The sequence below is a fragment of the Mus caroli genome, unplaced genomic scaffold (assembly GCF_978045245.1).
Source record: "Mus caroli unplaced genomic scaffold, Mus_caroli_1 scaffold_2, whole genome shotgun sequence".
Classification (NCBI taxonomy): domain Eukaryota; kingdom Metazoa; phylum Chordata; class Mammalia; order Rodentia; family Muridae; genus Mus; species Mus caroli.
Genome location: NW_028227257.1, coordinates 81,623,874 through 81,695,962, shown reverse-complemented (window position 1 = coordinate 81,695,962; position 72,089 = coordinate 81,623,874).

Here is a 72,089-nt window from a genome sequence, read left to right as displayed (position 1 = left end):
AATATATCAAAATTGCAGTTTCCTCTCACTCTGTTGTTTCCAGTATCTCCCTGCCTCCCACTTCCTCAGGATATTTTCTATTTCTGTCTCTCATCAGAAAAGAACAGGCTTCTAAGAATAATAATACAACATGGCAAAAATAAAATATAATAAGATGATATAAAAAACTATCACATTGAAGTTGAAGAATACCACTCAACAGATGGAAAAGAACCCAAGAGCAGGAACAAGAATCAGAAACCCACCCATTCTCACCTTCAGAAGATCCATAAAACACTGAGTTGGAAGCTATAATATAAATGCAGAAGGCATGGTTTAGCCCCAAGTCTGCTTTCTACTTGATGCTGCAGGCTCTGTTAATTCTCATGAGCCTTGATCACTTGAAGCAGAAGGCCTTGTTTTCCTGGTGCCTTTCATCTATGATGGCTCTTACATTCACTATGTAAAGAACAAACCTAATAATAATAGTAATACAAGAAGAAAGAGAATAACAGGTCAAAGACCTCAGAAATATTTTCAACAAAATTATAGAGAAAATTTTCCTAACATAAAGAAGAAGATGCCTACAAAAACAAGAAACATATAGAAAACCAAATTGACTGAATCCAAAAAGAAAGTTCACTCACTATATGATAATCAAACCATAAAACATATAGAAAAAAGGAAAACATTAAGCTAAAAGAGGAAAGAACAAGTAACATATAATGGCAGACATAGTAAAATTACACTTGAGAGCCAGGTGTGGTGGCACACACCTTTAATCCCAGCACTCGGGAGCCAGAGGCAGCAGATATCTGGTTCGAGGCCAGCCTGGTCTACAAGGTGAGTTTCAGGAGAGCCAGGGCTACACAGAGAAACCCTGTCTCAAAAAACCCAAAGGGAAAAAAAATTTACACTGAATTCTCAGTGCAATCTGTAAAAGCCAGAAGGGCCTGAACAGAAGTGCTTGACTCTAAGAGGTCATAGATATCAACACAGACTACTATATCCAGTGAAACTTTTTTAATCACCTTAGGTTCAGAAAATATGCTATTTCATGAAAAAATAAGCCATATCAATGTACAACTCCACCTGTAAGGTCATGGAAGGAAAACTTCAATCCAAGGATGTTAAGTACACCCATGAAAACACAGGGAATAAACACTAGCAAAACCAAATCAAGGGAAAACATACACATACCACCAGCAGCAGGACCACCACCAACAGCACCACCATCACCACCAAAAATAACAATAACAACAGCTGAAGTGAAAATTTCTGATTTCTTTGGAGACTCAGTTGTGCCATGTGATGATTTTCTGAAAATTATATTATGGGAGGATATATGTATTTAAACAGACATGTGGGAGGATGTTTTGCTGAGAATAGACATGTAGTGATTTTCTGGAAGCAGGCTAGAAAAGGGGTATGTTTTGTGAGACCAGGCATTTGAGAAAACAGGTGATGCTATAAATATAACCCCACAAACAGAGGATGACAATCTGTGGAATTGGTTTGTCTTGACAATCTTTGCAGGTCTTTCTTAGGCTTTGCAGATTCTGGTCATTTCTGCCAATGCTATGTGGGATTGGTTCTCCTTGCTAATATTTGCCAGTCATCTTTTGTCAACTTTGTGGATAGAAATGCACCAGAGAATTTCTGGTGATATTCCAGTGGCTTTCTGTCTCTTCTATAGACTCAGCCTAGTAGTTTCTTCTGGATCAAACTGCCATAGCTTATTCAGGAATGGTGTTTGCAAGTGAATCGAGGGACTGCTGCTGATAAATGTGAACTGAACTGCTAATATCTGGACAACTCAGACTGGATTTGCCTCAAAGAACTATGTCTGAACAGGTCCTCTTCCTTTTTTTTTTTTTTTTTTGCCCTATTATTGTTTCATTTTTACTTGGTCTGTGGAGGACTAGAAGGGGGCTAAGGAGGATAAATCATTTAAGCATAGTCATTAAAGTAGGTTTAGAAAAATATAAGCCTACAACCAGCAACAAAAAAATGACAGGAATCAACAGGCACTGGTCACTGGTATCTTTGAATATCATTAGAAAAAAAAACCACTAACAGAATGGATGCAAAATATCGAATCTGTCTTTCAGCTGCATGCCAAATAAAACTTCAACATCAAGTATAGACACTACCACAAGGTAAAAGATTAGAAAAAAATCCATTCTAAACTAAATAGACCTAAGAAGCAAGCTAGTGTGTCATTTTATATCTAAGAAATTAGACTTCAAACTAAAGCTAATCAAAAGAGATCGGGAATGAAACTATATACCTGTCAAAGGAAAAATCCAACAAGATCTTAACATCTATTCCAAAAGCAGAAAAGCATCCACATTAGTAAAAGAAAAACTAATAAAGATTAAACCACATGTTGATCCGCAGACATTGACAGTGGGAGTATTCAATACCCCACTTACCAATGATTAGCTCACCCAGTCAAGAACTAAACAGAGAAATATTTTATGTAACAAAATTTATGAACCAAATGAACCTAACAGTTAACTATAGAATATATCATCCAATCATACCAGAATATATTGTAGTCTCAGTGCCTCTCAGAACATTTTTCAAAATTGACCACATATGATTAAGATATTAATCATAATCATAAAGTAAATTTCTTGAAAATCAAGAATTTAACAGTAGTAATACCCATAATGTATTAAGTCCTTTCTGTGTCCTTCTAACTGTGTCAAATAATTTGCATCTAGTATTTCAGTTGTATTATACTGAAATGCTATAATTCCTGCTACTTGAAAAGATGACTGTGTAGTTAGAAACATGTTTCCATGCATTCTGTCACACCATTATGTTAAGGGACAACTTGTGTTTTAAACTGGCCTCTGAGTTTTTAGTTACCAAGGAGTATAGTTCTTATTAGAATGTAGTAATAAGTACTAGTATATAATAGTATGACAAACTGTTGATAAATACAGAAGAAACTGGACTTCTAAGATAGTAGACTCCTGAATTTGTTGTTTTTTTTTTTTTAAATATTTTAATTACATCTTTTCCTCAATTACATTTCCAATGCTATCCCAAAAGTCCCCAATACCCTCCCCCCCCAACTTCCCTACCCACCCATTCCCATTTTTTTGGCCCTGGCGTTCCCCTGTACTGGAGCATATAAAGTTTGCATGTCCAATGGGCCTCTCTTTCCAGTGATGGCCAACTAGGCCACCTTTTGATACATATGCAGCTAGAGTCAAGAGCTCCGGGGTACTGGTTAGTTCATAATGTTGTTCCACCCATAGGGTTGCAGATTCCTTCAGCTCCTTGGGTACTTTCTCCAGCTCCTCCATTGGGGGCCCTGTGATCCATCCACTAGCTGACTGTGAGCATCCACTTCTGTGTTTGCCAGGACCCTGCATATTCTCATAAGAGACAGCTATATCTGGGTTCCTTCAGCAAAATCTTGCTAGTGTATGCAATGGTGTCAACGTTTGGAAGCTGATTATGGGGTGGATCCCTAGATATGGCAGTCACTAGATGGTCCATCCTTTCATCACAGCTCCAAACTTTGTATCTGTAACTCCTTCCATGGGTGTTCTATTCCCAATTCTAAGGAGGGGCATAGTGTCCACACTTCAATCTTCATTCTTCTTGAATTTCATGTGTTTACCAAACTGTATCTTATATCTTGGGTATCCTAAGTTTTGGGCTAATATCCACTTATCAGTGAGTACATATTGTGTGAGTTCCTTTGTGATTGTGCTACCTCACTCAGGATGATGCCCTCCAGGTCCATCCATGTGCCTAGCAATTTCATAAATTCATTCTTTTTAATAGCTCTTAGTACTCCATTGTGTAAATATACCACATTTTCTGTATCCATTACTCTGTTGAGGGGCATCTGGGTTCTTTCCAGCTTCTGGCTATTATAAACAAGGCTGCTATGAACATAGTGGAACATGTGTCCTTCTAACCGGTTGGGACATCTTCTGGATATATGCCCAGGAGAGGTATTGCTGAATCCTCTGGTAGTACTATTTCCAAGTTTCTAAGGAACCGTCAGACTTATTTACAGAGTGGTTGTACAAGCTTGCAATCCCACCAACAATGGAGGAGTGTTCCTCTTTCTCCACATCCTTGCCAGCATCTTCTGTCACCTAAATTTTTGATCTTAGCCATTCTGACTGGTGTGAGGTGGAATCTCAGGGTTGTTTTGATTTGCATTTCCCTGATGATTAAGGATGTTGAGCATTTTTTCAGGTGCTTCTCTGCTATTCGATATTCCTCAGGTGAGAATTCTTTCTTCAGTTCAGAGCCCCATTTTTAATGGGGTTATTTGATTTTCTGGAGTCCACCTTCTTGAGTTCTTTATATATATTGGATATTAGTCCCCTATCTGATTTAGGATAGGTAAAGATCCTTTCCCATTCTGTTGGTGGTCTTTTTGTCTTATAGAGACAGACAAACAAACAAGAATAATGATGACTACAAGCCCTACTTTATGACTGTATAAATGAGAGATCCCATTCTCTCATGCATGCCTTTTGAATTAGTGATAATTTAATAATATATATTGCTTAAGAAAGTTGACTTAGACAAGCCTCTCCGGTCAGAAAAGCGCCAGGGTAGCTAGGGCGCAGGGTCGGCTGACACTCGCCAGCTACCCACAACACCCGCCACAGGATCTTAAGACTTCTGGTGAGTGGAACACAGCTTCTGCTCCAATCCAATTGTGCGCGGGACATGAGACTGCATTAGTTAGGGAAGCAGGAAACTGGCCTGAGTAGGACCACAGGCTTCTTCCGGCCAGACCAGCACCAGGGTAGCTAGAGCGCAGGGTCGGCTGACACCCACCAGCTACCCACGACCCCCACCACAGGATTTTGAGACTGCTGGTGAGTGGAACACAGCTTCTGCTCCAATCTTTAAACAGTGACAATGACAAGAACTAACCCCAGAGATTACCAGATGGCGAAAGGTAAACATAATAATCTTACTAACAGAAACCAAGACCACTCACCATCATCAGAACCCAACACTCCCACTTCGCCCAGTCCAGGGCACCCCAACACACTGGAAAAGCTAGACACGGATCTAAAAGCATATCTCATGATGATGGTAGAGGACTTCAAGAAGGACTTTAATAACACACTTAAAGAAATACAAAGGAACACTGGAAAACAGGTAGAAGACAGTAAAGAGGAAGCACAAAAATCCTTTAAAGAATTGCAGGAGAACACTGCTAAAGAGTTACAAATCCTTAAAGGAAAACAGGATAACATAATCAAACAGGTAGAAGTCCTTACAGAAAAACAGGAAAACACACCCAAACAGATGATGGAAATGAACAAAACCATACTAGACCTAAAAAGGGAAGTAGACACAATAAAGAAAACCCAAAATGAGGCAACACTGGAGATAGAAACCCTAGGAAAGAAATCTGGAACCATAGATACGAGCATCAGCAACAGAATACAAGAGATGGAAGAGAGAATCTCAGGTGCAGAAGATTCCATAGAGAACATCGGCACAACAATCAAGGAAAATGTAAAATGCAAAAAGATCCTAACTCAAAACATCCAAGAAATACAGGACACAATGAGAAGACCAAACCTACAGATAATAGGAGTGGATGAGAATGAAGATTTTCAACTCAAAGGACCAGCAAACATCTTCAACAAAATTATAGAAGAAAACTTCCCAAATCTAAAGAAAGAGATGCCCATGAACATACAAGAAGCCTACAGAACTCCAAATAGACTGGACCAGAAAAGAAATACCTCCCGACACATAATAATCAGAACAAAAAATGCTCTAAATAAAGATAGAATACTAAAAGCAGTAAGAGAAAAAGGCCAAGTAACATATAAAGGCAAGCCTATCAGAATTACACCAGATTTCTCACCAGAGACTATGAAAGCCAGAAGATCCTGGACGGATGTTATACAGACACTAAAAGAACACAAACTCCAGCCCAGGCTACTATACCCAGCCAAACTCTCAATTACCATTGATGGAGAAACCAAAGTATTCCACGACAAAACCAAATTCACAAATTATCTCTCCACGAATCCAGCCCTTCAAAGGATAATAACAGAAAAAAACCAATACAAGAACAGGAACCACGCCCTAGAAACAACAAGAAGGTAATCCCTCAACAAACCTAAAAGAAGACAGCCACAAGAACAGAATGCCAACTTTAACAACAAAAATAACAGGAAACAACAATTACTTTTCCTTAATATCTCTTAATATCAATGGACTCAACTCCCTGATAAAAAGACATAGACTAACAAACTGGCTACACAAACAAGACCCAACATTTTGCTGCTTACAGGAAACTCATCTCAGCGAAAAAGATAGACACTACCTCAGAATGAAAGGCTGGAAAACAATTTTCCAAGCAAATGGTATGAAGAAACAAGCTGGAGTAGCCATTCTAATATCTGATAAGATTGACTTCCAACCCAAAGTCATTAAAAAAGACAGAGAGGGACACTTCAAACTCATCAAAGGTCAAATCTTCCAAGAGGAACTATCAATCCTGAATATCTATGCTCCAAATACAAAGGCAGCCACATTCATTAAAGAAACTTTAGTAAAGCTCAAAGCACACATTGCACCTCATACAATAATAGTGGGAGACTTCAACACACCACTTTCACCAATGGACAGATCATGGAAACAGAAACTAAACAGGGACAGAGTGAAACTAACAGAAATTATGAACCAAATGGATCTGGCAGATATCTACAGAACATTCTATCCTAAAACAAAAGGATATACCTTCTTTTCAGCACCTCATGGTACCTTCTCCAAAATTGACCTCATAATTGGTCACAAAACAGGCCTCAACAGATACAAAAATTTTGAAATTGTCCCATGCATCCTATCAGATCACCATGGACTAAGGCTGATCTTCAATAACAAAATAAATAATAGAAAGCCAACCTTCACGTGGAAACTGAACAACACTCTTCTCAATGATACCTTGGTCAAGGAAGGAATAAAGAAAGAAATTAAGGACTTTTTAGAGTTCAATGAAAATGAAGCCACAACATACCCAAACTTATGGGACGCAATGAAAGCATTTCTAAGAGGAAAACTCATAGCTCTGAGTGCCTCCAAAAGGAAACTAGGGAGAGCACACATTAGCAGCTTGACAACATACCTAAAAGCACTAGAACAAAAGGAAGCAAATTCACCCAAGAGGAGTAGACAGCAGGAAATAATCAAACTCAGGGGCGAAATCAACCAAGTGGAAACAAGAAGAACTATTCAAAGAATCAACCAATCAAGGAGCTGGTTCTTTGAGAAAATCAACAAGATAGATAAACCCTTAGCCAGACTCACTAGAGGGCACAGGGAAAGCATCCTAATTAACAAAATCAGAAATGAAAAAGGAGACATAACAACAGATCCTGAAGACATCCAAAACACCATCAGATCCTTCTACCAAAGGCTATACTCAACAAAACTGGAGAACCTGGATGAAATGGAGAAGTTCCTAGACAGATACCAGGTACCAAAGTTGAATCAAGATCAGGTTAATGATCTAAACAGCCCTATGTCCCCCAAAGAAATAGAAGCAGTCATTAATAGTCTCCCAACTAAAAAAAGCCCAGGAGCAGATGGGTTTAGTGCAGAGTTCTATCAGACCTTCAAAGAAGATCTAATCCCAGTTCTTCACAAACTATTCCACAAAATAGAAACAGAAGGTACTCTACCCAACTCATTCTATGAAGCCACAATAACTCTGATACCTAAACCGCAAAAAGACCCAACAAAGATAGAAAACTTCAGACCAATATCCCTTATGAATATTGATGCAAAAATCCTCAATAAAGTTCTTGCTAACCGAATCCAAGAACACATCAAAACAATCATCCACCCTGACCAAGTAGGTTTCATCCCAGGGATGCAGGGATGGTTCAATATACGGAAATCCATCAACGTAATCCAGTATATAAACAAACTCAAAGACAAAAACCACATGGTAATCACGTTAGATGCAGAAAAAGCATTTGACAAGATCCAACACCCATTCATGATAAAAGCCTTGGAAAGATCAGGAATTCAAGGCCCATACCTAAACATGATAAAAGCAATCTACAGCAAACCAGTAGCCAACATCAAAGTAAATGGTGAGAAGCTTGAAGCAATCCCTCTAAAATCAGGGACTAGACAAGGCTGTCCACTTTCTCCATAAGTCCTAGCCAGAGCAATTCAACAACAAAAGGAGATCAAAGGGATACAAATTGGAAAAGATGAAGTCAAAATATCACTATTTGCAGATGATATGATAGTATGTATAAGTGACCCTAAAAATTCCACCAGAGAACTCCTAAGCCTGATAAACAGCTTCGGTGAAGTAGCTGGATATAAAATTAACTCAAACAAATCAATGGCCTCTCTACACAAAGAATAAACAGGCTGAGAAAGAAATTAGGGAAACAACACCCTTCTCAATAGTCACAAATAATATAAAATATCTTGGCGTGACTCTAACTAAGGAAGTGAAAGATCTGTATAATAAAAACTTCAAGTCTCTGAAGAAAGAAATTATAGAAGATCTCAGAAGATGGAAAGATCTCCCATGCTCATGGATTGGCAGGATCAACATTGTAAAAATGGCTATCTTGCCAAAAGCAATCTACAGATTCAATGCAATCCCCATCAAAATTCCAAATCAATTCTTCAACGAATTAGAAAGTGCAATCTGCAAATTCATCTGGAATAACAAAAAACCTAGGATAGCAAAAACTCTTCTCAAGGATAAAAGAACCTCTGGTGGGATCACCATGCCGGACCTAAAGCTTTACTACAGAGCAATTGTGATAAAAACTGCATGGTACTGGTATAGTGACAGACAAATTGACCAATGGAATAGAATAGAAGAGCCAGAAATGAACCCACACACCTATGGTCACTTGATCTTCGACAAGGAGCTAAAAACATCCAGTGGAAGAAAGACAGCATTTTCAACAAATGGTGCTGGCACAACTGGTTGTTAACATGTAGAAGAATGCGAATCGATCCATTCCTATCTCCTTGTACTAAGGTCAAGTCTAAGTAGATCAAGGAACTTCACATAAAACCAGAGACACTGAAACTTATAGAGGAGAAAGTGGGGAAAAGCCTTGAAGATATGGGCACAGGGGAAAAATTCTTAAATAGAACAGTAATGGCTTGTGCTGTAAGATCGAGAATTGACAAGTGGGACCTCATGAAACTGCAAAGCTTCTGCAAGGCTAAAGACACCATCAATAAGACAAAAAAAACCACCAACAGATTGGGAAAGGATCTTCACCTATCCTAAATCAGATAAGGGACTAATATCCAATATATATAAAGAACTCAAGAAGGTGGACTCCAGAAAGTCAAATAACCCCATTAAAAAATGGGGCTCAGAACTGAACAAAGAATTCTCTCCCGAGGAATACTGAATGGCAGAGAAGCACCTGAAAAAATGTTCAACATCCTTAATCATCAGGGAAATGCAAATCAAAACAACCCTGAGATTCCACCTCACACCAGTCAGAATGGCTAAGATCAAAAATTCAGGTGACAGCAGATGCTGGCGAAGATGTGGAGAAAGAGGAACACTCCTCCATTGTTGGTGGGATTGCAAGCTTGTACAACCACTCTGGAAATCAGTCTGGCGGTTCCTTAGAAAATAGGACATAGTACTACCGGAGGATCCAGCAATACCTCTTCTAGGCATATATCCAGAAGATGTCCCAACCGGTAAGAAGGACACATGCTCCACTATGTTCATAGCAGCCCTATTTATAATAGCCAGAAGCTGGAAAGAACCCAGATGTCCCTCAACAGAGGAATGGATACAGAAATTATGGTACATTTACACAATGGAGTACTACTCAGCTATTAAAAAGAATGAATTTATGAAATTCCTAGCCAAATGGATGGGCCTGGAGGGCATCATCCTGAGTGAGGTAACACAATCACAAAGTAACTCACACAATATGTATTCACTGATAAGTGGATATTAGCCCAAAACTTAGGATACCCAAGATATAAGATACAATTTGCTAAACGCATGAAACTCAAGAAGAATGAAGACCGAAGTGTGGACACCTTGCCCCTTCTTAGAATTGGGAACAAAACACCCAGGGAAGGAGTTACAGAGACAAAGTTCATAGCTGGGATGAAAGGATGGACCATTTAGAGACTGCCATATCCAGGGATCCATCCCATAATCAGCTTCTATACGCTGACACCATTGCATACACTAGCAAGGTTTTGCTGAAAGGACCCAAATATAGCTGTCTCTTGTGAGATGATGCCGGGGCCTAGCAAACACAGGAGTGGATGTTCAAAGTCAGCTATTGGATGTATCACAGGGCTCCCAATGGAGAAGCTAGAGAAAGTACCCAAGGAGCTAAAGGGATCTGCAACCCTATTGTTGGAACAACATGATGTACTAACCAGAACCCTGGAGCTCTTGTCTCTAGCTGTATATGTATCGAAAGATGGCCTAGTTGGCCATCACTGGAAAGAGAGGCCCATTGGACTTGCAAACTTTATATGCCCCAGGGGCATATAGGGGAATGCCAGGGCCAAAAGAATGGGAATGGGTGGGTAGGGAAGTGGGGGGCGCTATGGGGGACTTTTGGGATAGTATTGGAAATGTAATTGTGGAAAATATGTAATAAAAATTAAAAAAAATTAAAAAAAAGAAAAAAAAAGAAAGTTGACTTAAATGTAATAAGGCTTTCTCTTTGAAAGTTATTAGGAAGAAAATGTTTTCGAAGGCATTGAGAAAAGATGGGTGATGATGAAATCAAATTTGTAGGTTATTAGGTACTTTTGCTTCACAGTAAAGCACTAACCATGCCAAAATTCATTATTGCTTTTCAATGTGTAGTCCTTTATGAAAATTTGGTATAAGTTTGGGTTCTGGGTCTTACTAAATTAAAACTGCCAATTTTCAGATACCTGCTTGTAGATAATAATCTGTATGAGAGGTTACTTGAATGGAATTCTGGGTGCATTAAATTTCTCAGGTAAAATTAACATATAATTAGATTAAATTATCATAAAAACCCACTGATTGGGAAAATTGTAAGGGCACCTTATTAAAAGAAGCTTTCATCTTTGTACAAGGAAGACTCGCGATCCATGAACCCCCATCTGTGTCTGCTCCATTCAAATCGAGATTTAAAAATAAAAGAGACACTTATAAAGAAAAGCCTTTGGCCACAAACAATGATAACGTGAGTTTAATAGTATCTTAGGTCCCAAAATACAAGGCATGGAGTTAGAAAGCAAAATCATAAAAAAGGGTTTGAAGATGATGGGGAAGGAAGCAGAAACACTTTTTCTTTTCTTTGATCACTCAGGAAGCAGTAAAATAAAAGGCACACTGTTTATTGTGAACTTTTGAATGTATTTCCATCTCCTGAATATGTATGCTTTGAAATGCAGTAAAAATAGGTCTTTTGATTGCTTTGACTTTTGCTTCCTAGAGAGAATGAATTCTTTAATAATAACTTTTAAAAAGCTATAATTTACTTGTTGATCTTTGAGTGTTTCCCACTAAGTCTATTTCAAACTGATGCAGGCCAGCAGCCCTCCCTCCTATTATCGTTAATGAGGCTGAGGCACTCAGGAATGGGGACACTGACCTTGTTTAAATAGCAGTTAGTTATTCATCCAATTGACTCCATTGGAACCCTTTAGGATCATTAAAGGAATAAATGATTGTGCCAAAGATTTCAATGTAACAATGCATGTAACAAGGCATGGTCAGATCTTTCATCTTTTTTTTAATGAGTCCAGTCTGGAGTGGGTAAATATCCATTCAATTTATGCTTAAATAAAGCAAATTGTTCACATTTTCTGTTTTTTTTTTTTTAATTTTTTAATTGGGTATTTTCTTTATTTACATTTCAAATGTTATCCTCCTTCCTGGTTTCCCCTCCAAAAACCTATTATCCCATCTCTCCTTGCCGCTGCTCACCAACCCACCCACTCCCTCTTCCTGGCCCTGGCATTCCCCCAAACTGTGGCATAGAGCCTTCACAGGACCAAAGAAGGGCCTCTCCTCCCATTGATGTCCAACTAGGCCATCCTCTGCTACTTATGCAGCTGGAGCCATGAGTCCCACCATGTGTACTCTTTGGTTGGTGGTTTAAAGAATTGTATTAGAAGAAGTGCCTGCCCATAATTTTAAAAAGCTGAGTAGATTTTCTACATAATTAAACACTATATACATGGTTGAGTTGACTATATTACCTTAATTTGCTGTGCTCTATAGAATCTAGAGTTCATATAGAAACTCAAGTTTATGATACATAAAGGTAATCAATATAAATTATTCTCTGTTTAAACTGTCTATGGTTTTATATTACCATTCTAAAAGACTATCTGAAAATCAAATATTTGGATAGTTGGTTAGATAGTTGAGATAGATATGACATTGAGAGTTGAGATACAATGACATTTTATTTAATTTATAATGAAAACAAATTTTGTCTTAATAGATATTTTTATTTAAATATTATTATTTATGAAAGCTTAGGCATCATAGAATAAGAGCTTGTTCCATCTAGCTACTATTACTTTTTAAAAAATATTTTATTGAATAGTTTCTTTATTTACATTTCAAATATTATCCCCTTTCTCAGTTCCCCATACAAGAAACTTCTTGTCCCATCCACTCTGATTCTATGAGAGTATTCCCCCAATTACCCACCCACTTCTGCCCCCCTCCCTAGCATTTCCCTACACTGGAGCATCCAGCATTCAGAGGATCAAAGGCTTCTCATCCCAACAAGGCCATCCTCTGCTACATATGTGGCTGGAGCCATGGATCTTGCCATGTATAATCTTTGGTTGGTGGTTGAGTACCTGGGAGTTTTGGGAGGTCTGGTTTGTTCATATTGTTCTTCCTTCCTGCAAACCCCTTCTGCTCTTTCACTTCTTTTTCTAATTCCTTGGGATACCCATGCTCAATCCAATAGTAGGCTGCAAGCATCTGCCTCTGTATTAGTCAGGTTCTGTCAGAGCCTCTTAGGAGACAGCTATATCAGGCTCCTGTCAGCAAGCTCATCTTGACATCCACAATAGTGTCTGGGATTGGTTATGAATGGGATGGATCCCCAGGTGGGGAAGTCTCTGGATTGCCTTTACTTGAGTCTCTGCTCTACACTTTGTCTCTTTATTTCCTCCCACGAATATTTTGTTCACCCTTCTTAGGACATAAGCATCCACACTTTGGTCTTCCTTTTATTTCAGCTTCATGTAGTCTGTGAATTGTATCTTGGGAATGCTGAGACTTTTACCTAATATCTACTTATCAGTGAGTGCATACCTTGTGTATTCTTTTGTGATTGGGTTGTCTCACTCAGTCTGATATTTTCTAGTTCCATCCATTTGCCTAAGAATTTCATGAAGTCCTTGTTTTTAACAGCTGAGTAGTACTCCATTGTGTAAATGTACTATATCTCTGTTGAAGGATATCTGGATTATTTCCAACTTCTGACTATTATAAATAAGGCTGCTATGTACATTGTGGAGCATATGTCCTTGTTATATGTTTAAGTGTCTTTTGGGTAGATGCCCAAGACTAGTATAGCTGGATCCTCATATAATACTATGTCCAATTTTCTGAGGAACCACCAACTGATTTCCAGAGTGGTTGTTCCAGTTTGCACTCCCACCAACAATGGAGGAGTGTTCCTCTTTCTCCACATCCTTGACAGCATCTGCTGTCACCTGAATTTTTGAGCTTAGCCATTCTGAGTGGTGTGAGGTTGACTCTCAGGGTTGTTTTGATTTGTATTTCCCTGATGACTAAGGATGAACATTTCTTTAGGTGATCTCCACCATTTGATATTCCACACTTGAAAATGTTTTGTCTAGTTCTTTACCCCATTTTTAATAGGATTATTTTATTCCCTGGAGTCTAACTTGAGTTCTTTGTATATATTGGATATTAGTTATCTATCTGATGTAGGATTCTTAAAGATATTTTCCCAATCTCTTGTTTGCTGTTTTGTCCTACTGAGAGTTAGTCCTTTGGCTAACGTAAGCTTAGCAATTTTATAAGGTCCCATTTGTATATTGTTGATCTTAGCGCATAAGCCATTGGTATTCTGTTAAGGAAATTTCCCCTGTGTCCATGTGCTCTGTTCAAGGCTCTTCACTTTCTCTTTTAGTAGTTTCAGTGTACCTGGTTTCATGTGGAGGTCCTTGATCCACTTGGACTTAAGATTTATGCAAGGAGATAAGATTGGATCAATTTCCATTCTTTTTTTTTTAATTAAGTATTTTCCTCATTTACATTTCCAATGCTATCCCAAAAGTCCCCCATACCCACCCCCCCATTCCCCTACCCATCCACTCCCCCTTTTTGGCCTGGTGTTCCCCTGTTTGCAAAGTCCAAAGGGCCTCTCTTTCCAGTGATAGCCAACTAGGACATCTTTTGATACATATGCAGCTAGAGACAAGAGCTCCGGGGTACTGATTAGTTCATATTGTTGTTCCACCTATAGGGTTGCAGTTCCCTTTAGTTCCTTGGGTGCTTTCTCTAGCTCCTCCTTTGGGGGCCCTGTGATCCATTCAATAGCTGACTGTGAGCATCCACTTCTTTGTTTGCTAGGCCCTGGCATAGTCTCACAAGAGACAGCTATATCTGGGTCCTATCAGGAAATCTTGCTAGTGTATGCAATGGTGTCAGCATTTGGAAGCAGATTATGGGATAGATCCCTGGGTATAGCAATCACTAGATGGTCCATCCTTTCGTCACAGGTCCAAATTTTGTCTCTGTATCTCTTTCCATGGGTGTTTTGTTCCCAATTCTAAGAAGGGGCAAAGTGTCCACACTTTGGTCTTCCTTCTTCTTGAGTTTCATGAGTTTAGCAAGTTGTATCTTATATCTTGGGTATCCTAAGTTTCTGGGCTAATATCCACTTATCAGTGAGTACATATTGTGAGAGTTCCTTTGTGATTGTGTTACCTCACTCAGGATGATGCCTTCCGGGTCCATCCATTTGCCTAGCAATTTCATAAATTCATTCTTTTAAATAGCTGAGTAGTACTCCATTGTGTAAATATACCACATTTTCTGAATCCATTCCTCTGTTGAGGGGCATCTGGGTTCTTTCTAGTTTCTGGCTATTATAAAGAAGGCTGCTATGAACATTCTGGAGCATGTGTCTTTTTTACAGGTTGGGATATCTTCTGGATATATGCCCAGGAGAGGTGTTGCTGGATCCTCCTGTAGTACTATGTCCAATTTTTGAGGAACCGCCAGACTTATTTCCAGAGTGGTTGTACAAGCTTGCAATCCCGCTAACAATGGAGGAGTGTTCCTCTTTCTCCACATCCTTGACAGCATCTTCTGTCACCTGAATTTTTCATCTTAGCCATTCTGAGTGGTGTGAGGTGGAATCTCAGGGTTGTTTTGTTTTGCATTTCCCTGATGATTAAGGATGTTGAACATTTTTTCACGTGCTACTCTGCCATTTGGTATTCCTCAGGTGAGAATTCTTTTTCAGTTCTGAGCCCCATTTTTTAATGGGGTTATTTGATTTTCTGGAGTGCACCTTCTTGAGTTCTTTATATATATTGGATATTAGTCCCCTATCTGATTTGGGACAGTTAAAGATCCTTTTCCAATCTGTTGGTGGTCTTTTTGTCTTATTGACAGTGTCTTTTGCCTTGCAGAAGCTTTGCAATATTATGAGGTTCCATTTATCAATTCTTGATCTTATAGCACAAGCCATTCCTCTTCTATTCAGGAATTTTTCGCCTGTACCCATATCTTCGAGGCTTTTCCCTACTTTGTCCTCTATAAGATTTGGTGTCTCTGGTTTTATGTGGAGTTCCTTAATCCACTTAGATTTGACCTTAGTACAAGGAGATAAAAATGGATCAATTCGCAATCTTCTACATGATAACAGCCAGTTGTGCCAGCAACATTTGTTGAAAATGCTGTCTTTTTTTCCACTGGATGTTCTTAGTTCCTTTGTCAAAGCTGAAGTAACCATAGGTGTGTGGGTCTTCAATTCTATTGCATTGATCCACTGCCTGTCTCTGTACAAATACCAAGTAGTTTTTTTTATCACAATTGCTCTCTAGTACAGCTTGAGGGCAGGGATGAAGATTCCCCCAGAAGTTCTTTTATTGTTGAAAATAGTTTTTGCAATCTTGGGTTTCTTTGTCATTAGAAATGAATTTGCAAACTGCTCGTTCTAACTCTATGGAGAATTGAGTTGGAATTTTGGTGGGGATTGCATTGAATTTCTAGATTGCTTTTGGCAAGATGGCCAATTTTTACTATATCAATCCTGTCAATCCATGAACATGGGAGATAGTTCCATCTTCTGAATTCTTCCAATTCTTTCTTCAGAAAGTTGGAGTTCTTATAATACAGATCTTACACTGGCTTAGTTAGTTAGCAAGGTGTTTTATATTATTTTGGACTATTGTGAAGGTTGCCATTTCCCTAATTTCTTTCTCAGCCTGTGTATCCTTTAGGTAGAGGAAGGCTACAGATTTGTTTGAGTTAGTTTTATATCCAGCAACTTTCCTGAAGTAGTTTATCAGGTTTAGAAGTTTTCTGGTGGAATATTTGGGGTCAATTATGTATACCATCATATCATCTGCAAATAGTAATATTTTGGCTTCTTCCTTTCTAATTTGTATATCTTTGATCTAATTTTGTTGTCTAATTGCACTGGCTAGGACTTCGAGTACTATATTGAATAGATAGGGAGAGAGTGGGCAACCTTGTCTAGTCCCTAATTTTAGTGGGATTGCATCAAGTTTCTTTCCATTTAGGTTGATGTTGGATACTGGTTTGCTGTATATTACTTTCACTATGTTTAGGTATGGGCCATGAATTCCTGATCTTCCAAGACTAATCATGGAGGGATGTTAAATTTTGTCAAATGCTTTCTCACCATCTAATGAGATATTCATGTGAGTTTTTTTCTTTTATTTCATTTATATAGTGGATTACATTGATGGATTTCTGTATATTGAACCATCCTTGCATCCCTGGGATGAACTCTAATTGATCATGAGGGATGATTGTTTTGATGTGTTCTTGGATTTGGTTTCTGAGGATTTTATTGAGTATTTTCTGCATCAATACTAATAAGGGAAATTTGTCTGAAGCTGTCTTCCTTTGTTGGGTCTTTGTGTGGTTTGAGTATAAGCATAAAAATGGCTTCATAGAATGAATTCACAGTGTTCTGTCGGTTTCTATTTTGTGGAAAAGTCTGAAGAATATTGGTATTAGGTCTTCTTTGAAGGTCTGTTAGGATTCTGCATCAAACTCATGGGGAATTGGGATGTTTTGGTTGGGAGACTTTTAAGGACTGTGTCTATTTTGTAAGGGGTTATGGGACTGATTAGGTGGTTTATGTGATCCTGATGTAACTTTGGTACCTGGCATCTGTCTAGAAAATTGTTGATTTCATCCAGATTTTTCAGTTTGGTTGAGTATATACTTTTGTAGTAGAATCTGATGACTTTTTTTTTGGATATCCACGGTTTCTGTTGTTATGTCTCCCTTTTCATTTGTTTTTATTAGATATTTTCTTCATTTACATTTCAAATGCTATCCCGAAATTCCCCTATATCCTCCCCCCTGCCCTGCTCTCCAACACAACCACTCCTGCTTTCTGGCCTTGGCATTCCCCTGTATTGGGGCATATAATCTTTGCAAGACCAAGGGCCTCTCCTCCCATTGATGTCTGACTAAGCTATCCTCTGCTACATACACAACTAGAGAAAAAAGCTCTGGAGTGTACTAGTTAGTTCATATTGTTGCTCCTCCTATAGGGTTGCAGACCCTTTCAGCTCCTTGGGTACTTTCTCTAGCTGCTTCATTCAGGGTCCTGTGTTCCATGCAATAGATGACTGTGAGAATCCACTTCTGTATTTTCCAGGCACTAGTGTAGCCTCACAAGAGACAGCTATATCAGGTTCCTGTAAGCAAAATATTGCTGGCATATACAATAATGTCTGGATTTGGTGGCTTTTTATGAGATGGATTCCCAGGTGGGGCAGTCTCTGGATGGTCCTTCCTTTTATCTCAACTTTGAACATTGTCTCTATAACTCCTTCCATGGGTATTTTGTTCCCCGTTTTAAGAAGGAACAAACTATCCACACATTAGTCTTCCTTCATCTCCAGTTTCATGTGTTTTGCAGACTGTATTTTGGGTATTCTACATTTTTGGGCTAATAGCCACAAATCAGTGAGTACATATCATTTGTGTTCTTTTGTGATTGGGTTTCCTCACTCAGGATGATATCCTCCAGATCCATCCATTTGCCTAAGGATTTCATAAATTTATTGTTTTTAATAATTGAGTAGTATTCCATTGTGTAAATGTACAACATTTTCTGTATCCATTCCTCTGTTGAGTGACATCTGGGTTCTTTCCAGCTTCTGCCTATTATAAATAAGGCTGCTATGAACATAGTAGAGAATGTGTCTTTATTACAAGTTGCAACATCTTCTGGATATATGTCCAGGAGAGGTATTGATGGATCTTCAGGTAGTACTATGTCCAATTTTCTCAGGAAGCACCAGACTGTTTTCCACAGTTGTTGTACCAGCTTGCAATCCCATCAGAAATGGAGGAGTGTTCCTCTTTTTCCACATCCTTGCCACCATCTGCTGTCACCTGAAAGTTTGGTCTTAGCCATTCTGACTGGAGTGAGGTGAAATCTCAGGGTTGTTTTGATTTGCATTTTCCTGATGATTAAGGATGTTGAATATTCTTTTCAGGTGCTTCTCAGCTATTGTGTATTCCTCAGTTGAGAATTCTTTGATTTGATTTGATTTTCTGGAGTCCAGCTTCTTGAGTTTTTGTATATATTTGATATTATTTCCCTTGGATTTAGGTTTGGTAAAGATCCTTTCCCAATCTGTTGGTGGCCTTTTTGTCTTATTGACAATGTCTTTTGCCTCACAGGAGCTTTACAATTTTATGAGGTCCCATTTGTAGATTGTAGATCTTATAGCACCAGTCATTGCAGTTCTGTTCAGAAATTTTTCCCCTGTGCCCATATCATTGAGGCTTTCCTGCACTTTCTCAAACTGAAAGACAAAAACCACATGGTCATCTCATTAGATGCTGAGAAAACATTTGACAAAATCCAACACCCATTCATGATATAAGTCTTGGAAAGATCAGAAAATCAAGGCCCATACCTAAAAATAATAAAAGCAACATACAGTAAACCAGTAGCCAACATCAAACTAAATAGAGAGAAACTTGAAGCAATCCCACTAAAATCAGAGACTAGACAAGGCTTTCCACTTTATCCCTAGGTATTCAACAGTACTTGAAATTTTATCCAGAGCAATTAGACAACAAAAGGAGATCAAGGGGATACAAATTGGAAAGGAAGAAGTCAAAATATCACCATTTGCAGATGATATGATAGTATATATAAGTGACCCTAAAAATTCCACCAGAGAACTTCTAAACCTGATAAACAGCTTCAGTGCAGTAGCTGGATATAAAATTAACTCAAAGAAATCAGTGGCCTTTCTCTACACAAAAGATAAACAGGCTGAGAAAGAAATTAGAGAAATGACAACCTTCACAATAGTCACAAATAATATAAAATACGTTGGTGTGACTCTAACTAAGGAAGTGAAAGACCTATATATTAGGAACTTCAAGTCTCTGAAGAAAGAAATGGAAGAAGATCTCAGAAGATGGAAAGATCTCCCATGCTCATGGATTGGCAGAATTAATACAGTAAAAATGGCTATCTTGCCAAAAGCAATCTACAGATTCAATGCAATTCCCATCAAAATTCTATCTCAATTCTTCACAAAGTTAGAAAGGGCAATTTGCAAATTCTGTAATAACAAAAAACCTAGGATAGCAAAAACTATTTTCAACAATAAAAGAACCTCTGCTGGAATCACCATACCTGACCTAAGCTGTACTGCAGAGCAATTGTGATTTAAAAAACAAACAAACAAACAAATAAACAAAACTGCATGGTACTGGTACAGCAACAGACAGGTAGATCAATGGAATTGAATTGAAGACCCAGAAATGAACCCACACACCAATGGTCACTTGATCTTTGACAAAGGAGCTAATACCATCCCATGGAAAATAAGATAGCATTTTCAACAAATGGTGCTGGTTCAAGTGGAGGTTATCATGTAGAAGAATGAGAATTGATCCATTCTCATCTCCTTTTACAAAGCTCAAGTCTAAGTGGATCAAGAAACTCCACATAAAACCAGAGACACTGAAACTTCGTTTTCCTTTATTTTTGTTAATTTGGATATTTTCTCTGTGCCCTCTGTTTAGTCTGACCAATCTTGCTGACATATCTTGCTGATTCTCTCAAATAACCAACTCCTAGTTTTGCTGAATTTTTGTATAGTTCTTTTTTTTTTTCTACTTGGTTTATTTTAGCCCGGAGTTTGATTATTTCCTGCCGTCTACACCTCTTGGTTTTATTTGCTTCTTTTTTGTTCTAGAGCTTTCAGGTGTGTGTGCTGACAAGCTACTAGGTTATGCTCTCTCCAGATTCTTTTTTGAGCCCCTTAGGACTATAAGTTTTCCACTTAGAACTGCTTTCATTGCGTCCCATCAGTTTGGGTATGTTGTACCATCATTTTAATTAATTTCTAAAATAGTATTTAATTTCTTTCTTTATTTCTTCCTTGATTATGTTATCATTTAGTAGTGCATTTTTCAGCTTCCATGTGTATCTGGCCTTTCCATTGTTTTTGTTGTTACTGAAGACCAGCCTTACTCTATGATGATCTGATAAGATGCATGGTATTATTTCCATCTTCTTCTATCTGTTGAGACCTGTTTGATGACTGATTATATGATCAACTTTGGAGAAGGTACCACAGGTGCTGATTAGAACATATATTCTTTTGTTTTAGGATGAAATGTTCTTTAGATATCTATTAAATCCATTTGGTTCATAACTTCTGTTAGTTTCATTGTGTCTCTGTTTAGTTAATGTTTCCATGGTATGTCCATTTTTGAGAGTGGGGTGTTGAATTCTCTCAATATTATTGTATGAGGTGCAATGTGTGCTTTGTGCTTTAAAATAGTTTCTTTTATTAATTTGAGTGTATAATATGCTTCCATTTGGAGCATAGATGTTATGAATTGAGAGTTTATTGTGGTAGATTTTTCCTTTGATGAGCATGAAGTGTCCTTCCTTATCTTTTTTGACAAGAGATATTAAGGAAAAGTGATTGTTGCTTCCTGTTATTTTTGTACTTTGATGTGGTACTATGTTTATGGGTCTATGGTCTTTTGGGGTTGTTGAAAGGAGATTACTTTCTTGATTTCTCTAGGGTGTAGTTTCCTTCCTTGTGTTGGAATTTTTCACCTATAATCCTTTTTAGGGCTGGATTTGCGGAAATATATTGTGTAAATTTGGTTTTGTCATGGAATACCTTGGTTTCTCCATCTATGGTAATTGAGAGTTTAGGTGGATATAGTAGCCTGGGCTGGCATTTGTTTACTTTTTGGGTCTCTATGACATCTGTCTGGGATCTTCTGTCTTTTAATGTCTTTGATGAGAAGTCTAGTGTAACTCTGATAGGTCTGTCTTTATATGTTTCTTGACTTTTTCCCTTACTGCCTTTATATTATTATTTTTGTTTGTTTGTTTTATGCACTTGCTTTGATTACTTTGTGATGGGAGGAATTCCCTGTCTGGTCCAGTCTATTTGGAGTTCTGTAGGCTTTTTGTATGTCTATGGGCTTCTCTTTTTTAGGTAAGGGAAATTTTCTATAATTTTTTTGAAAATATTTACTGGCCCTTTACTTTAGGAATCTTTGCTCTCTTTTCTATACCTGTTATCCTTAGGTTTGTTCTGCTCATTGTGTCCTGGATTTCCTGGATGTTTGAATTTAGCAGCTTTTTGTATTTTGCATTTTCTTTGATTGTTGTGTTAATGTTTTTTACAGTATCTGCTGTACCTGAGATTTCCTCTTCTATCTCTTGTATTCTGTTGGTTATTCTTGTGTCCATGACTCCTAATCTCTTTCCTAGGCTTTCTATCTTCAGGGTTGTCTTGTTTGTGATTTCTTTATTGTTTCTCTTTCCATTTTTAGATCTTGGATGGTTTTGTTCAGCTCCTTCATCTGTTTGGTTGTGTTTTCCTGTAATTCTTTAAGGGATCGTTGTCTTTCCTTTTTAAGGTCTTCTATGTGTTTACTTGTGTTCACCTGTATTTATTCAAGGGAGTTATTTATGCCATTCTTAAAGTTCTCTAAGATCATCATGAGAAGTGATTTTAAATCCTAAGTTTGCTCTTCTTGTGTGATGGGGTGTCCAGGACTTGCTGTGGTCAGAGAACTGGGTTCTGATTATGTCAAGTAGCCTTGGTTTTGAAAGAGGAAAATTACCGACCACCAGAACTCTCCAACTCAGAGCCCTCCTACCCCTCCCATCTGGAGATTGTTCCCAGAACCCTCCAGAACTCTCACCCCAGAGTACATTCTGAACTCTCACACCAGAGTCAGACCCCCTCTCAAATGAAAACTGTTCCGGGGACATTTCTGAGATAAGGGTTTCCTGGAACGAACCCAGTCCTACCCCTCCCAACTAAGGACTGTGCCAGGGACATTTTTGAGACAAGGGTGTGAGTAAAAACCTCAGTTCCAATGAATCAAGTACATGGCCAAAGTGTGGGACGCGGTTGCAAAAGCACTTTGGAAAAACCCTTGGCTGAATCACTTAGTGACGTAAAACCTGTATTTTCCCTGCCCTGCTCCCCCCCTTGCCTCCTACCTATAAAAGCTTGTGAAAAGTTTGGGCTAATCGCCGAATCCCCTCTGCACCTTGCAGGCTGCATGAGATTCGACCCCAGATATCTGGTATATGTGCTTTTATGTGCTTTCTTGTCGTTGCTGTATTAAATCTTACTCCCTATACATCTTAAGTACCGGTCTCAGTGTCTTCTTGGGTGCGCGGCTGACCCGAGGCTTGAGTAAGTGCCTCCCTTTGGGAGTTCTGGAGTCTTTCATTTGGTGCATTGGCCGGGAATCAGCGCGTTTACCCAGAAGTCCTGGACCCGCTCAGAAGTAAGATTTACTGTTCTGCTTTGGTCTAGTGTCTGTGTTCTGTTTACTGTGGGCCTGGGAGAGGCCATCTGAATCTGTATCTGGTGCGATCGCTGTTTTGGGTTTGCGTGACGCTCTGTGCTCAGTACGAGCACCAGAGACCGTGCTCCGGGACTGTGGGCCTGGGAGAGGCCATCTGACTGGAGACCAAGCAGGTCTCAATAGAGAGCACGGGGTGAGTAAAGACAGACGTGTCTGGTGCTCACCGTCCGATCGCCCTGGGGGACGCCCCAGGAAGACAAGGGGAGGGCCAAGGACGCTTGGCGGACCCCTCTGAAGGCCGAGAGACCATCACTTAGGTGGAAGGTCTAAGCTGGCCGGCCTTGGAAAGGCCATCTGAATCTGTGAGTTGCCTGTGGGCGACGGGAAGTCGCCGCTGTTTTTGGTTTCTTTTTGTCTGAGTCTTGTGTCTGCTCTTGTTGTTTGCTATTATTCTAGAAATGGGACAATCTGCTGGGTGTGTAGGTGTGGAACTGCTGCATTTGTGTATTCTGAGATTGTGGGTTTATTCTGGCAGTGGCTGTGAGAGGACTGTCTATGGCCTCACGGTCCGCACCCCAAAAAAGATGTTCCAAGGGAGACCCTGGAAGGAGTGCCCAGGGTACAGAACGGTCAAAAAGACCTGGCTGTTGCCTGGCAGAGTGAAGGAGAGAGAGAGTGTTCTCTCTGCCAGGGCGGGAGTGGATGTGGAATCCCACCCCTATCAGGAAAAAGAGTCAATGTGAAATCCGACCCCATCAGAAAAAAGTGTTTGGCTGGTTGTGTAAGTCCAGGCGTGGACGAGTGTGCTTGTTTGTGGCCACATGACAGACTGTGTGTGTGTGTGTGTGTGTGTGTGTTAACCCTTTGTCGACTGTAGACTTGGACTGACGTCAGGACAGAATTTGAAAACTCAGTGCTGGTGAGTCCCAGACTGCTCAAAAGAGCTCTGAGATTGCAGAGCTGGGCTAAGAATTTCCGGCTTTGGCAGCGCGGGTAGGGCTTTGATAGCAGCAGTGGCGCTGAGGTTCTGGCTTCTGCAGGCACGGCAGAAGCAGAGGCTGTCTGTGCCCCGAGTTGTGAGATGCTGGTGATGAGTGCAGCGGCCTGCCGGCCCCCGCCTGCCAGTCCCGGAGTGGCTGTAAAGCCTGCCACAGCTGGGGAGGGGCCGACTACAGCCGTCAGTCCCTCATTTGGCTCCCCCCCAGAGTCTGCGCACGGGTGCGTGCCCACACTCCTTTGTGCTCACTCCCCCGCCGCCGCCGCCTCCAAGGGCTCAAGCCATGCGGGAAAACAGTGCAGAGAACACTAGGTGTCTATCAGGTAGTTAAATAGTTAAATTGCTGCCTCTGCCTGCCAGCGTTTGTTTGCCACTCCCAGGAGTTTACGCCGCATTCATTCCAGCACACAGCGGAGACTCGGCGCTGGGCTCTTCACATCAAAGGATCTGTTTTCAGCCTTTGCCTGCCTCCTGGGTGGGAGAGAGGCTCATTCTCCTGTCCCCTGTATCCTGTCTCTTGTAAACAGAAAAAATTGTGTTCATTTTGAAATATCAGTGGTCTGATGTGAGAACTGCACTCCCTTCTCTGCCCCATGTGTTTTCTCTTCTCAGGCACTGCCCTGAGTTGTTGGCAGTGAGTCTGTTCTGGGCTCCGGTGAGGGAGACATACAAGGTAAGGAGCACCTACGGGTCTAACTGCCAGGCTCTGATGAAGGATAGAGGTCTGCAAAAAAGAGCTGAGAGCAAAGCTTCAGCAGACTCAGAAGAGATAGGTTAACAGTGAAAAGAGGTAAAAATAGAGATAAAGAAAATTAGGTCTGAAATGAGAAAGATACTCTAAATGAGAAATATTTAAAAGAGGAACCAGTATAATGAGGCTGGCAAGTACAGAGACCAGGGTCAGAATCAGAAATGTGCTGTAAGACAGAAAAATAAACCAGGGTAGTCGAACTATGAAAAAAGTTAAGTGACAGAATATAGATGTAATAATTAGATAACATTCAAAGTAAGCAAGGACAGGGAAGAGACACAAAGAGATATATATAGATAGAAAGAGAGACATTATATGAGATCTCCATTACAGTTAAGAAACAGGAGTAAAGAGAGATAACTGACAAAGACTAGAACCTAGCAAAGTGACACTTGCTAATAATACTAGCACTTAGAGATGATCTGTAAGAAATAAGGAGCCAGAAAATTTTCTAAAAAAAGATAAGAGAAATGAAATGCTGGTCACAAAAGTCAGGGAAGCTAGAAAACTTAGTACCCGGCAACAAAAGCAAGCTTTTGGCTGAAGATCAAAGTGTTTACTGTTATCTGTTAAAGAAAAAGAGCACTGAGTGAGAGACTGCCCTAACAAAAAGAAGAAGAACCCCCCTCATGACCAAACCCTTCACCTGTCTGTGGCTTAAAGTAAAGAAAAAGCAGAAGGGGTGCTAACACAGAAGCTGAGTCCTTAAAAGAGACTGGTGGCCTACCTGTTAAAAGCAGCTAAAAAGAGACTGTGTTTCATATTCCTCCACTGACCAGTGCAAAGCAAGTTTAAAAGGTTCCTGGACACTGCAGGCCTTTGCAGACTGTGGATTCCAGGTTTTGCTGAATTAAAAAGATAAACAGCCCTTCGTATAAAAAATAAAGAACAACCTTGGATGGCCTTAGATGCTATTGAGACTGCCCTAATGTTGTCCCAACTTTGGGACTCCTAGATGTGACTGAGAACAAAAGTATTGCCAAAGAGGTTCTTACTCAGAGATTGGGACCCTGAAAAAGACCGGTGGCATACTTGTGAAAATTAGACCTGGTGACTGTAAGATGACCTGCTTGTCTGCACATAGTGGCTTCTGGTCAAGGACGCAGATAAACTGACTCTGAGACAAAACTTGGCACATGCCCTAAAAGTGTGGTTCAGCCCCCTGACTGATGGCTGACTAATGCTCTGACATTCTGGCGGAAGGAACTTCGGCTCAGAAGGCTGAACTCCTGGCACTAACCCAAGCCCTGCGGTTGGCTAAAGGCAGAGACATCAAAGACAAAGAAGAAATTCTGGCCCTCCTAGAAGCTCCTGAATGGACTGGGTGAGTTGGGGTAAAGCTCAGTTATGTTGTACCGAGGTGCCGAGACGACGAAAAGCGGTGGCTCACCGAAGCCAAGAAAAAAAGACTGTGATGCTGATCCCAACCCCCACCACCCCGCGCTAAGTACGTGAGTTTCTGGGGACGGCGGGCTTTTGCAGAGAGAAAAAGTCCCATTCACCTGGACTGAGGAACACCAAAAAGCCTTTGACAGCATAAAGGCAGCCCTGCTTGTTAAAGACGCTGACAAGCTTACTCTGGGTCAGCATGTGACTATACCCACTACCAGAGTTTACTGCTCCTTGGCGGATGACTCCACTCCTGTACATCAATGTGCTGATGTCCTGGCTGAAGAAACTGGAACAAGGAGAGATCTGACTGATCAGCCTTGGCCAGGTGTGCCTGCCTGGTACACAGATGGCAGCAGCTTTGTCACAGGAGCAGCAGTAGTAGATGGAAGGCAGCTCATATCCATGGGGCCATCTACCAACAGAGGGGGCTACTTACCTCGGCAAGTAAAGATCAGATCAGCCTTGGCCTGAGAGTTTGAGCTGGTACACGGACGGCAGTAGCCTCACGATTAAAGGTAAGCGGAAGGCGGGGACAGCAGTGCAGTGGTGGACAAAAAGCAAGTGATCTAGGCCAGCAGCCTCCCTAAAGGGACTTCAGCCCAAAAAGCTAAACTTGTGGCTTTGATACAAGCTTTATAAAAGTCTACACTGACAGCAGGTATGCTTTTGCCACTGTATGGAACAATATACAGACAAAGAGAGCTGTTGACATCTACAGAAAAAGACCTAAGATGCTGTGAACAAAAGAAATCAGATGGCAGATCTAACCGCCAAAAACAGGCATCCCAAAGAGCAATGATCCTGGCAGTCTGAAGACTATCAAGTTATAGACAAATTAAGACTGGTAAAAGAAACCCTGTATAAAATGGTAAAAACTGAAAGAAAGAAAACTAGTCCTCCCTTGAAAAGACAAACCTGACATCAACTGAGAAATAAACTTTACTGAGAAAAAACGTTCTCAAAATGGATAAATGAGACTGCTCACATAGTCATCAAGAAGATTATTGAAGAAAAATTTTCCAAGGTTCAGAGTGCCAAAAGCAATAGTGTCAGATAATAGCCCTGCTTTGTTGCCCAGGTAAGTCAGGGTGTGGCCAAGTATTTAGAGGTCAAATAAAAATTACATTGTGTGTATAGACCTCAGAGCTCAGGATAGATAAAAATTAGTTTAAAACTCTAAGACAGACCTTAATTAATTAATCGTGGAGACTGGCATGGACTTGGTGTTCCTTCCCTATGCCCTATCTCTTGATTCAGTTTTACTCTGTTTAAAATCCTTTATGAGACTCCTATGCCTATTATAGTCTTAAATGATGTGTTTAAACCTATGTTGTTATAATAATGCTCTGTATGCTAAGTTAAAAGGCTTGCAGGTGGTCTGGTCACAACTGGGAAAAATCGGACTGAGTACATGGACGACATTGCTCCAGGGATCCCAACAGCTGAGACAGTGAACGAGCTGGGTATCCCAAGGACATCTCACCAGTTCCAGCCAGAGATCTGATCTACGTGCACCTACATCATGCCCAGATCCTCAAGCCTCGCTAAAAGGGCCCCTGCCTAGTTCTGTTTACTAATGCTTCTTGTTCTGTTTTTGTTCCCATGTTAAAATAGAGTCTTTCATTTGGTGCATTATGCAGTATCTGAAATTCTAAGATTAGAATTATTTACTAAAAGAAGGGGGGAATGAAAGAGGAAAATTACCGACCACCAGAACTCTCCAACTCAGAGCCCTCCTACCCCTCCCATCTGGAGATTGTTCCCAGAACCCTCCAGAACTCTCACCCCAGAGTACATTCTGAACTCTCACACCAGAGTCAGACCCCCTCTCAAATGAAAACTGTTCCGGGGACATTTCTGAGATAAGGGTTTCCTGGAACGAACCCAGTCCTACCCCTCCCAACTAAGGACTGTGCCAGGGACATTTTTGAGACAAGGGTGTGAGTAAAAACCTCAGTTCCAATGAATCAAGTACATGGCCAAAGTGTGGGACGCGGTTGCAAAAGCACTTTGGAAAAACCCTTGGCTGAATCACTTAGTGACGTAAAACCTGTATTTTCCCTGCCCTGCTCCCCCCCTTGCCTCCTACCTATAAAAGCTTGTGAAAAGTTTGGGCTAATCGCCGAATCCCCTCTGCACCTTGCAGGCTGCATGAGATTCGACCCCAGATATCTGGTATATGTGCTTTTATGTGCTTTCTTGTCGTTGCTGTATTAAATCTTACTCCCTATACATCTTAAGTACCGGTCTCAGTGTCTTCTTGGGTGCGCGGCTGACCCGAGGCTTGAGTAAGTGCCTCCCTTTGGGAGTTCTGGAGTCTTTCAGTTTCTGTTGCTTATGTTCTTGTGCTTGCCTCTCACAATTTAGTTATCTCTAGTGCTACCTGCCTTGCTGCCTCTAACATGAGCCTGTTCCTCCTATGATACTTGTTTTGCCAGATCTCTACAGAGTTCAGCTGTCTCTGTGGTCCTGAAATGCTGGTGTGACCAAGCTCCTGGGATTCTGTTTTACCAGAGCTCCTGGGAGTCACGCTTTATCTGTATGTGCAGGGGTGGGTGAGGAGACACAGCCCTGGGTTTGCTCCCAGCACAGGTACATGGAACCCTGGTCTCTGGCTTGGCAGGAATTTGTGTTTCCCTGGTTCCTGGAGTGGGGGCAGAGGGTGTCCCAGTTATGCTGGGTGTTGGGGAATATGTTGTGGCCTCAGCTATAATCTTGATTGTGTCAGAGCTCCTGTGGTCCTGGGTGTGTCCGATCTCCTGGTAGTAACAATTCCTCTGTGATCTTGTGATCTTGTGATCCTTTGATCCTGGGCATGTTAGAACACCTGGGAGTCAAACTTCATCTGAGTGTTGTGGGACTAGGTTCAGACCCAGGTCTGCTGCAGCACTCCTATCATTTAATAACCCATGCATACTAACTCACCATTGCATGTGGCCCATTACAGTACATTCAATCCCCTTAAAATCTAACTTTCTTTGTGTCAGGCTGGGGAATCAACTACATCTCTGAATTTTTCTCACAATCTCTGTCTCTGCCAGGATATCCCATCTTTTCTCTCCTGTTCTGCTATAGGTCATTGAATCTTTATTGAACCAATCAGAGGGTGAAGCAGACAAATGTTTATAAATTATGTTGCAGGTACAATTACAATAATAGTTTTATAGTCTGGGCAGTACCCAGTACTATACTGGTACAGAAATCATCATTTAAATAATAAAAAGCCAACTATTACACAGTGTTCAAGAAGATTTGTTGGTATCAACCCTTTTCTATGCAAAATGTTTAAATTATCCTTACTTTATAATGAACATGAAAATGACATTTTTGTGACTTAATTGCTTAATTTTTTTCATTTCTTCAAGACGTTCTTGTGTCTGTCCAGGACATAGTCACATGTGATTAGCCTCTTAACAACAATGGTTTATGCTACTTAAGTTCCTGTTTAAACTTTATGCTTAAAGTACAATAAGGTCCAGTAAACACTTTATATGTACGTATTTTGACACACTGTGATTTTCAGTTTGAAATAATTTCATAAATTATTGGTTCAGTTCGTTGTCCACTACATGAGTATTTAACATTAGCTGCTGAGCATTTTTTGTAGGTTTCCATTCATTTCTCCATAGAAAAGTTAACCATCTTCTACCTCCTCCATATCTAGTAGTTTATATATTGCTATATTTTATTCTTTGACTTAATTCTCATTGCAAGTGTATAATATTTCTCTGTTAGTCATGTGCTCTTTTTAGGTGCCTTTTCTTCTGATATTTCCCAAACAATTTTACAATACTGAACTGTTGGTCTGTATGTAGTTTGTTAGTATGTACAGTCTTTCTCCTTATCTCATTCCACTAATTAATGCTTGTATTATCCTGTTTGTAAGAACATCTGAATTCTTTGTGCAAAGTTTTTAAATATGTTTTCAGAGGTTTCAAAGCTTCTGCTTTACACTACTCTGGAAGTAAGCTAAGATTTAGGAAACTACCTATTGACACTGCGAAATGAAAGGATTAAAGATCAATCTCATGAAGATCATGTAATTAAATTCCAATTTCTTCAGCTTCTGTTTATGATATCTGCACTGAACATGACTGTATTATGTCACAATACCTCTGGGTCCAATAACCACGAACGTGAGTCAGGCTAGTGATTGACTTAAACACCATGGGGAAATGCACCTATGAAAGTACTCAGTATTCATCTGTCCTTTATATCTTTATCCTCTGAGTTGCAGAGACCAAGATAGAATCAGAGACAGAAATTGATTCATTTCATAATTTAAAATGCTCAGAAATTTAACAACTTGGATCTGCATTGGAGAAATATCTATGACCCTAAATATGTTTCCATGCTGTAAGATTTAATGCTGTATAAGTAGCTTTCACATTTTGATTTTATATATATTTTAAAGCAATCTATTTTTTGTTTGTTTGTTTTGGTTTGTTTTTGGTTTGTTTTTGAGACAGGGTTTCTCTGTATAGCTCTGGCTTTCCTGGAACTCACTCTGTAGACCAGGCTGGCCTCAAACTCACAAATCTGCCTCCCTCTGCTTCAAAATGCTGTGATTAAAAGCGTGTGCCACCAGTGTCCAGCAGCAATTTACTTTTAAGAGGATACAGTAAGTATCCTTAAATACATCTCTTCCATTAGTTTGAGTCTCAGATTTCTCTAACTGGAAATAAAGAATTTAAACAACAAAGTATAGAATTATAATAAACAATGTGATATATTGATTTCGATAATTGTGTTATTAATGAAAACCTTACAATGTGTTATGATGAGTGCTGATGTTCATACTTTAACAGGTTATATGTAGGAAGTTTATTTCTCAGTCAGTGACATTGCTTCCTTTTGTCTCAAGATTTTTTCAGTAGCAGTTAACTACATAATGGGAAGCCTGGGTTGATAGTGAAAGCTAGTAGCTTTCCATTTTATCTATGTTGCCATTGTTGAGTGACAAAGATAGCCAATATCTTCTTTTATTGAGAATGTTTTTTTCTTTTTGTTTTATTTTTGTTTGTTTGTTTGTTTGTTTTTCCAAGACAGGGTTTCTCTGTGAAGCCCTGGCTATCCTGTAACTTACTCTGTAGACCAGGCTGACCTTGAACTCAGAAATCAGCCTGCCTTTGCCTCCCAAATGCTGGGATTAAAGGTATGTGCCACCATGTATGTGATCGGATCACAATTTCATTCTGCATTTCCTTCTGGATCTTCTATACTTCCCTATGCATCCAATGTTGCACATTATCTCTGTCTCTGTCTCTCTCTCTGTCTCTGTCTATCTCTCTTTCTTGCTTTCTCTTCCTCTATATTTAGAAAAGAAGCAAACAAGCTAAAAACTATTATAAATAAAAATAAAACAAAGAAAAGTACTTGAAACACACTGACACCAAAAACAAAACAACAACAAAATGAAAAATAAAACCAGAATATCAGAAACCATACTATACAAGTTAAAGACCAATATCATTAAAAATATCCAGCCAAAGCAATATGATACATAAAGCCACAAAAATACCAAACTGAATTTGTTTTGTAATGGTCATCTATTACTGGCCATGAGGTTTACCCTTCAGTATAGAGGACACTAAGAGACCATGTCCAATCCACTAAGTAAATCCCACTTTCCTCACAATGAGTGAAGCAGTAAGAATGAGACTTGTGCCGGGCGTGGTGGCACACGCCTTTAATCCCAGCACTCGGGAGGCAGAGGCAGGCGGATTTCTGAGTTCGAGGCCAGCCTGGTCTACAAAGTGAGTTTCAGGACAGCCAAGGCTACACAGAGAAACCCTGTCTCGAAAAACAAAAAAAAAACAAAAAAACAAAACAAAACAAAACAAAACAAAACAAAAAAAAGAATGAGGCGTGCAGATTCTGCACCAGGTGTTCTACATATATGCAATAGCTGTTAGTTTGATGTTTTCTTTGTACTCATAAATGTTGGAGCAGGTGTGTCTCTGACTCTTTTGACTGCTCTTGGGACTCTTTGATTCCTATTGGTTGGCCAAGTCCATACTTGAGATGATAGCTTTTGCCACATCTTATTGTATCTTGCTTTGTTATGTTTGCTTGTTGTCTCTTTGATGACTGCTATTTTATGATGAAAAATAGATGGGGAGTATATACATGGGAAGGAGGAGGTAGAGAAAGCTATGAGGAATGGTTCCCAAATTTAGCTGTTGTTAGGATGTTTTGGATGATTATTTCAAATAATAAGCAAATATAACCTTAAAATCCCATTAAAAGGAACCCAAGTATATATCAACTAATGAATGAGTCAGCAAAATACTTTATATATACCTGAAATGTCAATTCAGAGAAATGTTATTTTGACAATTTAAAAAGATATAAATGAATAGCAACAAAAGTTGCTTACAAGAAAAGGAACAAAGCAGGATAAGTTTACAAATAGAAAGTGTGTGCATTGATGGGTTTAAGAGATGGGTATAATGTATTATATGATAGAGTTTAATGGTTTCAAGGTTTTTTCTGAGACAATGGAAATGTACTCAAATTACCTGTGCCACAGGCTGCAAATATCTGTGAATTAAGCAAAGACAATGAATTCTACACTTTACATGGGTGAATTGTGTGGTATATAAACATAGTCTCAATTAACCTGTAGAAGTGTTTACTATCTGAGCAAGGAGGAAAAAATTACAGATTTGCTTAATAAGGTTTAAACAAAAACCTTGAGAATGGGAACAGGTCTCTGGTGTGGGGAAAGGAATGGAGTAAGAAAGCATGTGGAGATATGACTGGAAATGAAGGGCATTGGCAGGGATGATGTGGAAAACTAGTGTAGTAGGAACTCCTAGGATTTTATTAGGAAAACCCTCCTGACAAATACTAGTAAGAGGACAATGCACCAGCCAGGTGCTGTAAACAAGCAAAGCTTCCAGTATTGAGACTTAGGACAACAACACAGCCACATTTTTTTTTTAAACTACAATCACTCCTGCCAGAAAGGAGTGCTGATCAATGGAGAGGCAGAATTTATGGGAGTATCTAACAGAGGACCTAGGTAATTTGAAATACAATCTATAGAGGGAGCCCATTCCCAAAATTACCTGGATAACCAGAAACCAGAGGGTAGACAGACCAAAAGCCTAGGATAATAAAGTGAAAAAAATATTCCTAATAAAATTTTGTGAGACTCGTAGATAGGTGTCTACACAAATCATCATGAGATGTTTCTGCTATCAGATGTTGGGAGCTGATAAAGAGATCTACAGCCAAACATTAGGCACAGAGAGAATACAAATTGGAGGTCTTCATTAGATCCCTTCCCTTGGAGATCAGAGAACCTCACAGAACAAAAATGGAAGAAGTTTTGGAGCCAAAGAAGATGAGCACACCAGTAGAACATGATCCACATAATCAACTAGGCAGGGTTAATAGGAACTTAAAAAGACTGAAGCTCTAACCATGATGCCTCCCTGTGTCTTTGCTAGGTCCTCTGTGTATATGATATGGTTGTTAGCTTGGTTTTCTGGTGTGATCCCTAACAGTGGGACTGGGGATTATTCTGAGTCTTTCACAGGATTACTGATTTGCATGACCCAGCCTTGATATAAGGGTTCCTAGTCTTATTGTATCTTGTTATACTGAATTAGGTCGATATCTGGAAAGCCTGGTCTTTTCTGAAGGTAAACAGAGGAGAAGTTGATCTGAGAGAGAACATAACAGAGGTGTGGGGATAGGGATTGGGAGGAATGGAGAGAAGAGAAATTGTGGTTGGGATATAATGAAAACAAAACTAACAAAATAACTAACTACAAATGAAGGAGCTAGAGAAACTACCCAAGGAGCTGAAGGGGTTTGCAGCCCCATAGGAGGAACAACAATATGAACTAACCAGTACCCCCAGAGCTCCCTGGGACGAAACCAGCAACCAAAGAAAACACATGGTGGAAGTCATGGCTCTAGCTGCATACGTAGCAAAGGATGGCCTAGTTGATTTTCAATGGGAGGAGAGGCCCTTGGTCCTGTGAGGGTTCTATGACCCAGTATAAGGGAATGCCAGGGCCAGAAGCAGGAGTGGGTAGGTTGGTGAGCAGAGGGGGGCAGGGGGAGTGGATAGGGGGCTTTTGGAGGTAAAACTAGGAAAAGGGATATCATTTGAAATGTTAATAAAGAAAATACCTAATAGAAAAAAAAAGAGGAATAGATAAATAATATAAGAATGAAATAAAAACAAAAACTAAATAAAATAAAAGTAAATGAACTTATCACAGGGTATGAAGTAATACTTTAATTTTTATTGCAATATGTCTAGATATTTAAGACAAAATGCGGCCATTTTATATAAATACGTGAGGATTTATGTAAATAAATGTAACTGTTGAAGCTGATGAGATGTACGTAATTTATTTATTTATTTATTTATTTATTTATTTATTTATTTATTTTTGGTTTTTTGGTTTTTTGGTTTTTCGCGACAGGCTTTCTCTGCATAGCCCTGGCTGCTCTGGAACTCACTTTGTAGACCGGTCTGGCCTTGAACTCAGAAATCCACCTGCCTCTGCCTCCCTAGTGCTGGGATTAAAGGCATGTGCCACCACACCCGGCTGTAATTTAAGATATAGGAATAAACTTTTTCTTGATTATTGTAAAGATAGATCAATGATTGTAAGAGAAAGGACAAGGCACACGTGAAGCTGATCAATTGAAGTAATCAAGAGAAACAGCTAAAATTGTAAACCAGGGAATTAGGAACACTGGATATCCAGCATCATTAACCAATTTGAAATATAATAAGTATAGAATAAATATAATTTAAAAATAACATTCGATATACTGCATACTATTATATCAAAAGTTAATCAGAGGGCATAAAAGACTTTTATAACATTTTCATTAATTGAGTTGTGCACACTATTTCATTAAAGCCCTGAGGTGAAGGCAAATGGCTGCTTTAATAAGAATGTAATTATGGTAGGGTAATTTTGTATGTTTTTGAAATGAGTTTCTATTTGGTTTATCTAAAACTCTGTTTTAATATAAAGAGTGAAAGTCATATGAGCTTCATGCTGAAATAGGCAAATAAGGAAATTATATATAGTCATAAATGACTTATGAAAGATGAGCTAAGCTGTTCAGATCTCAGTATCAAGTTCACCATTTATAAGAGTTTATAAAGTATATTAATTTAGAATATCTTTTGTGAAAACATAAATTAGACATGGATGTCTGAGATACTTACCTTCTTCAAATTAAGAAATATGCATCTACCAGTAAAGATTATTATTAATATGATCCATGAGCCAATTGAATCAATATGGAGACAATGTAATGCATTATATACATAGATCTATGTGCATTCAAACTATAGACATACAATGACTATCCACTACACAATGCAAAGAACAATCAGTTTCTTCCCATCTATATCATCATCATCATTTTTATTTAATATATCAACTTATCAACACATAATTGGTTAAATATGAAAGGACACATGCTCTTTTCTGAGTAAAAAATAATTGATATATATATATATGTATATTTGAGTATAATAAACATATTTTCTAACAACCTAATAACAGTGTAATGATTGTATTTTATGATTGTTTTTTTTGGCAACTTGCTTTATATGGGATGATAAATTTTAATTGTTTATGAAGATACAAATATTGTATAAATATATATCTTCCATCTTATAAAATTTTCACTTTGTATCTTACTAAAAATTGGAATGAAATGCAAGTTTAAAATTTGATCTTTCAGCATCCCCTCCTCTGCTAAGCTCTTCCAATCATACTAATGACTGATTTTCTTCCCTGTACCAAGATATCCTTCTCTCTCCACATGGCTTAATGATTTCCTTATTTAAATTTTTTGGAGCTTTGCTCAAATTTTGTCTTTGTTGTGAGGTTTATTTTTAAAGATATATAGGGCTACATGTTATATAGACATTTGCTTGATGAATTTCTCAACATGATTGGAGTACAATCAAGAAATATGCTTCAAAATTACATTTTGCAACAAAAAATAAGTATAAGAATTCCTCAACAGGAAGCATTCTCATGAGACATATAAAAAAATATAAAGGAGATGCCAGACATCTAGACAGATGGCCAGTGGGTAAAACATCTGCTGTGCAAATACTAGAGGCCAAATCTTCAGAAGCATCTAAAGGCCAGAAATGCCATATCTATACTTTCAGAGCTCCCATGGCTAAATGGGAGACAGGAAAAGAAGAATTCCTAGAAGTTAGTGGGTCCACTAACCCCACTTACAAAATGTTAAAGGACAAAATGAATCATTTGTTTCTAAGAGGATGCAAGGTGGACAAGGTAGAAACCAAACACCACTGTCCTCAGATGCTCCTTGACCCTCTAATATGTACTTTAGCACATGCATTAACACACTTTAAAACAGCCTGCATGAGATTAAACGCATGCATTTGCTCATCATACAAACAAAATACAAATGAGTGAATTGGATGTCAATAATATTCTGTCACATATTTCTTCAGAAATATGGACAGATAATTATTCATGTTTATAATAGTTTTATATTAATGTGTTCCAGGTGGAAGACAATAGTAAAATAATGACTACTCAAATACATATTTTTAAAGTAGCTTATGGCAAATAGAACACACAACAAAAGATTTACAGAATTCATTTGAGAGGAAACGAAAACAAAGTTTAGGGAGGATGACAGAAATGGAGAAAAACAATAAAAAGAACAAAATTATGATTGTTTGTATAGTGAAACAGCTATAAAATTCACTTGCAAATGAAAATGTGGCACTTGAATGGTGAGCATAAAATAAAACTGAATTATCTAATGAGGACTAGTTTAAATATATCAATGGCAACCTAATAAAACAACAATGAAACAACTAAATGTTAAAATTGTTGAAAGTTATTCACAGATCTCGCACTGAAACAAATATGGAGGTATACACACACACACACACACACACACACTCAACTCACACTCACACACACAAATACATGTAAAGATACTCATCTCCAGAAATCATACAGTAACTTGGTGTTAATCAAATGAAACAATGCTGTCGTTAGTCAGTAACTGTAAAATCCAAAACCTTGACATCTTTTGTTAGAGGGTAAAAGTATGAAAAGCAGTGACTGATTTATTTCTGGGGAGAAAGCAAAGTAAGATAGCCACTTCTAAGGAGCACCATATATTAACCAAACTTCCTGCCCCATTTCACATAAATCTTCAAGTGTACACTTTGATATTTACCCCCCAAATGTTACCATGCAAAGGCAAAGGAACACTGCTCAGTAATGAAAAATAGCCTGATAGGATGAGAATCACCAAAAATCTTAAGCACATATTGACATGGGAAAAATGTTAGTGTGAAAATGTTGGATGATTCCAAATACATAATATTGTGGAGAATGTTATGCTATGACCATGATAAAAAGATTGGTGTTTATCAAGCATTCAGAATGGAAAGGGAAGAATAAATAGGTTGAACCCAGGCAAATGACATATCAGAGATAGTGTTCTATCAGATATAAGTGGAATGGGAACACAGTCCTTTAACAGATGCCATAGCTCCCAAATATCTAACACATAAGTCATTTCAAATTTAAACTGTTGACTTCAATAAAAATAAAGTATCAACTTTGCTCCATTCATTTAACCAACAGAAGTTCTTCACCATAGAGAAACTAAATGGAAGCTGGAGAAATGAACAGAAGCCCTGTGAACATGGTGCTCAAACATTCTCTAAGCCTAAAACTGTCAAAATTGTTACAAAATATACACTATTTTTGAAATTGTTGATAACACATACATGTTAGTGTAATAAACACAGAACTTTGAGAATAATACCATTTTAAGATTTCTAAATATATTTCATGTATTTAGATAAATTTAAATGAGAAAATCTTTCAAACAATTTTTAAAATGTTGTATTAGATATCTCAAACACAGAAAAGAAAAAGTACTTTGAACTATTAAATTCTTTTCAGAATGATACTTATAAATATTGCTGAAGGTGGGACAATAACACTAAAAGATAGGAAAATGTTTATTGATCAATTTTAGCTGGGGTCCAGATGAACCATTGATCTCTGTAGTGTGTCCAATTGCGGTATTCTGTAATAGGTTACATTTTCTATAAAGAGGGCTTTTTTAAAACGAGAGATGACAATCACATTTAATTGTGGAAATGATGATGAGCTTCAGAATTTAGTAAGGGATTAGGTTGGTCTAGCAGAGTAGTGGTAATAGATTATTTTCTAGTCTCCAAGCACATTCACCTCAAGAAGCTGACTAACTAGGTTTCTAGTACCAGGTATGATGTCCCTCCTGCTGAGTGCACTTTCAGTCTAATTAGACAGCTGTTGGTTATCGTGGCATGTGAGTGGCACTTATTGCACCTTGACAGAGAAGTTGCCATGCTAGGTACTGAGATTAAGATGACAATGAACGGCTTTTAATGGCATCAAGTACTGTGATGTAGAAGATGCCTATTATGAATGATAAGTAAAATTATATAATTAATAACAAAATAGTAGTTAATAATGGATGAGAAGGAAGAAGAGGACGGGAACCTGAACTAATATGTCCATGAATAAAAATGAAATTCAGAAGGATCAAAAGAAGAATAAAGAATACTATTAATTAAATCACATATTGTCCAAAAATGATGGCCTATCACATCAAGGATGGAAAACTTACATGAATATCAAGAAAATATTTACAGAGAACCACCCTCATTATAAATTTGAACAAAGGAAAGGAAAAATACTTTTTATTGTTTTTGAATTTGGTTTTTTAATATACACTAGTGATTAGTCACAGAACCCAGTGCATTCTATGTAATTTTTTTCTAATGATATATAGGCTAAACCTAAGAATATACCTTTAAGATTTTTTGAGTAAATGAACATGAATAAGGTGCCTCATAAGATAAAGGCCTTACCTCTTAACCTGGTGATTCCATTTCAAACTCTGAAACTCAAATAGAGAATAGCTTGCTGGAGGTTATTTTCTTTGTTGTATAGAACACACACACACACACAAATACAAACACACATAAGCACACACTCAGATGCACATGCACAAATTAATGTTTAAAAAAGAGAAAAAAGAACACATTCAAGAACAACAGTAAATCTGAAATCACCAAGGATTATTCAAACTGAAACATACATGCAAATAAAAAATCTGTTACTGAGAAGAATAGGGAATAAAAATAAAACCAGACAATATATAATTCTATATACAATAAAATATTATCTTAAAAGAGGGCATATTGTTATGTTCCCAGGTAATTAAAAAGAAACTTTTGTCAAAGTCTTATAAAAGCAGAACCCAACAGACAAACAAACAAACAAAAACTTGTAAAAGTGAAATTAGTACACGTAATAAACTGTAAGAATGCATCCAATAGCATCAACAAATATTGAATTATTTCATAAAATTTTATTTAAAAACAAGTTCAGACTAATATATTTTAACTGAGAACATTTAAAATAGAGAAATCTAGCATACTAAGAAAATTATTTTTTGCTAAATAAGATATATAAAGGTATAAGATAAGAAATGGCTATAATCAAAACCAAACAGAAACAAACAAATAATCACACACCCACATACACATTAAAACAAACAAACAAACAAAAAACATGAACCTTAGGTATTGGTAAAATAACAACAAATTAAACACATAATGATCAGAAGGGAAGAAGATTAGAGGCCCTAGCAACACTACATGAAATGGAAGGAAAACCTCAGACATGTTTTCAAAGTAAGGGTAGTTTTATAAATTTAAAACCAGCTCTCCTGCCTGGGATTAGGTAGATTAAGAAGGTCTGCACTTCTCTCTTTTCATTTAAGTCCAATTCCCCAGTCTCTCTCCACTTCTGCACCAGAATACTTAAGGCAGACTCCCCATCACCTCATCAGATCCCATAGATCTTCCACTGCTTCTCCCTTTCCACATACACACTAATTGCTTTATCTCATCTGCCAACTCCAACAGGCACTCCCTGAGATCATATGGGACATTCTTGCTAAAGAATCAGGCAGACCAACTGCAGATCTTCAATACTTCCTCTATTTCTCTAAGTCTTATCCCCCAGTTTCATCCCCAACTCTCTGGTAGCACTTTTGTATGCATTCTTCTCATATACTGCTCCCATTTCCAGGGTCTGAACATGAAAGATCATGGTAGAACACCCAGTTTTCTTTCATCTTACAAAGTTCCACCAGTGTCTCCAGCCCATTCTCACTCCTAAGTCTCAGGTCTCAATAACTAGAGACACATTTTACCTGAAACTTCCAGCGCTCACCACTATCAGGACCATGGAAAACATTTTACAGGCAATATACAGTCCTCACACCCTCCTAATAACCAGAAAGAAAAGAGGAACCAAGGAGGGGGGTATAGCTACCCAACAAAGATAAGACCAGATATTAGCACCTTGAATTACAGTCTTCCCAATCCCACATGCCTGAATGCCACTTAGAAACACAATTAATAACATCCAGGAGACCAAGTCTCCACTAGAGACCAACAATCATATCATATCATATCATATCATATCATATCATATCATGTCATGAATATTCCAACATATTTGAAGAATAAAGGACCTTAAGTCAAACTTTTCAAATATGATAGAGATACTTAGGTAAGAATTAAATTCCTTAGAGAAATCTATTAAAATACAAACAAAAAGTGGCAGAAAAGAAATAAAAATATTAAACACCTGAATGTGGAACTAGAATCCATAACAAAACCAAAAGTGAGGAATATATACAAATGAAAATGTATTTACTCTAACAGGAACCACTAAAGCAAGCTTCACCAACAGAATACTAGAAATGAAAGTGAGAATCTCAGGCACTGAAGACATGATAGAAAAAAAAATATTTGATACATTGGTCATATGAAATGTTAGCACAAAACATCCAGAAAATCGGGGGAATTATGAAAAAAATCTAAAACTAATAAGAATAGAGGAAGGAGAAAAAAACACAAAATATAGGTCAAAGAGAAATATTAGACCTAGCAAGGTACAAGGTACAAGAATTAGACAGTAGAAGGAGATCAAAGAGATAAAAATTCTACTTCAGATGGAATCAAATGTCTTTATTGCAAAAGATATGATAATATACATATGTGATCCAGGAAACTCCTACACTTGTTAAATGCATTTAACATATAGAATATCAAATAGATTCAACAAGAACGAAAGTCACCTCACCATATAATAATCTAAACACTTAAACCTTCAGAACAAATAAACAATATTAAAACCTAAGAGGGAAAAAGGCCAAATAACCTTAAAGTCAGACCCATTAAAATTATACTTGTCTCCTAAATGCAGACTATAAAAGCAAGAAAAGCTTTTACGTATGTGCTGCAGACTCTAAGAGACCACAGTACACATTTAAAAAAAAACAAAAAACAAAAAACAAAAAACAAAAACCTTCACTGACCGTGACCAAAAGGCCTCTATCCAAGAGATCTAAGAATGGCTAAATAGCCATGAACTAATAAATGAAATATATCATATAAACAAACTGAGAAAGAAATCATCTCATTAGGTGCAGAAAAAAGCCTTTTACAAAAGGCAATGCTCAGTAGAAAAATAATAAATAATAAATAATAAATAAATAAATAAATAAATAAATAAATAAATAAATGAAAGGCAGTTTACAGGAAGCCCATAACCAACATAAACCTAAATGGAGAAAGACGTAAAGCAAGCCCACTGAAAATTAGGCACAGGACAATTTAATCCTTAGAATGTCTAGAAAGACTGTCTGCTCTCTTCATCCTTATTCAATATAGTAATTGCAGTCATAGGTAGAACAATTAGACAGTAGAAGGAGATCAAAGAGATAAAAATTCTACTTCAGATGGAATCAAATGTCTTTATTGCAAAAGATATGATAATATACATATGTGATCCAGGAAACTCCTACACTTGTTAAATGCATTTATCAAAGTAGCTAAATATAAAATTAACTCAATAATTCACATTTCTTCTAATGAAAAATGTTTGGACAAAGAAATTTTGGAAATCAATATCTTTCACAATACCTTCATATAATAAGAAATACTTTGCTGTAACCCTAATCAAGCCAGTGAAGATCATGAATGATAAAAACAATTCATTGCATAGAGAAACTAAAGAAGATATAAGAAGATGGAAGGAGCTACCAGGTTCCTGAGTGGGTAGGATTTGCATAGTGAAAAAAGCCATTCAATCAAAACCATTCTAAGGATTCAGTGCAATCCCTATCAAAATTCAAACACAATTCTTCACAAATCTGGAAAAAGACAGCTTTCAGCTTTATTTGGAATCAAGTACCCAGACACCCACACACACACACACACACACACACACACACACAGAGCACACCACACACAAACAAAATACAGGGTAGTTGGACAACCCTGGATAATTAATAATTAATAATAATAATAATAATAATAGCTGTAAGATGTATAACCATTTCAGATTTAAATTTGTACTATAAATATATAGTAACCAAAAGGAACAACACAGTGGAACCAAAGTGAAGACCCAGACATATATCTACATACCTATCAACACAATTTTTTTTATGAAAAAAGCCTGAAATATGAACTAGAAAAAGGAAATAGAATCTTCAACAAATGTTGCTGCACAAACTGGATGTCTACATGTAAAATAATACAAATAGATTCATATTTATCACTCTATATGAAACTTAAGTTCAAGTGGGTCAAAGACCTGAACCTAATACCAGATACAGTAAATCTGTTATAAAGGACAATAGGGGTTATTCTTGAACTCATTGGTATAAGACAATACTTCCTCTTGTGTAAAAGTTGGGGGAAAGATTAAGGAACCCCAAGGGGATAGGAACTCCACATAAAAGACCAACAGTGTTAGGTAACCTGGACTCTTGAAGGCTCCCAAAGACTGAAACACCAACCAAAGAGACTACAAGGTCTGGATCTAACACCCCCTAAGCTCTCACACACATCTAGCAGATGTACATCATGATCTTTATGTAGGTACCCCAACAACTGCAGTGGGTACTTACTCTGAATCTGTTGCCTGACTGTGGATCCTGCTCATCTAACTGGGCTATCTTGTTTGGTCTCAGTGGAAGATGATGGACCTAGTCCTGCAGTGATTTGAAGTTCCGGGATCCACTATTCAATACAAACAATACCATTTGCCTCTTACATACTTGCCAAAAAAATTCAACAAGACAACTGTTGCTTAGACATAGCCAAGAACTTGGACAAAGTCCCTTCCAAGGAATTGCCATTTGTGTGAATATTCAAGGAGAAAGGGGCTTCCTGTGCCAATGTCCTCCTAGGTACAGTGGGCTGATCTGTGAAGCTGCCACTAATTCATGTAAATGGAATACCTGCCAACATGGAGGCACTTATCATAAAGACTCTGAGCACCCTGTCAATATCTGTCATGCTGGATATGCTGGAAGGTTCTGTGAGACAGATCCCAATGAGTGTGCTTCCATGTATGCCAGAATGAAATCAATGGTTACTTTTGCTTCTTATGCCTGGACACCAAGGCTGGCATTATGATTTGGAAGTGGTGAATGTGTTTCTGATCCCAGCATCAATGAGGATCTCAGCACTCTAAACTGGGATGTCTTCTCTGACCTCAGTGGGAGAGGATGTACCTAGTCTTGAAATGACTTAAGATGGCAGGGTAAGTTGTTTTCCTGAGTGGGACCACACATTCTCAGGGGTGACTGGGAGAGGGGATGAGGGAAGACACCACATGAAAGGGAAAAGTAGGATGGAGAGCTGCCATACAGATATAAACTGAGTATGTAAATAAATTAATGGGGAAAAAAAAAGACTTCCTGAACAGAACACTTTTAACTGAGGTCTAAGATAAAAATAAATATGATGACATGATTCTGAGAAGCCTATGTAAGGCAGAAGATAACTTATTTGAACAAATCAACAGCCTATTTAATGGGGAAAGATACTAACAATACTCTCTCTCTCTCTCTCTCTCTCTCTCTCTATATATATATATATATATATATATATATATATATATATATATATATATATATATCTCAAATGAAAGAAACTAAATATCAAGAAAACAAATCTATCAGATGTAAACAAATATTTCTCAATAGAGGAAACTCAAATAGTGAGAAAGCACTTAAAGAAATGTCATTTTGCCATAAGGAAAATACAAATCAAAATTACTTCAGTTTTCCAATTTATACCTATCATAATTACAAAGGTAAATTATACAAATGGCAGCTCATGTTGGTGATGATGTGGGTTAAGAAAAGTACTCCTCCACTGCTGGCATCAGTACTTTTAGAGCCACTATGGCAATCAGTATGTTGGTTCCTTGGTAATATGCTAATCAATATTCCTCGAGGTATAGCTGTATGACTCTTGACATATACTCAAAGAATGCCTACCAAAAGGACACTTGCACAACCCAACCATGTTCATTGCTGCTCCATATATTATAAACAGAAATTCGAAACAACCAATATGTGTTTCAACACAAGAATTGATAAAGGAAATGTGGCTCATTTATACAAGGGAGTATTATTCAGCTGTTTCAAAACTAATATCATAATATTTCCAAAAAAAAACCAAAAAACAAAATAAAGAGAGAATGAAACTAGAAAAAAAATAAACCTGATTGAGTTATGTCAGATCAAGAGAAACACATATGGTATCTATTTACATATGTGGATATTAGCTATTAAGTCAATGATAACCTATATATAATCCATAGACCTATAGAGGGCAGGTACAGATTAAGGAACTAGGAAAAACAGGAAGATCTCGTTAGAAAAGGGAAATGGAATAGATATTAATGGATAGATGTGATGTTCTAGAATGTGAGCATCAAGTAAGGATATAAATATAAATGAAGGCAATCTAAATGAAATCACAAAGTAATGGGAGAGATAGAGACTTGACTGTTCATATTTTGACACCAAACCAAGATTCCAATTTCAGATTTGAGTTACATCTAATGGACTTATTGGCCAAAGGGGCTCCACAGGAATCTCTAAGCAAGTCAGGCTATTGCCAAGACTACAGGTTGTTCACAAAATATTGACAGTAATGTCCCATTTCTGAAGGCAATATCTATTCAAAACATGGATATGTAGAGCTGGTACCTGTATTGAAATTTCTCCTCTGTGTTCCAGTGTCTTTGTTACACAAGATATTCTGCATAGTATTGAAAAGGAAATGTAAATTCCATGACATTCAAATCCTTTATCCACATTGGAATATTACCTTCAAGATATACGAAGGTAATGGTAGCACATTGTGGGAGTAATCAATCAACAACTGGTCTGACTTAAGACCCACTACAGATAAAACCCATATACAACATGTCTTTGGGGACCGAGAATCAGAAACCAGAAAGTCCAGGTATAAGAAGGAACTGAAATCATTTTAAATAAAATTCCCATTTGAATATGTGTAAAATAAAGTTTAAGTTCCAAAGACCTCCCTGGTTACTGACATCCTGATTTTCAGAGAGAGACATGTACATGGATAACTGACAGTCTAGTTAGCAAGGTGAAACATGAATGCTAGGCAAGTTACTCATCACAGTTGAATAATCCAACTTATCTTGTGAACAAGATAAGTGGTATGACAAAAACATATTCCTAATGAAGTCTCCTACCTCTAAATCGTGATTGGTGGAGAAACATAAACTGTAACATGGGACAGATGTTTGTGGTTTTCAAGTCTGAAAGCTCTGTATCATTCTGGCTGGTGGTTGCAGTTCTGTGACACTGATCAACCAGCAGTGGCTTGATTACGAGAAATTTTGTCATGTGCATTGACCGAGTATACAGGTTGTGTTGGATCTAAGTGGATCCATAACACAAGGACCAGGGGTAAAAATAGTAACGGAAATAAGTAAAAAAGAAAGGAGGGAGGGCAATAAAGAAGACAAATGGAAGGAAGGAAGGAAGGAAGGAAGGAAGGAAGGAAGGAAGGAAGGAAGGAAGGAAGGAAGGAAGGAAGGAAGGGAGGTTTGTCTTGCTGTTTGCTTTGTTTGGGGGATCTGGTGTATTTGTTTTCTAGTTTTGGAGCATGATGCTGTTGTATTGGGTTTTGAGTTGTTTTTTTTAGAAAGAACTTTATACTTGACTGAGTCCACAACAGGAGACAATCTGGATAAATTTGAGGAGGGAAGAAATTATATGATCAAAGTATACCTAAATTTAATTAAAAGGAATAAAAATCTTAAGATTGAATACAATATTTGACCACAAAGTTTGAAATCTGGTGTTGGGTGAATGCTATCTATTTCATGAGCGTCTTTCTTTCAGTCTCTGGTCTCTTTCTACCTAAGCACCAGTACTGTAATCAATATTAAAATTTTTTTATTATTATTAAACTTTAACCTTGTTTTATACAGACTCATTTTTAAACTCTATCTTTCAATAAAATATGAATTTTTGTTTATCCTAAATAGAGGACTCTATAAAGAGCTTGAACTCCCACAGTGAGCTATAACAAGCTACATTTCCATTCCTGGATTTGTCTGTTACTGACTAACTCAAAATAATTATTCTACAATATTCCAAAATCAAGGAAGAGGGAGTAATTTGTAATCATATGCTATGTTGTCAACATTAGTTAGCTTTCTGATCAAGATAAAGAAAAATAAAACAAAAGATAAAAAATAATGTTTGAACCCAAGATATCTTTGCACAATATTTAAAAGTATTTAATAAAATACTACTTAGGAAATTTAATGTCATATTAAAACATGATTTGCTGAAAAAAAAAGTACTAATCTCAGCCTTGAAAAAAAAGTTCCATACACATTATCAAAAAAACTTGACACCACACAGCAACATTACAATGGGTAAAACATTTATGAACATTTTTTATGTTATATAAAAGGTTTTCTTTAATTCATGACAGACTGAACCAATTACATAGAGAAGAAACTTCAAATACTTCACAATAAGAAAAGGGCATGCGTAACAAACAAAAGCTGACATTTTAAATGAAATGGAAAAGCTGAATACTTCCACTCTGAACCCTGATGCAAGACAAGAATGAACATTCAACAATTTTCAACAGCATAAGCAAATAATAGCTAGACTAGTCAGGCTACAGACAAGGTCTTTTTAGTTGGTAAAGTTGTCACAATTTTTAGATGACATGATTATATATATATATATATATATATATATATATATATATATATATATATATATATACCAACCCAGATAATATATCTATCAGACTTAGAAATATAGCAAAGTTTTAAAATACAAAGTCCATATAATAATTGATATCACAAAAAAGAATTATCTGAAATAATAGTTAAGAGCCCCAATTACACAAACTGAATGTATTATCAATTCACTTAACCACTTAGGTAAAATATCTCTACGATGAACCTGTCAGACATTGAATAAACCAAATGAAGCAAACAGAAAATATAGATGTATACAAAGTTAAAAGCTTGAAACAAACATGATCATTAAATAGTCACACTGCTGAAATTTACCTACAGTCTTAGTGTATTACCTATAATATTCTTCACAAGTTTAGAAATAATGTTAAAATCCTTGGAAAGACAGGCAAACCTCTAATTAGGAAATATTTTGGTCTAAAGGAAGATGTATGGCTTTAAACCATTTGAATTCAAAATACACTAGAGTAGGATTGATCTAAAACACATTATGTAAGTGGAACAAAATAGAGAACCTAAAAGTGCACATCAAAAAATAGTGTACTAAGCCGGGCGTGGTGGCGCACGCCTTTAGTCCCAGCACTCGGGAGGCAGAGGCAGGCGGATTTCTGAGTTCGAGGCCAGCCTGGTCTACAAAGTGAGTGCCAGGACAGCCAGGGCTACACAGAGAAACCCTGTCTCGAAAAAAACGAAAAAAAAAAAAAAATAGTGTACTTAATTCACACAAAGTCTAACTATTGTTTCCTCCAATAATGCCAGATGTGCACCCATAAATTCTCACCAACATGATTTTCCAAACATGATCTAATGAGTATAGCAATAGACGTATCATAGTCAACAAGGAAAAAAATCTATGAGACATCGCCCTTACACAAAGAACTACAGGCAACTGAAGAAATCTGAAAGTGGGAGAGGTGGCCCTCCCCAAAGAAGAGCACTCCAACTGAATGTCCAGTACCAATTGAACAGCCCTTAAAATATGCGTACAAGTACTACAGATATATGATATGTATACATATATGCATGGAATAACAATTAACAAACAAAAAGACCATCAATTTCATGTCAACATAGGTCAGTAGATGGGAGAGTTTCAAGAGACGAAAAGGAAAGGAGAAAGTTTGTAATTGTGTTTTAATCTCAAAAAAAAAAAAAAAAAAAAATTCTCAGCAACTTGCATTGGATTAAAAAGCCAGTCTTCTAAATGGTGGAAGAATATTCAACCATACAAATGCAAAGGTATCAATCAATCTCTTACTTCTTACAATCACCAAGTCAAACAAATTAATAGCTCACATGTTAGAGTCAAACATTTTAAAGCCATAGAAGAAAACAAGGTAAACACTTCATGTGGTACAATCGTTAAATGGATATAAAGATATAACAGAGTGTAATTATTAAAATCTTCTTAATTAAAATTAATTTAACATGATAAGCAATATTGTAAACATGACAACATCTAGAATCACCTAAGAGATGGCTCACTCAGCCTGCCAGTGGGAGATTATCTTGATTAGATTAAGTGATGTGGGAAGAGTCACCTTATTTGTCAATGGAATTATTATCTCAGGAGACTGAATTGTGTGAAATGGATGGACCAGGCTGATACAAGCGGGAAGGCACTCACTGTTCTCATCTCCTGCTTATTTCAATCTTCTGCTGCACTGACTTCCCCACAAGACAAAATGTACTTTGAACTGAGAGCTAAAATAAACAGTTCATGCCTTGGATTTTTTCAGGCTATTGTTAATCACAGAAACAGAAATATATCTAAGACAGTAGTTTCATTTATTTGTCCATTTTTCCAATTATAGGAAGAGTCTTGAAATATTTCTAAACAATGAATCTAAACAATTTTATCTAAAAAGATAACCAATGGGAAAATTAAAAATATAAAAAAATCCACATTTTTTTTTGCCTTTATGTTCTGAAAATCCATCAAATGTGACACCTAAGATGAAGGTTGTAATGGTAAAATTATGTTCTTAATTTTATAGAAGAAAATAAAATAAAACTTTAATATCTTAACTATATTTATCAACTAAAACAGAACAGTACATTGACTTATAAGAAGAAAACTGGTGTTGTATGTTGTAGTCCCATCCTGCCCTTTAAGTCTAAAGAGTGCTCAACAAATAAGTTAGTGCAATCATGTTGATTTCTTTTGTTTAAAACCAAGTCTCTTTTCTTGGGTCATGAAAGTTCTCTAATTCAATTTCCTAATCTGAAGTTGATCTTTGAGTTCTGCTCTCAAGTTTGACATGGAATATCAATTTAAATCTACAGAAAAACTCACACAAAAATATTCTTTGGATTTTGTTCCCAGCCCATTTAGAACATTTTTTACATCTTTCAGATTTACTTGAGTCATTTTATGACATGTAATATTTTAAATTTACTTAGACGTCTCCTTTAATTTAATTCCATCTTTGTTCTCTTTATTGTTTTCCAAATTATTACAAATGAAAATTCATCAGAATAAAGAATATGTAAGTTCCTTAAATTGCTTATGGGCATTGTACTAAATTGTTTATAACAACAGATAAACTAAGTTCACCTTGCTGTCCTTAAAGGTGATTAAAAGTGACCTCATTTCCATTTTCTAAATTCAATTTGGTGACTACAAAGGAAGGAAGGAAGGAAGGAAGGAAGGAAGGAAGGAAGGAAGGAAGGAAGGAAGGAAGGAAGGAAGGAAAGAGAGGGGTTTTAGTCTTATAAACAAAATAAAAATGCACTTAAAATTAAATTCCAGTGTAATTTTGATAAAGGTTTAGAAAAAAAAAAAAACAATAGAGGTGGGAAGTTATATGTCTTAGTAATGACCAGGAAAAGGTGGGTGGACAAGAAAGAAATAGAATGCATTTTAGTTATCATGAAAGCAAGCAGGCTTGAAGCAGCACAGGGAGATAGGAAAACCACATGAATATGGATATAGAAATAGTTCCATATACTACCGTGCAGTTGATGCTTTTGCTTCAAAAATGCTAGGGCAAATAATACTAATGCAGACATTACAGACAAGAAGACTCCCTGTTTTGTTGTTGTTGTTGTTTTGTTTTGTTTTATCTTTTTCTTTTTTCTTTTTTTAATTAGATATTTTCTTTGCTTACATTTCAAATGTTATCCCCTTTCCTTGTTTCCATAGAAAACCTCCTAAACCATCTCCCCTTCCCTTGCTCATCAACCTACCCTCTCACAGTTTGCTCTCCTGACATTCCCCTATACTAGGATATTCAGCTTTAACAGGACCAAGGGCCTATCCTCCCATTGATGTCCAACAAGGCCATCCTCTGATACATATGCAGCTGGAGACATGGGTCCCTCAGTGTGTTATCTTTGGTTGGTGGCTTTGTCCCTGGGAGCTCTGGGGATACTGGTTAGTTCATATTGCTGTTCCTGCTATAGGGTGGCAATATCCTTCAGCTCCTTCATTCCCTCTCCTAACTTCTCAGTTGTAATCCTCATACTCAGTCCAATGGTTAGTCTCAAGCATCCCCACCTGTATTTGTCAGGCTCTAGCAGAGACTCTCAAGAGATAGCCATACCAGCCTCCTCTCAGCAAGCACTTGTTAGCATTCACAATAGTGTCTGGAGATGGACCCTCAGGTGGGACAGTCACTGGATGACCTTTGCTTCAGTTTGTGCTCCACACTTTGTCTCTTTATCTCCTCCCATGTGTATTTTGTTACCTCTTCTAAAAAGACTTAGTATCCACACTTTGGTCTTCCTTCTTGATCTTCATGTAGTCATTGAATTATGACTCCAGAGAACCAAATAACCCTATTAAAAATAAGGCACAGAACTAAAGAGAGAATGTACAACTATGGAATTCCTAATAGCTGAGAAGCACCTAAAGAAATGTTCAATATCCTTAGTCATCAGGGAAATGGAAATCAAAACAACCCTGAGATTCCACCTCACATCAGTCATAATGTCTAAGTTCAAAAACTCAGGTGACAGCAGATGCTGGCAAGGATGTGGAGAAAGGGAAACACTCCTCCATTGCTGGTGGGATTGCAAGCTGGTACAAACACTCTGGAAATCATTCTAGAGGTTCCTCAGAAAATTAGACATAGTACTATTGGAAGATCCAGCAATACCTCTCCTGGGCATATACCCAGAAGATGTTCCAACTTGTAATAAGGACACATGCTCCACTAAGTTCATAGAGCAGCCTTATTTATAATAGCCAGGAGCTGGAAAGAACCCAGATGTCCTCAACAGAGGAATGGATACAGAGAATGTAGTACATTTACACAATGAAGTACTACTCCCCTGTTAAAAACAAGGACTTCATGAAATGCTTAGGTAAATGGATGGAACTAGAAAATATCATCCTGAGTGAGGTAACCCAATCACAAAAGAACACACATGATATGTACTCACTGATAAGTGGATATTAGCCCAGAAGCTTGGAATACCCAAAATACAATTCAGAGACTCCCTGTTTTAGCAGCAGATGTTCTTTGTTGAAATAGCAATGAGTAAGGTAGACTTTCTGATTGGATCTGTCTTTAAGAAGTTTCCCATTCTTCTTCCAGACATTTTTTTCTTTCTTTTTTTTTTTTTTCTTTTCTTTGAGATAGGGTTTCTCTGTGCAGTCCTGGCTGTCCTGGAACTCACTCTGTAGACCAGGTTGACCTCGAACTCAGAAATCTGGCTGCCTCTGCCACCCAAGTGCTGGGATTAAAGGTGTGCGCCACTACACCCGGCACTTTTATTTCTTTTTTTTTTTTTTCTTTTTCCTTTTTTTATTTCTTGCAATAGGGACTCACAAATAAGATGAATAACTCTGTTTACAAAGTAACCTTAACTTCTTGCTTCCCTGTGATCTAGAGTTAAAAACTTATGATCCTGTCAGGTGTTTCTCAAAAACCACCCTGTGATCTTATTTAAATTCCCTGGCAATATTTTGAAGATAATAGCTTTGAAACTCTTTAAATTGGTTTATATGGCGACTGTCAATACCATGCAGTGAGGCTCTCTCTGAAAGCCCACATATACTAGCTCTGGTGTGTCTTACCTTCTTACTGGATTCCTCTGTATTTAGCTTTGTTTCAAAACTTATTAAAAATGTCTGTTAAAAAGTGTCTTTATTTATGTTTATAATTAGTTATTGTATGTGTGTGTGTGTGTGTGTGAACATACTGAATGTCATCCCAGCTGAAAATGTTATACCTGATGTATAATATTTATTGAGAGATATTTCATAAGAGAATTATAGTATTAATTAGAGGCATCACATTGAAGTGATGAGATATCCAAAAAGATAAGTGAAAGGAAGGTTATTCTTTCTCTCCAATTCAGCATTGCCTTTGCTATGGAGATGCTTGTGCAGCAGGCTATGGGAAATATTTCAGAGATAAATTCATGCAACACCTCATAATTTGTTAAACATAATGCAACCCAAGGTACTCATCTGATCTTTTTTTCTAAATTAATAAGCAACATTGGCCTACTAAAATAATATCTTACAGTAAAATCTATGTCTAGGATGATTGTTCTTTATCATTACGAATTCTCAAACTGTCTTCATGGTACAGTAACAGAACTGCTTTAAATAGTATCTGGTCATGTAAACTAAGAAAAATAAAACTATGTGCAAGCATATAACTGTCTGAATGTACAAGAAATCCACATTAGTGATTAGTGTTTTAAATATAGAAAAATGCCACATGCTTTTCTTCTACAAGCCTGTCCACTAAGGTTTCCTTTAGAGATAGTATGCTTCATAAATTCTTGAATTTATTTTCATATTATTTTTTACAGGAAAAATTTTATTTCTTGGGTGATTCTTTTTTTTTTTTTGCTTTATGTAGGATCTTTAAGAGTAGCATTGAAGTACTTTATCATAATTACTTTATAATCTTCAGAAAATGAGTCTAGCTATTAGCATATATGGATTGTCCTTTACCCTGATTTTCAAATGTCCCTGGCACTGGATAGGGCTTTTTCTTCAGAACCGTTATTTATTTATTTTTAATATTCAGTGATATAATATTCATTTTTCCTGGACTTAAGGCAAATTTTACAAACTAGTCTTTAACAGAACTAGCTACGAGGCTATTTAAAGCCACTGACATAGCTGAAAGATAAGAAAGTTGGCTGAATGCAACTTCAGTTTAAGTGGTGAAGTTGAAGTCCTTGTACTTCTGAAGAACTGGGGGCAGGAGGGGCGGCAGTTGGTGCTCCTCTACTATCTGTGTTTGTTAATTGCTTGTAGCCAAATCAAAGCAAACTTTCTCCAATATTTATGGTGGAAAGTAGTTTTCTGTCTTCCAGTCAGGTTAAGGCCTGACACCTAATTACGAGATAGTGCTGTGATCTTTCTTGATGATTGCCTTTCAAAGCATTCCAAAATCCTTGGAAAAGATAGTCTTCCGCTGGAAACAAGCAAATTGCTTTTAAATTTTCCATTTCAGAGGAGCAGAGGAAAAACAAACAAACAAACAAAAAAAACCAAAACAACAACAACAACAACAAACCCCCAAAAAACAAACAAAAAAAAAAACACCTGTGGCTATAAGGCTCTAAAGATAGTGAGGACAAGGGTCCAAACCCAGGAAGAGGCCAGTTTCAGATTTGGTCACATAGAGAAAAGTTAAAGTTATCTTGGTCACTGTCTAAATTTTGCTCCTTTTCTAGAATAAAAGCTCAAGAAAATCACATTTTTCTTGTGATTTCAAGTGGACCCATGACAGTCCAAATTTTTCACTCACACTTCTAGGACATGCAAGGAGGTGAAATTTCCAATTCAGGCTGAGGGATTTCATTTCTACACATGGGCTCCCTCTTTAAACTGCTGGGCAGGTGGAAAAGTACTGACTACAAAATCATCTCCAGTCCCCTGGGGGAAGTAGGTGTAATTGTTTACTGCTTTGTGGGCCAAAAGTTAATTTAACTCCATTGACACTGCCAGTGTGAAGGGTTTGGTACCTACATGGTCTCCTCAAAAAAATTTATTGTTCTTTATAATGAATATTTTTGTTTTGTTCCTTGAAGAAATCTTAAAGACTCATCTACTACTCAGTATAGAACAGGATCATGACAGGATCCTCTTTAGATCACCTATATCACTACCTAGTATTTTATGTAACAATTGGTATTTTTAAAAATTTTACTTTTTTGTATAGAGTACAGAGGTCTTTTTTTTTCCCTCCCCTCCTCTTTCTTTCCTTGAAGTTCCCTCCCTCACTTCCATTCTTCCCTGGATAATCTCCTCCTCTGTTTTGTTTTTGTTTTTGTTGTTGTTGTTGTTTTTTGTTTTGTTGTTCTCTCTCTCTCTCTTTTGTTTGTTTGTTCTTTTTTTTTTTTTTTTTTTAGAAAAGAGCCTCCCTCACAACCACACTTGGAATAATTTGTTACAATATGAGTAGGTACCAGCTTTCTTATCAAGGCTTAAAGAGGCAACCCAGTAGGAGGAAAAGAGTCCCAAAAGCAGGCAAAAGAGTCAGAGACAGTCTGTGCTGTCATAGCCATAACACAGAGGATTTTCCATAGACCCATACAGGCTCCTTGCTAGTTGTTTCAGTTTCTGTGAGCCACTATGATCCCTAGTTAGTTGATTCCCTGGGCCTTGTCTTGTAATATCCGAGACATTCTTATTCCTACAATCCTTCCTCCCATTCTTGACTCTCCCTGCAATTGGATGAAGATTGGAACAGGACAAGAAGTATCAGGTTAGTGGAGTGGAGGGAGAAAATACTATAAAAGACAACTGAAATTCTGGGGCATTTCCAGCAGGCAAGATGCAAACACAGCACAACAGAAATTCCCTAGAATCTATGCGGGCAACCTTAGCCAGGACCTCTAGTAATGAGGAATATAAATCCCTAGATGGCTCTCTTCTATAACCAGACCATTCTTCCAATTGGGGAATTCAGAGACAAACCCAATCAAGAAACTTTCAACCCAAAATTTGTTCTTCCTACAAGATGTACTGGGATAAAAGTGGAGCAGAATTTGTGGATTGGTAAACCAATAACTTGTCCAACTTGTGACCTAGGGCATGAGAGAGACCCCATGTCTGAAACTGCCTGGAGGGATAGGAATCAAAAGATGGATAACTAAAGACTTAGAGTAGAATCAAGACAACTGAAAAAAAAAAAGTCACATTATGATTCCTAATGACATTCTTCTAGACTCATAGACTGGATGTTTTAAATCAGGGGTTCCACCAACTTGCCTTCTGCAACTCAGAGCCAGCAGCTTTTATAAATCACTACCTGACTGATACTGCTAGATATGGTCTATTTCCATGTCACCAACAATGTTATTTTCATGTTCCCTACTCCAAGATGGCCTTTGTCCCCCTATCCCCATAAACCTCTTGTTGCCCTTTATGCTCTGCACAGCATACTTGGCACTGACTCACTCAGAAATATTTTACTGATTAGTGCTAACACTGAAACCTAGCATAATACTCATCAGAGAGATGTCATCCAACAACTGATAAGAGCAGATGCAGAGGCCCCCAGTCAAATATTAGGAATTCATTCTTACATTCCTAAACCTAAAAATGTAGGGCTTTCTTTTGCTTTGCTTCTCCATTCTCCTCTGTGGAGCTGACAAAGTGAAGTTTGTCTGACCAATGATGATTTTCTTTAAAAACTAAGGTTTTTATTGAGATTCCATTTGGATCCATTCTTAAAAACTTTCATAAATGAGGTAAAAATTCCTGAGAGAATACTCCTATTTGTCTGTTATTATATGACAACTGTTAATCTCAAAGATGTGAGGAGAAATATCATTGACCCAAATTATTATGCCCAAGTTACATAAAGCAAGCAATTAATTAAAGTTGGCTTTTTTACACATGCAAATAGGCAGTCTCCCTAAAGCAGGGAACAAGAGATCCACATAGGACATGCAGAAGATAAAGTTTTAGTTTATTTTGGTTTGTTTTGCTTTTTAATAGCTCTAGAGTAGTGGCTTCCAAATAGGGAATTGACAGGCACATAGGCAGAATTATAGAATCAGAACATAACATGGTAGTCATAGCATCAGGTCAAAGCATTATAATAACCTTTAAAACAGAGGTAGGGCTGCAAGATAATCATAACAACTTTTTGACACAAGGGTATGGTTATCCTTTTCTGAAACAGGCAGTACAGAATCACTAGTAGTTAAGGTTTGTTTTGTATTTTTTTTTTAGAATTATTTTTTATTAGGTATTTTCCTCATTTACATTTCCAATGCGATCCAAAAAGTCCCCAATACACCCCCCCACTCCCCTACCCAGCCACTCCCACTTTTTGATCCTGGCGTTCCCCTGTACTGGGGCATATAAAGTTTGCAAGTCCAATGGGCCTCTCTTTCCAGTGATGGCTGACTAGGCCATCTTTTGATACATAAGGTTTATAGGTGAGATATAATCCAATCTTTGAGAAACCAAGGTGTAATCATCAAGCGGAATACATGTAGTTTATTTCTCAATTCTTCAAAAGGAAGACAACTAGTACAACACAGCCTAGGAGGGAGCCCTACAATTACCAGTAACACTAAGATGGGGACTATTCTCAGTTAAATAACCTTACAAGTCTACTTAAAACACACCCTGATTTTTGGAATTCATTTTCAGCATTCTAATCTATAAAGTATATTGACCACACACAAACAGATACATAAGATAAATTTTCTTTGATAGAGTACATAGAAAATTAAAGAAGTTAATAGAAAAAAATCATCTTACTCTTTCCATAAAAGAGGATTTTAAATCTTTTTATACCTGATAACAGATGGAAATTAAAATGTACTTAATTTGATGTACAGCTTCTGTCAGTATCAAGCCTAATGTTTATATCACAAAGGTCTACAATTCATTAATTGAGGCTTCCTGGTAAAATTTTATTTGACATTTCTTAGAAAATTAGCAGATTAAAATTAACCTTGAGAGGAACAACAATATGAATTAACTAGTATCTCCAGAGCTCCCTGGGACTAAACCACCAATCAAAGAAAACACACAGTGGGACTCATGGCTCTAGCTGCACATGGAGCAAAGGATGGCCTAGTCGGTCATCAATAGGAGGAGAGGCCCTTGGTCCTGTGAAGTTTCTATGCCCCAGTATAGGGGAATGCCAGGTCCAGGAAGTAGGAGTGGGTGGGTTGGTGAGCAGGGGAAGGGGGAAAGGCATAGGAGATTTTCAGAGGGGAAACAAGGAAAGGGGATAACATTTGAAATGTAAATAAAGAAACTAATAAAAAAAATAAAATTAACCTTGAGTTGCCACCAAAATATATACCAATAAAACTGTGCAAATGACCAGTTCCTCCATGTACTTTTGAAAAGATTCATAAATATTTCTAAACATATTTATTAAAAAGTAATGTTAGAAGAGTATGCAAGTTAAAAATGTCAATTACAGATTGTTAACTCATTCTACAGTAATTTTATGCTCCAAGTTTTGTAATTTTTTTTCAGATGGCTGGATTGCTCCTCTTAGTTTTCTGAGAAAGAAAATGTTATTAGGTTCAAAATATTAGAAAATATTTATCCCAGGAATATCCTGGATAAAAGAAACTCAGTGCTAGAAACTTAATGTTGGAAAATATATTTCTGTTCCATTCATCTGACCCCTTCATTTTACATCTGAAAAAACTGCTATTCACATGGGTTTGTCATTTTAACCAAGCACACACAAGTAGGAGATTGGTAGTAATTCTTCTCATTACATATTTTCTCAAATAACAATGCCTAGGAATTTCAAAATATTTAAAACACAGAAAAAATAAATTATGAAATAAAACTATACTTTCAAGGTAATAATAATATTTATAAAGAAAATTGTTTTGAGTGAAAGAGTCAGAGAATGCATGTAAGGTATGTTCAATATTTTTTTCAGGTATTTACAACAATGTATTTTAACTTAAAGTTATCTAGGTATAGTAATGTGATCTATAGCTCAAGTTATACTACCAATAAATGTAGTAGTTCAAGACCAGGCTGGGCAACATAAAAAGGTCACCATATAAAGAAGAAGGAAGGAAATGAAAGAGGAAGGAAGGAATATGGATTAAGGAAGAGGGAGAAGATAGAACAAGGAGGAGAAGGAGTGTCTGAAGAGCAGAAAGAATAAATGGGAAAAGAAGAAAGTGTAAAGGAATAAAGAAAGTAGGGAACGAAGAAAGAATGGTTAAGCAAGAATCAACGAGTTATTCTATAATTAATGGCAATAATATGACTTCATCAGCCAATAAAGTAAAGACAAAGAGATGCACACACTTACAGATATGCTCAGGAATGTATGATGTTTATTCAAAGCTCCACAATACAGTGGAAATAATTATACATTATAAACATATCAATTTTAACTATTTTAATTTTACATCATAAATATTGTCTCCATAGTTAATCTTAGACCCCATGTGTTTAAAGTATGTGTTCCATCTTTTAGAAAGAATTGAAACCTATGCTTTCAAAATCTTTGCTTCTAAATTATACAAAACTATTGATGCAGTTCATAGGTTGAATATCGCCAAAGGTCCATAGGTTGAAAATGTGCCCACCAGGATGCCCCTATTGGGAAATTGTGGATAACTCCAAGGGTGTAGTCTAATGAGAGGTTCTTCAGGCTCCTAGGAGGTGCCCTTGAGGGAGAGTTTGGGAGCCTGACATATTCTTTCTTTGTTTCCTTCTCATGATGCCAGTACTTTTATATATCATATGATCCCATCTTTTGGTGACAGCTTGCTACATGCCTAAATCCAAGGAGACAAATTATTGTAATCTGGCACTTAGAATACTATGATTCAAACAAAATTTCTTTATACATTAATCATTTTGTATGTTCTGTCTTAATAGTGTAAAGCTGATGTTACTAGTTCTATACAAAAATGTGCATAAGCACAAACTTGAACTCCTTCATTGACATACCGTACTCTGCTTGTGAATTTCTGCTTCCACATTTAAGCTTTTGTTACTGTTTCATAGACCTATAATATTCAAGCCACCATCCCTGATATCTACTACAAAGTGATTTCTACTTATCTGCTTCTCAAAAAAAAAAAAAAAATGACCCTTTAGACTGATTCAAGATGACATGGTGGCAGCTGGCAACAGCAGGAACAAGGATACTATCAGAGGAGCCTGTGAGACCCAGGGTGAATTTATGGGGAGATGACAGCATGGAGGTTTCACCTCTGCAGGACATGCTGTTACCCATGCTAGGAGAAGGAGAATGCAGACCTACCTACCCTAAGACAGCAAGCATGATTTGCATGAGAGGTGTAGAGCAGTTTAAAATGCATATGAACCTGACCCTGGACATGCTAACCTGCCACAGATCACCCCCGACTCTGGGCAACAGTAGGATCTCTCTCTCTCTCTCTCTCTCTCTCTCTCTCTCTCTCTCTCTCTCTCTCTCTCTCTCTCTCTCTCTCTCTCTCTCTCTCTCTCTCTGTATATATATATATATATATATATATATATATATATATATATATACATCCAAAAATCTAGAAACAGAGGAATGACTCATTGCAATAACTAGTTGTATATGAAGCTATTTGGGCAAACAGTTATATCATGTGAAATACAGCAATTCACAATGCCACTTTAATAAACAAATACAGGTAGAGATGTGGGAAGGGTCACAAAATGGAACTTTGTATGCACAGGAGAGGGGTAGAACTAGAGACGTTGAAGAGAAGACAGGTTGGGGGCATTGCTGTGGTATACAAAGGAACATGTGGTTTCTGAGTAGAGAGGCCAGGATGATATTCAATGCCTTCGAGCTTGTACAGGCAGATACCCGATCACACTGGCTGTAAGCAATAACAGGACATTCAGGATAAAGACGTGATCATTTTTTGGTTAAATCTTTCCACAAATTAAAAGTCAGTCTCTGTGGTCCATGATGCTACTACAGGCTGTGTTGATGCCATTATCTGTGATGCCACTGGAGGATATGTTGATGACTGTGGTCCAAGTTACTGCCAATAGCCCTGTTGATGTCCCTGGTCTGAACTGCTTCCTGAGGCCATGCTGATGGTTGAGGTCTGCGCTCCTGCTGGAGGCTATGTTGATGTTCATGATCAGAGCTGCCCCAGAAGACCATATTGATGTCTGACTCTTGTTGGCACTGGAGGCCACATGAGTGTCCGTTGTCTGTGCTTCTGCCAAAAACCACGTGGAAATCCATGATCCATGTTGCTATGGAGGTTAAGGGCAAAGAAGCTTCTTTTGCAGCCATGTGGATGCCTGCAGACTCATAATTGAGAATAAGCGACACTGAAAGCTTTTCTGGGCACAGGTGAGAGTGCAGACTATAGAAGCAACACTTCTTCTGGGACAGATGCCATTTCAGGATCCAGACCTCCAGGCACTTTCCCCACCAGAGGAGAGGTGTCTACCCAGAAGGGCTGTACTGGAGCAGGTGAGGGAGCCATCTTGGTTCCCGGGTCCCTCAGTGACTAGCATGCACAGGTGAGAGTAGGGACAACAGAAGCAACACACATTCTGGGACAGGCAGAAGCAACACAGATAATGGGACAGTTGCCATTTCGGGCACCAGACATCAGGGCACCTTCCCCGCCAGAGGAGAGGTGTCCTCCCTGGAGGGCTCTGACCACCAAAGCAGGTGAGAGACATCTTGTGTCCCATGGCATCCCTCTGAGACCAGTCTGTGCAGGTGAGCATGCAGACTGCAGAGGCAACACATCTTCTGGGACAGGTCCTGTTTTGGACCTAGATCTTCAGCCAGGATGCAGGTCTGAATGCCAGATATCTGTGTACCTTCCATGTAAGAGGAGAGCTTGCCTGCAGAGAGTACTCTGAACACTGAGACTGAGGAGAGAGCTACACTCCCAGGTCTGCTGACAAAGGCTAACAGAAACACAAGGAGGAACAAGCTCCAACCAGAGACAATATAACAACTAACTCTAGAGATTACCAGATGGTGAAAGGCAAATTTAAGAATCTTATAACAGAAACCAAGACCACTCACCATCATCAGAACCCAGCACTCCCATCTCAGCAAGTTCTGGATACCCCAGCACACCCAAAAAGCAAGACTCAGATTTAAAATCAGATCTCATAATGCTGGTAGAGGACATCAAAAAGGGCATTAATAACTCACTTTAAAAATATAGGAGAACACTGCGAAAGAGGTAGAAATTCTTAAAGAATTGCAGGAACACTGGGCATGGTGGTGCACGCCTTTAATCCCAGCACTCGGGAGGTATAGGCAGGTAGTTTTCTGAGTTCGAGGCCAGCCTGGTCTACAGAGTGAGTTCCAGGACAGCCAGGGCTACACAGAAAAACCCTGTCTCGAAAAAACAACAACAACAACAACAACAAAAAATTGCAGGAAAACACAAACAAAAAGGTGATAGAATTGAACAAAACCATACAAGACCTAAGAAGGGAAGTAGAAACAATAAAGAAAACCCAAAGTAAGACAACACTGGAGATAGAAACCCTAGGAAAGAAATCAGGAACCATAGATGTGAGCATCAGCAACAGAATACAAGAGATGGAAGAGAGAAACTAAGGTGCATTAGATTCCAGAGAAAACATGGGCACAACAATCAAAGAAATGCAAAATGCAAAATGATCCTAACACAAAACATACAGGAAATCCAGGACACAATGAGAAGGTGAAACCTACAGTTAATAGGAGTAGATGAGAATGAAGAATTTCAAGTTAAAGGGTCAGCAAATATCTCCAACAAAATTATAGAAGAAAACATCCCATACCTAAAGAAAGAGATGCCCATGAACATACAAGAAGCCTACAGAACTCCAAATAGACTGGACCAGAAAAGAAGTTCCTCCCAACACATAATAATCAGAACAGCAAATGCACTAAATAAAGGCAGAATATTAAAAGCAGTAAGGGAAAAAGGTCAAGTAACATATAAAGGCAGGTCTATTAGAATTACACCAGACTTCTCACCAGAGACTATGAAAGCCAGAAGAGCCTGGACAGCTGTAATGCAGACCCTAAGAGAACATAAATGCCAGCCCAGGCTACTACACCCAGCAAAACTCTCAATTACGATAGATGGAGAAACCAAAGTATTCCATGATAAAACCAAATTCACACAATATCTTTCCATGAATTCAGCCCTTCAAAGGATAATAAAGTGGAAACTCCAACACAAGGACGGAAACTACACCCTAGAAATAGCAATAATAATCCTTCAACAAACCTAAAAGAAGACAGCCACAAGAATAGTATCTATACTTTAACAAAAAACATAACAGGAAGCAACAATTACTTTAATTTCTAGCAGGAGTTGTTAAGGACTCTGTTTTCTTTACAGGTCTGGCCACAGTCATATAGAAACACAAACACAGATATAGACACAAGTACACATCAAAAGTCATAGGCACAGATACAGATACACATGCACATGGAGACACAGATACACACACACACATACATAATCACATGAACAGACAAATACATAGACAGGCACTCTCCAATGAGTATATGGGCAATATAAATTGGATTTGGTATACCTTGCTTTCTTCCTTCCATCCTTCCTTCCATTTTCCTTCCTTTCTTTCTTCCATTTTTCCTTTCTTCCTTTTTCAAAGCAGGAAGATATAAAGGTAGAAGTATGGACCTGGGAAGAATGGGGAACAACAACTGTGATCAGGGTGCATTGTTTGAAATTTACAAATAAACAATAGGGATATTATTATTTTGAGAAAAATGAAGAGAAAGTAAGTGACCCTTATATAGCAAATAACACATGCACACATATATACACAAACATATAAGCACATACACAAATATACAAAACACACCCAGACATCCACATACAGACACACATGAACATACACCTAAGCAGACACAGATATATAGATAAACAAAGACAGATACAAAAACACATACACATCAAGAGACACAGTCAGACAGACACAGACACAGATACACACGCCCATACAGACCCAGACACACATACATGCACTTACATACACAAGAAGATGAGCAGACACATACATAAACATGCATACACAGACACATAAACACAAATACACAAATATAGACACACGCATAAGCAGATTAAAAGACACTGGTTTGTCTTAGATATGAAAAGTTAGGTTTAGTATTTCAAGCAAAGGTACATTTTCCCTTGTAGCCAAGAACCATATTGAACTGCAGAGAAGACCAAACCTACGGATAATAGAAGTAGATGAGAATGAAGATAGGCCAGCAAACATCTTCAATAAAATTATAGAAGAAAACTTCCCAAACCTAAAGAAAGAAATGCCCATGAACATACAAGAAGCCTACAGAACTCCAAATAGACTGGAACAGAAAAGAAATCAGAACAGAAAAGAAATCAGAACAACAAATGCACAAAATAAAGAGAGAATATTAAAAACAGTAAGGGAAAAAGGTCAAGTAACATATAAAGTCAGGCCTATCAGAATTACACCAGACTTCTCACCAGAGACTATGAAAGCCAGAAGATACTGAACAGATATTATACAGACACTAAGAGAACACAAATCCCAGCCCAGGCTACTATACCCAGCCAAAGTCTCAATTACCATAGATGGAGAAACCAAAGTATTCCATGACAAAACCAAATTCACACATTATCTTTCCATGAGTCCAGCCCTTCAAAGGATAATAACAGAAAAAAACTAATACAAGGACAGAAAACATGCCCTAGAAAAAGCAAGGAAGTAGTCCTTCAACAAACCTAAAAGAAGACAGCCAACAAGAACACAATGCCAACTCTAACAACAAAAAAAATAGGATGCAACAACTACTTTTCCTTAATATCTCTTAATATTAATGGACTCGATTCACCAATAAAAAAAGATAGACTAACAAAATGGCTACACAAATAGTACCCAACATTTTGCTGCTTACAGGAAACCCATCTCAGGGAAAAAGACAGCAACTGCCTCAGAATGAAAGGCTAGAAACAATTTTCCAAGCAAATGGTCCGAAGAAACAAGCTGGAGTAGCCATTCTAATATTGAATAAAATCGACTTCCAAACCAAAGTTCTCAAAAAAGAAAAGGAGAGGCACTTCATACTCATCAAAGGTAAAATCCTCCAAGAGGAACTCTCAATTCTGAATATCTATGCTCCAAATGGAAGGGTAGTCACATTCATTAAAGAAACTTTAGTACAGCTCAAAGCATACATTGCACCTCACACAATAATAGTGGGAGACTTCAACACACCACTTTCATCAATGGACAGATCATGGAAACAGAAACTAAACAGGGACACAGTGAAACTAACAGAAATTATGAAACAAATGGATCTAACAGATATCTACAGAACATTTTATCCTAAAGCAAAAGGATATACCTTTTTCTCAGGACCTCATGGTACCTTTTCCAAAATTGACCATATAATTGGTCACAAAAAAGGCCTCAACAGATACAAAAATATTGAAATTGTCCCATGCATCCTATCAGATCACCATAGACTGAGGCTGATCTTCAATAACAACACAAATTATAGAAAGCCAACATTCATGTGAAAACTGAACAACACTCTTCTCAATGATACCTCAGTCAAGGAAGGAATAAATAAACAAATTAAAGACTTTTAGAGTTTAATGACAATGAAGTCACAACATAAACAAACTTATGGGATACAATGAAAGCATTTCTAAGAGGAAAACTCATAGCTCTGAGTGCCTCCAAAAAGAAACAGGAGAGAGCACACACTCGCAGCTTGACAACACACCTAAAAGCTCTAGAACAAAAGAAAGCAAATTCACCCAAGAGGAGTAGATGGCATGAAATAATCAAACTCAAGGGCAAAATCAACCAAGTGAAAACAAGAACTATTCAAAGAATCAACCGAATGAGGAGCTGGTTTCTTTGAGAAAATCAACAAGATAGATCAAGCCTTAGCCAGACTCACTAGAAGGCACAAGGACAGTATCCTAATTAACAAAATCAGAAATGAAAAGAGAGAGATAACAACAGATCCTGAAGAAATCCAAAACACCATCAGATCCTTCTACAAAAGGCTATACTCAATAAAACTGGAAAACCTAGATGAAATGGACAAATTTCTAGGCAGATACCAGGTACCAAAGTTAAATCAAGATCAGGGTAATGATCTAATCAGTCCTATATCCCCTAAATAAATAGAAGCAGTCATTAATAGTCTCCCAATCAAGAAAAAAAATCCCAGGACCAGATTGGTTCAGTGCAGAGTTCTATCAGACTTTCAAAGAAGATCTAATTCCAGTTCTGCACAAACTATTCCACAAAATAGAAGCAGAAGGTACTCTACAGAATTCATTCTATGAATCCACAATTTCTCTGATACCTAAACCACAGAAAGACCCAACAAAGATAGAGAACTTCAGACCAATTTCCCTTAATGAATGTAGATGCAAAAATACTCAATAAAATTCTCATTAACCGAATCCAAGAACACATCAAAACAATCATCCGTCCTGACCAAGTAAGTTTCATTCCAGGGATGCAGGAATGTTTTAATATACGGAAATCAATCATTGTAATCCACTATATAAACAAACTAAAAGACAAAAAACACATGATCATCTCCTTAGATATTGAGAAAGCATTTGACTAAATCCAATACCCATTCATGATAAAAGTCTTGGAAAGATCAGGAATTCAAGGCCCATCCATAAATATGATATAAGCAATCTACAGCAAACCAGTAGCCAACATCACAGTAAATGGTGAGAATCTGGAAGCATTCCCACTAAAATCAGGGACTAGACAATGCTGTGAACATTTTCCCTACCTATTCAACATTGTACTTGAAGTCCTAGCCAGAGCAATTCGACAACAAAAGGAGATCAAGGGGATATAAATTGGCAAGGAAGAAGTCAAAATATCACTTTTTGCAGATGATATGATAGTATATATAAGTGACCCTAAAATTCCACCAGGGAACTCCTAAACCTGAAAAATAGCTTCAGTGAAATAGCTGGATATAAAATTAACTCAAACAAGTCAATGGCCTTTCTCTACACAAAGCATAAACTGACCGAGAAAGAAATTAGGGAAACAACACTCTTAACAATAGTCACAAATAATATAAAATACCTTGGCATGACTCTAACTAAGGAAGTGAAAGATCTGTATGATAAGAACTACAAGTCTCTGACAAAAGAAATTAAAGAAGATCTCAGCAGATGGAAAGATCTCCTATACTCATGGATTGACAGGATCAATATAGTAAAAATGGCTATCTTGCCAAAAGCAATGTACAGATTCAATGCAATCCCCATCAAAATCCCAACTCAATTCTTCAACGAATTAGAAAGGGCAATCTGCAAATTCATCTGGAATAACAAAAAACCTAGGATAGCAAAAACTCTTCTCAAGGATAAAAGAACCTCTGGTGGAATCACCATGCCTGACCTAAAGTTGTTCTACAGACCAATTGTGATAAAAACTGCATGGTACTGGTATAGTGACAGAGAAGTAGACCAATGGAATAGAATTGAAGAACCAGAAATAAACCCACACACCTATGGTCACTTGATCTTTGACAAGGGATCTAAAACCATCCAGGGAAAAAAGACAGCATTTTCAACAAATGGTGCTGGCACAACTGGCAGTTAAAATGTAGAAGAGTGCTAATTGATCCATTCCTATTTCCTTGTACTAAAGTCAAATCTAAGTGGATCAAGGAACTCCACATAAAACCAGAGACAGTGAAACTTATAGAGAACAAAGTGGGAAAAGCCTTGAAGATATGGGCACAGGGGGAAAAATTCCTGAATAGAACAGCAATGGCTTGTGCTGTAAGAGGGAGAATCCACAAATGGAACCTCAAAAAATTGAAAAGCTTCTGTAAGGCAAAAGACACTGTCAATATAACAAAAAGGCTGCCAACATATAGGGAAAGGCTCTTTACCTATCTTAAATCAGATATGGGACTAATATCCAATATATATATAAGGAACTCAAGAAGGTGGACTCCAGAAAATCAAATAACCCCAATAAAAATGGGGCTCAGAGCTAAACAAAGAATTCTCACCTGAGGAATACTGAATGACTGAGAAGCAACTGAAAAAATGTTCAGCATCCTTAATCATCAGGGAAATGCAAATCAAAATAACCCTGAGATTCCACCTCACACCAGTCAGAATGGCTAAGATCAAAAATTCAGGTGACAGCAGATGCTGGCGAGGATGTGGAGAAAGAGGAACACTCCTCCATTGTTGGTGGGATTGGAAGCTTGTACAACCACTCTGGAACTCAGTCTGGTGGTTCCGCAGAAAAATTGGACACAGTACTACTGGAGGATTCTGCAATACCTCTCCTGGGCATATATCCAGAAGATGTCCCAACCGGTAAGAAGGACACATGTTCCACTATGTTCATAGCAGCCTTATTTATAATAGCCAGAAGCTGGAAACAACCCAGATGGTCCTCAACAGAGGAATAGATACAGAAAATGTGGTACATTTACACAATGGAGTAATACTCAGCTATTAAACAGAATGAATTTATGAAATTCCTAGGCTAATGGATGGACCTGTAGGGCATCATCTTGAGTGAGGTAACCCAATTTCAAAAGAACTAACATGATATGTACTCACTGATAAGTGGATATTAGCACAGAAACTTAGAATATGCAATATATAAGATACAATTTGCGAAACACATGAAACTCAAGAAGAACGAAGAGCAAAGTGTGGACACTTTGCCCTTCTTAGAATTGGGAACAAAATACCCATAGAAGGAGTTACAGAGACAACATTTGGAGCTGAGACGAAAGGATGTACCATCTAGAGACTGCCATATCTGGGGATCCATCACATAATCTGCCTCCAAACGTTGACACCATTACATAAACTAGCAAGATTTTGCTGAAAGGACACTTATATAGCTTTCTCTTGTGATACTATGCAGGGGCCAGGCAAACACAGAAGTGGATGCTCACAGTCAGCTATTGAATGGATCACAGGGCCCCCAATGGAGGAGCTAGAGAAAGGAGTTGAAGGGGTATGAAAACCTATAAGTGGAACAACAATATGAATTAACCAGTACCCCAGAGCTTCTGTCTCTAGCTGCATATGTATCAGAAGATGGCCTAGTAGGCCATTAGTAGAAAGAGAGGCCCATTGGTTGTGCGAACTTTATATGCCTCAGTACAGCGGAACACCAGGGTCAAGAAGTGGGAGTTGGTGGGTAGGGGAGTGTTGGGGGTATCTTATGGGGGACTTTTGGGATAGCACTGGAAATGTTAGTGAAGAAAAAACCTAATAAAAGAAATATATATAAAAGAATTGGGAACAAAACACCCATGGAAGGAGTTACAGAGACAAAGTTCGGAGCTGAGACGAAAGGATGGAACATCTAGAGACTACCACACCCGGGGATCCACCCCATAATCAGCCTCCAAATGCTTACACCATTGCATATACCAGCAAGATTTTGCTGAAAGGACCCTGATATAGCTATCTCTTGTGAGGCTATGCTGGGGCCTGGCAAACACAGAATTAGATGCTCACAGTTATTTATTGGCCATCCAATCACAGGGCCCCCTATGGAGGAGCTAGAGAAAGTACCCAAGGAGCTGAAGGGGTCTGCAACTGTATAATTTGAACAACAATATAAACTAGCCAGTACCCCCGGAGCTCATGTCTCTAGCTGCATATGTATCAGAAGCTGGCCTAGTAGGCCATCATTGGGAGGAGAGGCCCCTTGCTTGGTCTTGCAAATTTCATATGCCTCAGTACAGGGGAATTCCAGGGCCAAGAAGTGTGAGTGGGTGGGTAGGGGAGTGATGGGGAGGGTATGGGGTACTTTTGGGATAGCATTTGAAATATAAATGAAGAAAATACCTAATTAAAAAATGATAAAAAAAGAAAAAAAAAAGAAACTTCACAGAGGGTCTGGAGAGATGGCTCAGCAGTTAACAGCACTAATGTTCTTCTGAAGGTCCTGATTTCAAATCCCAGAAACCACATGGTGGCTTACAACCATCTGTAATGACATTTGATACCCTCTACTGTTGTTTCTGAAGACAGCTACAGTCTACTTATATATAATTAATAAAAGAAAGAAAGAAAGAAAGAAAGAAAGAAAGAAAGAAAGAAAGAAAGAAAGAGAAAAAGGAAGGAAGGAAGAAAGGAAGGAAGGAAGGAAGGAAGGAAGGAAGGAAGGAAGGAAGGAAGGAAGGAAAGAAAGAAAGAAAGAAAGAAAGAAAGAAAGAAAGAAAGAAAGAAAGAAAGAAAGAAAGAAAGAAAGAAAAGAAAGAGAGAAATAGAGAAAGAAAGAAAGAAAGACTCCACAGAAGGACCAACAGAGCCAGCTAACCTGGAATTTTGGGGGATCCCAGAAAATGAACCATAATAACAAAGAGCATACATGAGCTGGACCTAGGTCTACCTGCAAATATCAGATGTGCAGCTCAGTCTTTATGAGGGTCTCCCAGTAACTGAAATGGTGGCTGTCCATGAGTCTGTAGCTTATCTACAGATCCTGTCCTCTAACTGGGCTGTCTTATCTGACATTAGTGGGAGGGAATGTGTATGATCATGAAGTTTCTTTTATTGCCACGGTTGTGGGATACCAAGGAGATTATCCACTTCTCAGAAAAGAAGGGGTTCAGGATGGGAGGAGGGGCTCTGTGAGGTGAGTTTGGAGAAGATGGTCAGCTGCTATCAGGATGTAAAGTAAAGAAATACATAAATGAATGAGGATTCAAAAAAATTCCAAATATATAGGAATAAATAAAAATATTAAATAATAATGGTCTTATTTAAGGGTTGAAATCTACAGAAAGGAAGAAAAGAGGTAAGTATATAACTATTTTGCTTTGAAAGAATGTACATAATTTAAAATTAATAAATGATTTTTTCTGAATGTATTTGAAATACAATCTTTGAAAAATACTGGTTTTTGATCATTAACAAACCCTGAAGTGGATAAGTGACTTGTATGTTGCATTCATCGCTATATCTGGCAAATATATGGAATATCATTTATATGCTATGCAAAATGCATGCAAGCTGTTCTTCTTAATCTTCTATAATCTAATATACACACACAAGATACAATACAGAATACAAATTTGAGTACCTTCGGTGATATTTTGAACAGTTGCTGCTTTTTACTAAAATGAAATCCTAATTATTTTTTTATATGAAGAGAAATAAAAAAAGATCATAATAATACATCACAGATTTTGGTGTGCATTAGTATTATATTGTCTAACTGTTCTGTGGGTAGATAATATTTCACATACATGATAAATTCTGAATGAAATACTAGTATCATGTGGAGATATTATGTGAAATTCTACAAATTGAGAGTGTTATATGTTACAGATAAAGGACAAAAATTTAAAAAATAATGATTGCCTTGTAAAATGATTGTTGAGAATATACTTGCATTCAGTCAACTCTTTTACAATATTACTTGAGTACTATAATTACCAATGACAGCAGCTGTTCCTGTCTTGGCCAAAAGGGTGTCAAACTAGGTATAAATCTAAAAATGCAAATTTTATTGCTTCCTTTCAAAGCTACATTTGCACATTATATTTCAAACTATGAATAAATCCTACAGACTCACATTTCTCTCCCTTTTATCTGATCATTAATCCTCTTTATTTGTTAAAAACATGCTTTGGTTCTGTCAGTCTATAAAATGAATTTCCATATAACCCCATTAAATAACAAAGGTGTTTTTAAACTTTGATTTTATGATAATGATGATGATGGTCATGATCATGTCAGCAATTATCACAACTAGGATAATTACAAAACAGATAAGATATAATAATTATACTCATTGTGAAAACAACCTCAAAGTTTTAAGTGTTTACTTTGTTCATTGTAAGGAAGCAAAAGAAATATTTTACTGTGTCAGATAATTATAGCAAATTAGTACATATGAGCAGGTATTACAGTATCATTTATATTCATTGATTCAATATTATCAACATCACTAAGTTCATTATTAATGAATCATTTGGTCATTCAACAAGGTACTTCTTAGGGATAACCAAGTTACTGGAAGAGCATGACAAGACTGTATAAGCATGGCCATCATAGACACATTACTAGAACACATAGATGCTGTTTCTACAAAACTACTAGAAATATCATTACTTTGTTAGTAGTACTTCTGAAAGAGGAATAATGTCATAAGTGGTATCAAAGGAGATGTTGATATAATTAATAATGAAGATACAAACGACTCATCAGATTTGAAATGAAAGACTCATGTATTCTGATTTTGGCTAATATTAATTTAGGAGTGAATACATACCATGCATGTGCTTTGGAATCTGGGGAACATTTTCCAGGATGATACTTTCTAGTTCTATCTATATGCCTGCAAAAAATCATGATGCCTTCATTTTTAATAGCTGACTAGTATTCCATTATGTAAAGGGACCACATTTTCTGGATCCATTCTTCAGTTGAGGGACATCTGGATTGTTTCCTGATTCTGACTACTATGAATAAGGGTGCTATGAACATACTGGAGCATATGTCATTGTAATATTGCAGAATATCTGTTGAGTATATGCTCAGGAGTGGTATAGCTGCGTCTTCAGGTAGAACTATTTCAAATTTTCTGAGAAACACAAGAAAGATTTCAAGGGTGGTTGTACCAGTTTGCAATCCCACCATCAGGAGAGGAATGTTCATCTTTCTCCATATCCTTGCCAGTATCTGCTGTTGCTTGAGTTTATAGCCTTAGCCATTCTGATTGGTATAATGTAGAATCTCAGGGTCATTTTTATTTGCATTTCCCTAATGTCTAAGGATGTT